The sequence below is a fragment of the Anabrus simplex genome, chromosome 4 (assembly GCF_040414725.1).
Source record: "Anabrus simplex isolate iqAnaSimp1 chromosome 4, ASM4041472v1, whole genome shotgun sequence".
Lineage (NCBI taxonomy): Eukaryota > Metazoa > Arthropoda > Insecta > Orthoptera > Tettigoniidae > Anabrus > Anabrus simplex.
The window spans coordinates 63,997,871-64,069,959 of record NC_090268.1 but is presented as its reverse complement, the minus strand read 5'-3'; positions in this window follow the sequence as shown (position 1 = coordinate 64,069,959).

Below are 72,089 nucleotides of genomic sequence, written 5' to 3'. Positions count from 1 at the left end.
GATAAAAATTTCTTAAATGCTGGATATATTAGGCCTACATACAGTCCCATGGAGTATGGGTGGTGTGTGTTTTATTTGCAGGACCCATGTGCGACACAATTCGCACTTACGAACCCACCCGAGTGGTAAAAGCGGCAGAAGAAGGAAAATAGGACGAAAACAGAATTTTCTAACGATTATGTGATAGAAATTATGACTAGTAGTGTTAGTTAGAGAGTTAATGTAGACTATTCATGTGTGTGTAAAATATCAATTCAGGAAACGTAAGTAAAATTATTTCAGGTATCTGTGAGGCATAAAACAAATTAAGATAACAAAAATTTTCTTTGGATTATTTTCGAGACGAACACTGCCCTATTTAGTACACATGCCCACCTTTATGGAATTTGATCCACAAAAAATTTTTCTGGGCCGCAGGGTGAATGTTCAACGTGACTTAAAAGAAAAAACATTACACATGTGCTTGTCTGTTTGTCCAAAATTTTAAAGATCACATTTCAGTTCACTTACTGTCGTAGTTCAGAGACAATTATTGTATTCTCCCACCAGGCTGGCCTACGATCAATTCGTTGCTCATCACGGACTGAGGCTTCAGCTTCAGAAGAAGTAATTGCGAAAAAATTAAGTAAAAATTTCATTCTCGTCTACTATTGAAGTTTATTCCTATCTGTTTAATATCGCACTGAGTTTGTTTTAGGATTCCAAGGGTTAGAAAATGCTCGAAGGTGGTTGCCGTGGCCTGTATTTTTCTTGGAAAACTATCTTCACTGCTGCAACGAAGGATTCGTGTCCATCATTTCCGAATCGCAAGTTTTCTACACAATCAACTTACTGGAATGTTCTAGAAGTAATTTTCTGTGATAATCCATCACGAATGACCGAAAGCCTTGGCCATTTCCTTCATAAACCTCATTTAAGCTATAAAGAAATACCGGCAACACGAAAATAAGTTATATGTTACTCTATACTCCCACTAACAAGAAAACCTTACGGAGATGTTTATTTGTTAGTTTGTTTGTTATTTGTCTTATTTTTGTAGCTCGTACTCATATTATCAGCAGGCCACATTTATTGGACTATGTGGTTGCCGCCCTGTCGGTGCCAATCCATTTCCATAGTGACATGTCACCGAAACCACCAAACTTCAGCAATCCATTGCTTCTATCGAAAGAAATTTCTGCAGGGAAGGACAAATGATCAGCGAAATAAGTAGTTTAATTAGCCCTCAGAATGAAACAAACCTATTAGTGCACAACGCCTTTTTTTTAGGACTATTGCACTTCATATTTTGACATAAATGTTTCTTATGGCTGGAGATCACAGGAAAATTTGCAATACAAAATTACCGTCACAAAATGTGAGACGGAAGAGTAACCTTGCAACCGTACAGCTGTAATGTACACTGACTGACAGAGCAAATGCAACACCAAGAAGGAGTGGTTAGAACTTTATGCCAATTGCAGGGTAGACTGACGTCACTGAGGTATGCTCATGATGTGAAATGCGCCGCTGTGCTGCGCACGTAGCGAACGATAAATGGGACACGGCGTTGGCGAACGGCCCACTTCGTACCGTGATTTCTCAGCCGACAGTCATTGTAGAACGTGTTGTCGTGTGCCACAGGACACGTGTATAGCTAAGAATGCCAGGCCGCCGTCAACGGAGGCATTTCCAGCAGACAGACGACTTTACGTGGGGTATGGTGATCTGGCTGAGAAGGGCAGGTTGGTCGCTTCGTCAAATCGCAGCCGATACCCATAGGGATGTGTCCACGGTGCAGCGCCTGTGGCGAAGATGGTTGGCGCAGGGACATGTGGCACGTGCGAGGGGTCCAGGCGCAGCCCGAGTGACGTCAGCACGCGAGGATCGGCGCATCCGCCGCCAAGCGGTGGCAGCCCCGCACGCCACGTCAACCGCCATTCTTCAGCATGTGCAAGACACCCTGGCTGTTCCAATATCGACCAGAACAATTTCCCGTCGATTGGTTGAAGGAGGCCTGCACTCCCGGCGTCCGCTCAGAAGACTACCATTGACTCCACAGCATAGACGTGCACGCCTGGCATGGTGCAGGGCTAGAGCGACTTGGATGAGGGAATGGCGGAACGTCGTGTTCTCCGATGAGTCACGCTTCTGTTCTGTCAGAGATAGTCACCGCAGACGAGTGTGGCGTCGGCGTGGAGAAAAGTCAAATCCGGCAGTAACTGTGGAGTGCCCTACCGCTAGACAACGCGGCATCATGGATTGGGGCGCTATTGCGTATGATTCCACGTCACCTCTAGTGCGTATTCAAGGCACGTTAAATGCCCACCGCTACGTGCAGCATGTGCTGCGGCCGGTGGCACTTCCGTACCTTCAGGGGCTGCCCAATGCTCTGTTCAGCAGGATAATGCCCGCCCACACACTGCTCGCATCTCCCAACAGGCTCTACGAGGTGTACAGATGCTTCCGTGGCCAGCGTACTCTCCGGATCTCTCACCAATCGAACACGTGTGGGATCTCATTGGACGCCGTTTGCAAACTCTGCCCCAGCCTCGTACGGACGACCAACTGTGGCAAATGGTTGACAGAGAATGGAGAACCATCCCTCAGGACACCATCCGCACTCTTATTGACTCTGTACCTCGACGTGTTTCTGCGTGCATCGCCGCTCGCGGTGGTCCTACATCCTACTGAGTCGATGCCGTGCGCATTGTGTAACCTGCATATCGGTTTGAAATAAACATCAGTTATTCATCCGTGCCGTCTCTGTTTTTTCCCCAACTTTCATCCCTTTCGAACCACTCCTCCTTGGTGTTGCATTTGCTCTGTCAGTCAGTGTAAATTATGGATGGGTGGCCAGTCAGTGTAACCTAGCAACCTTGCAGCCTGTGATGTATTTTTTTAAATTAATTTATTGGCTTTAGTTGCCAGACCAAACAGCCAGCTAGATATACATTAGATAACAAAGCATATACATTAAATATACACTTAGAATACATATACACCTATGAATCTTCCATAGTATTATAATGGTAATACGTTCCGAGCCCGTACAGAATGCGCGCACACACATACGAAGAGAAAAAAAACAAAAGAACAAATTGGGACTGCAACTGTAGTATGTTTACGTAGTTTTTCTGAAGTAGTATCACATCAAACTTTATAATCTTAAATCGGTGTCTTTTAAGAATAAGGCGATTGCATTATACGCTTCTGGTTGTTGGGATGATAAAATGCACTGGATGTTGAGTGGTAGTTGGAAGTTCAATGAAAGTAAAGTTGTTATAAATTTTTCCTGCTGTACATTATAAAGATGGCACGAGAAGAAGATGTGGTTGAGGTCAGCGATTGCTTGGCGGTCACAGGAACAGTAGGGCGAGTTTAGGACTCCTATCCGATAGAGATGATTTGCATAACTGCCGTGGTTTAACCTCATGCGAATAAGAGAAGTGATGTATCGGCGACAAGCATTCCATTTGGAGAACCAAGGTGAGTGAGGAGGGTATGGTTGGACTGCAGCGTATTGTTTTCCCCGTTGCCCTTTTGTAATATACCATTCGTCTTCAATTTGCGTCCAGGAACGCTGCTTGATACGTGGCACGTAGTCTCGAATAGACACTGGTGAATCTAACCGTTCGCCCAAATGCGTTGCCACTCTAGCGAGCCGGTCAACATACTCGTTGTGTTTGATACCTTTATGACTAGGTATCCAAAGAAAGTGTACAGCAATATTGAGGCGAGTAAGTTGTCGAATTCTCTGAATGATCTGAATTTGATGAACCGTTAGTTTGTATGTAGCAGGTGACTGTAAAGTCTTCAAGACACTGAGAGAGTAAGTAATTATAAGAACTGCAGAAGTTTTAACTCTTAAACTGTATTCTAGAGCTTCGGAAATAGCGACAGCTTCTGCTGTAAAAATAGACCAGTCATTTGGTAAAGTGAATAAACGAGATTCTTCAGTTGCGGGACAGTGAAAAGCGCATCCCACTGCAGGTGGTGAGGGTATTTTTGAGCCATCAGTGAAGATTTGAAGAGCATTGGGCCACTGTCCTTGAGTATATTCCACAAAGTAAGACTGAACTGTGGTTAGAGGAAGTAAGTCTGTTGTAAAAAGATGTATTGGAACAGAAAACAATAAGTAGGAGTACGGAATCTCTAAAGCAAGGCAAGACTTGTGGGGTGTTGACGATGGAAGTATGGGGCGTAGAAACTGAAGACTCTTCAGAAGGCATATATTTTTCATCCATTTTCGGTGTCCGTGTTCTCTCATAACTGTTTCTAAATCATCCAGACTGCTGCAGATTAGTGGTTCATTGTTGTACATCCTGGATAATATAAATTTGTCTGCTAAATATTGTCGACGTACAGCAAGAGGAGGTTCGACGCACTCTAGTAACAACGCATTTGTTGGGGTCGAAGCCATTGCTCCAATGCAGGTTCTGACACAGCTATATTGTATTCTGTCCAGCTTGCGCAAAGCGATTTTGCTTCCGTTATGATAGAACATACTCCCATAATTCATTTTGGATCGGATCAAACTGCGATATAGGAGAAGGAGAACACAGGGATCAGCCCCCCACCATGTTCGGGTGAGAGCACGAAGAATATTCATAGATCTTTCCAGTTTTGGTGTAAGCTCAGATATATGTGGCGACCATGTCAGTCCAGTGTCATATGTGAGACCTAAAAACCTTGCCTGAGGTTTGACTCTGATGTTGTATGGACCCAAGTTCAAGGTTAAGGGTAGGACTCTCAGGTATGTTCGCGTAAATATCACTACTTGAGACTTGGAAGGCGATAGGGATAAATTATTTTCAAGGAGCCAATGGTCTAAATGACATACAGCTAAAGCCATGTGGGCTTCTACAGTCTGGAGAGAGCTTGCACTAGTATATACACACATCGTCAACATATTGTAATATTTTAATCCTGGGTAAATAAATGGTCTCTAGATCACTGGTGTAAATGGTGTAGAGCAGGGGACTAAGCACAGCACCTTGAGGCAGACCTTGTGAGACTTTCCGTGGGCCAAGTAGTTTGTCATGATAACGCACATATATCCATCTGGTGTGTAGAAGATTGTAAATGCCCTTGATGAGCGGATGAGGAAGGCCGAGGTCCATCAATTTAGATAATAATCTTGAGATATCAACACTGTCGTATGCAGCAGAAATATCCAGAAAAAGGGCAAGCATATAACTGTTCGAAGCAAATGTCTTATATATGCCCGTAGTGAGCAGTGCATGACTATCATAGGTACTTCTTCCTTTTCGAAAACCATTCTGAGTTCGTGGTAGAAGATTGTGAAATTCTAGCCACCATTCGAGTCGAAGTTTAATCATACGCTCGAGGGTTTTCAGTATACATGAAGACAAGGCGATAGGATGGTAAGCGTTCGGATCCTCTGGTTCCTTTCCGAATTTGAAGATGGGTATCACAATCTGTGTTAGCCAGGACAATGGAAATTCTCCTTGAGACCATATTTCGTTTATGATCCGAAGCAGCCACTGTAGAGCATGGATTGATAAATGGGCCAACATCGGGTAACAAATATTATCAAAACCTGGTGCAGTACTGGAGGACTGTTTTATTGCATTTTGCAGCTCAGCCAATGTTAAGGGAGAGCGGGTTCGTGTTGAACTGATGGGGTTGAAAATCAACAAACGGTGGAGCTATTTTGTCAAAGAATCCCTCTATACAGGCTGGTGAGATCGTATGGGATCGTGGACTATGATCTTTGTGGCGGAAGGCTTTGATTTTGTTCCAGACGTCGGAGATGTTGGCATTCCTATCTAATGATGCACAGAATTCCTTCCAGCTGTGTCTTTTCCTTTCTTTCAAAAATCTCCTTACTTGAGCTGTAGTGTGCAGACATTGCTGGTACCTCTCAAAAGTGGGTTGTTCCCGGTATTGCCGAAGCGCTGTCCGTCGTCGTGCAACAGCTCGAGAGCAGTCTGGGGTCCACCTGACAGCTGGTTTTCCCGTGTGTATAGATCCAACTTTCTTCAGGAGAATCGAATCGGATGCAGCTTTCTCCATAGCGGAGATATAGAGGTTGTAGCTGACACCACTAGGATTTTGCAGTGGAAGGCGTAATATCTCTTCATCCATATTGGCTGTAAATACTGGCCGATTTGCTTTAGAGCAGTTCCATTTTCCTGTTGACACTTTCTGCTGATGAGGTGGAGGAGAAGTCTCTATTGTGATCAAAATGGGAAAGTGGTTGGAACCCCCAGAATCAGTAAGGACGGACCAGTTGGTGGACAAGGATAAAGAGGGGTTGGCAATAGTGAGGTCAACTGCCGATTTCTGCCGATTCAGTGAAGGAACCAATGTAGGGGAATGATCATTCAGGATGACTAAATTATAATGTTCGACCATATTGACTATATCATTGCCGTAGCGATCGGTGGTTGGACAACCCCATGCTGTGGAGTGAGCGTTGGAGTCTCCATAGATGATCTGTGGGGGAGGAAGTTGCGACATGATTTCTTGCCAAATATCCAAGGTGACTGCTGTTCTCGGTGGGCAATATCCAGATGCTATCGTAAGAGTTCTAGAAGGTAGTTGTATACTAGCTGCAATCAGTTGAAATGGCGATGGTACACTACGTTGGATAGTTAGCTGTCTGTAAGATAATGTCGTGTGTACCAGAATAGCAACGCCACCATATCCATCATCACGGTCTTCCCTTAAAATGGTATAGTTGCGAAAATGTATATATCTTTGAGGTTTGAACCATGTTTCTGACAGGACAACAACGTGAAGGTTTTTATTGTGAAGTGTATTATCTAGACTCTCTTTGTTTGAAATAGCCGATCGTGCATTCCATTGAAGAATTTTAAATGCCATTATGAGCTTGGAAAATCTGTCGCAGAATATACTTGATCGCCATGGGTTGTAGAAAGTCAGATGGTTGAGACGAAAATAGTTGGATCAGTAAGGTAAGTAGCCATGTCCCAGATAGTGCGATTATGGATGCATTTTGGCTTTGAATCTCACGCTGTAGAACACCTCTGTTCGAGATCCATTCCTTGGAGTTGTAGAAGAGAGAAGTTTCATTTTCTGCAAACGAAATAATAGAAAGCTTGAAGATTATTAATCCATTTTCACGGGAAAGTAGAAGTTACGCGAATTTGAGGAATTACTATCATCTCAACTGCAGTAAATAGAATAACAGCAGCTTGAAAATTCCTTTTGTGTGTGTTTATGTGAGTGCATCATGAACGATCCTCCTGACACGGGTCAGGTAATTAACGCTGCCTTACAAGCATGCTACAGCAACTCTCCATCGATGATTCCAGACTTTACTTTAAATGCTAATATTCCTCCGAATCCACATCAACTTCTGTCGACTCAACAATCTGTCAACACCTACTCAACAGAGATGCAAGGAGCATCTGCCGCATTACTTCAAAGAGGTCAGGTACCAGTATCCATTGCATCAGCACAACCAGCCAACAAATCAGGTAATTCTGACTCTGAATTTTTAAGTGAATTCAATCCCCAGTGCAAAAAAATGCGTCCTAGTGGAAGTGAACCCCGTCCTACTGATGAGTCTGACATGATCCTTGATGTCACAAACAGTTCCGGTTCAACTCATACCACGAATTGTTCTAATGGTGCAGATGTGGGAGAAATAAATACTTTATCCTCATCTGTAAATCAGCCCAACACTAATCAAAGAGTTATATATCGCAACAGTAGCGAAAATAGATACAATCCCAATGATCATGGCCCTTTCGTTGTTATCGTTGAAAGTGTAAACAAAGACGTAGGTAGTCTCCATCCAATGGCGCTTGGTAGGCTTTTATTTAACGAGCAGGTCGTTAGCCGTCAAAACATCCTGGACATAAAACCCATAGGGCGAAACAGACTTCGAGTTGAAACCACTTCAGGAGCAGTGGCGAATCAACTAGTGGAAACAGAATTTTTTCGTAAACAAAAACTAGAAGCTTACATTCCGTCTAGTGTTATTCAAAGACAAGGTTTAAATAAAAATGTCGACCCCTCACTTAGTGAAGATGAAATATTACGGGAGATACAAACCCCGTTACCAGTTGTTCGTGTAAAGCGCTTCAGTAAGGTTATTCGCGGGGATAGAAGGCCTATCCCAGTTTGTCTGTTAACTTTTCGTGCACAACAACTGCCAGCATATATACACTTACTCGGAACTAGGTGCCCAGTGCAACCATTTGTGATGTCTGTACGATTATGTGAACGATGCCTCAGATTCAATCACTCTAGCCTGCAATGCCGAAGTGCTCAACGCTGTAGCCGTTGCTCAGGGCCTCACGATATTAGTCAGTGTTCAGATTTAATTACTCCCTGTTGTGTTCACTGCAAAGGAGCTCATCTCTCCACCGATAAAAACTGCACAGAATATAAAAAGTGGATTTCTGTTCGGGAACTTATGGCATTTAACAATATCTCTCAAGTGGCTGCGCTTGATATTTATAACAACAGAGCGTACGCGGACTCAGCGGCACGCCCACCAGTTAATTATCAAAATCAGGTGGAATTTCCCCCGCTACCTAATATTTCTGCAACCTCTAACATGTCAACAGCAAGAAACTTTCCAAAACAACATGAGCCCTTGACACCAAGTTTTACAGCAGAGCCACCAATGAAGGAAGATACCCCATGGAATATCACACAACAGATCTCTCCCCATTCAACATTTAACCAACAACTCGACCATCCACTCGCCTCTCAGCGTAAAATTTCAGTTCCTGTAAACTCGTCAAGACGTCCGGTACAACCTTTCAAACCCCATTTCCCACCAATTTCTCAACTGGCCTATATTCCTCCACATTTACCTGTTACTCCGATTACTCACAATCCCTACCCTCCCCAACCCCATCGCGTAACATCAAATCCTGCTCAAAACAACGAACAACTCATTGAGTATATATTCAATATTATTATGCTCATCGTAGGTCAGCTCCAATCTTCAGCATCCAGCAACATTCATCCAACAACAATCCGCGACATGATTACCAATATTTTCGCCTCTGAAAATGGCCTTTAAAATCTTACAGTGGAACGGCCTGTGATGTAAGGTATGGATGGGTGGCCAGTCAGTGTAACCTAGCAACCGTGCAGCTGCAATGCAAAGTATGGGTGGGTAGCCAGACAGTGTAACCTAGCAACCGTGCAGCCTGTGATGTAAGGTATGGATGGATGGCCAGACAGTGTAACCTAGCAACCGTGCAGCCTGTGATATATATATATCGTCTGGCTTTACAAGTACAAAAAATATATATCAAATGGAAATGTCCAAATTTGACAACCAGTCCAGAGCACTCGGAGTCACTTGATGTAGAAGCCTCAGATCACCGTTAAATGCTCGAAGTGGGCACTCCTTAACGATGTGTTCCATTGTCTGCTCCTCCGCTCCACAGTCGCAGTCAGCAGACGAACGGAAACACCATTTCTTCAACATGTAGCCACACCTCCCTTGACCCGTCCTAATTCGGTTCAGCTTCGACCAGGTTTGACGCGGCAGTTGGAATCCTTCAACCTTCTTTGTTGGATCTTGAACCAAGTGAGCGTTGTTGGCTGGATGTTCATGCCAACGCTGTCGCCACTCAGAGGTCATGTCGAAAGAACTGATACTTTTAAAATCAGTCCAGGGTGGTTTGCGTGATTTCAGACGAGTTGTTGGTGGGTGTTGTAGGGCATCGTACAAGGGCGAGTTCTTATGAGAAGAGATCTTTTTGAGCAAGTTTACCCTAGCTGATTTCCTCCTTAGATCTGGCGGGGCAATATTAGCTAAGACAGGTAACCACTGAATGGGAGTAGATCTGACAGTACCAGTGATCACTCTCATGGCTTCATTAAGCTGGACATCAATCTTTGTTGTGTGAATGCTGTTTTGCCATACAGGAGCACAGTATTCACCAGCAGAATACACAAGAGCGAGTGCAGCAGTGCGTAGGGTATTGGTGTCCGCACCCCAGCTACTTCCGACAATCTTGCGGAGTAGATTCACTCTGGAGCCAAGTTTCTTAGATAACGTGATGCACTGTTATTTGAATGTCAAGGACCCAGAGTGATTCCTAGATATTTGGGATTGTAGTTATGCGGTACTTCGGTTCCGCCGAAAGTCACATGTAGCTTCCTATGGGCTTCCTTATTATTTAGATGGAATGCAGTAACCTCAGTTTTATTTGGTTAGGTTGAAGTCTCCATTTATGGAAGTAGTCATTCAATTTCGTCAGATCACTTGTCAGTACATTCTCACAGTGCATAAGACCTTTAATCTGGAAGACTAACGCTAGGTCATCTGCATACTGGATTTTCAATGAGTCAGTGTCTGGCATATCATGAATATACAAGTTAAACAGAATGGGGGCCAGAACTGTTCCCTGGGGTAGGCTATTGTTTAGAGTCCTCCATCTGCTAGATTGTCCGTTCAGAAACACCTTAAAGCGTCTGTCAGAGAGCATGTTGTTCACTAGAAACGCCAGCTTTCGACATGGGATGATTTCAATAAACTTCGACATCAAGCCATCCCTCTACACAGTGTCATAAGCTGCTGTAAGGTCCACAAAAACTGCAGCTGATCGGAGACCTCGTTGAAATAGCCTGTGATTAAAGTATGGATGGATGGCCAGACAGTGTAACCTAGCAACCGTGCAGCTGTAATGTAAAGCATGGATGGGTGGCCAGACAGTGTACCCTAGCAACCGTGCAGGCTGGGATATGAAGTATGGATGGATGGCCAGTCAGTGTAACCTAGCAACCGTGCAGCCTGTGATGTAAGGTATGGATGGGTGGCCAGTCAGTGCAACCTAGCAACCGTGCAGCTGCAATGCAAAGTATGGATGGGTAGCCAGACAGTGTAACCTAGCAACCGTGCAGCCTGTGATGTAAAGTATGGATGGGTGGCCAGACAGTGTAACCTAGCAACCGTGCAGCCTGTGATGTAAGGTATGGATGGGTGGCCAGACAGTGTAACCTAGCAACCGTGCAGCCTGTGATGTAAAGTATGGATGGATGGCCAGACAGTGTAACGTAGCAACCGTGCAGCTGTAATGTAAAGCATGGATGGGTGGGCAGACAGTGTACCCTAGCAACCGTGCAGGCTGGGATGTGAAGTATGGACGGATGGCCAGTCAGTGTAACCTAGAAACCGTGCAGCTGTAATGTAAAGTATGGATGGGTGGTCAGACAGTGTAACCAAGCAACCGTGCAGCTGTAAAGTATGGACGGGTGGCCAGACAGTGAGACCTACCAATCGTGCAGACTGTGTTTTATGGCTGATGTTCATCTCAAATTTGCAGCCGTTGATGGATGGCCATGACCGAAAGACATATTATTTATGATCATTTGACTTTGGCAAAGGGAGAAGTGGTTTCATATTTTACTCATTATTTGGTGTGAATAGTTGGCCTACCCTGTGTTCGTCTGTTGTAAAGCATTACCCAGGCACATTAATTACTGCTACGAATCACAAAACTATTGAGTACCTAACAGAGTGGTACTACTCGCAAGTAAAGGCGACCCATGGTGTTCCGCGCTTGATTTTACTAATCACATGTAGTTTCATGGTTATGATTCAATTATCCTTTGGTTTCCACTTTTAGTCTCCTCTTACGACAGGCAGGGGATACAGTGGGTGTATTCTTCGTCTGTGGCATATATGTTTGAATGTGTAACAACTATAAACATCCAGGTCATATAAATATACGTGTTCGGACTTAAGGCTAGTCGCCGCTCTATTCCTGCCCAACAATAGTACGCTTCGCTCTGAACAGTACGGTTTCCCAAAATATGCCCATCTAAAAACATGAAGCGTGCAATGTACGGCCATCACTGGGTCTACATTCAAAACAATGCTTAAAATGGCATATTTACTCAGTGTTTCGGAAACGTCGCGAAGAAATTCCAATCCACGGTTTTCCCCACTCAAGACTACAGTAGTAGTAGTTTGATGTTTCAATTTTCTTTACTTCGCACCTGTACAGGCAGGTTTCAAGGGCGACAGTGGGATAGGAAACGGCTAGGAGTGAGAAATAATTAAGGTACAGCCGCAGTATTTGCCTGGTGTGAAAATGGGATAGCACGGAAAACCATCTTCAGGACTGCCAACAGTGGGGTTCGAACCCACTGTCTCCCGAATGCAAGCTCACACCTGCACGACCATAACAGCACGGCCGGCCCGCTCGGTGATAATGTTATTACAGTACATATCAAAACCCATGGAACAGCCCCGACAGGCCTTAGTCTACCAAGTTTACCTTAGTCTACCTTGCCTGTTCGGGAATGGAACCCGGGTCCTTCTGGTAAGAGGCAGGCACGCTACTCATAAACCACAAGGCCGGGCACATTGCGTATTACTCTTTAAAAATAAGCACTAACAAAATATACATTCGTAGGGCTATATTATATCAGGCAAAGCCTTTTTTTGTGTACTGAAACATTCTGCGTATACAGTCATTAAATTCGTGAACTGGCCACCTAGTGTCCCTGTGGTGCACTAGAGCGAATTGATTGCACCACAGGGTAGCGCCCTGACAGGTCTTCGCTAGTTCCAGCCAGAGGTAGCTGCGTACATACAGTGTAAGAGGAACTGTGGTCTCCGCTATTAAAGGTAGTTCAGTGCGAGCGGCGGAACTTGAAAATATCCTAGTTTGAGCAAATTTCAAGTTCTGACAAAAAAAAAAAAGGTTAAATATGCTAGCGAAACTTTTGATATGATGAAGGCGAAATCGTGTTACCACGACGGGAAACAGTTGCGAAAAGATACGTCAAACACTAGGTGGTACTTGCACTGCACGCGTCAGTCCAAGAAATGATCAAGAGGAAAACACTGTGTTGCCTACATTGTAGGCGCCAATCCACGAACTTATTGACTGTAATAGTACTTCCACCCGCCATTTCCAACATTTTTGTTATGACAGATTATTTCAGAATGTCCGAGGTTATCTAATCCTCGATTACTTTACACTCTGTTCTTCTAATATATTTGCAAAAAATAAAACATCAAAAATATAGTCAACGAAAATATTATGTGATAAATTCATACGCATTCCGGAAAGCTATCGGATGTGCTCAGAGATATCTACTTGAGGTTGTTATAAATAAATAAATAAATAAATAAATAAATAAATAAATAAATAAATAAATAAAATAAATAAATAAAAATCGCTAGTGTCCAGATATGAAAATCAAAGGAAGACTTGTTCCCATTACGAAATTGTTCTTAATTACCTTAGCCTTTGAGCAAGAAAGAACTATTTCACGTACCTAGCGAAAATAAACATTTAAATATTTTCAGCTGATGCTTTCCTTCTAAGTAGTGTAAGTGAGATGTAAACAGGAAAAAAAGCCTATTTTAGTTAACAAAGTATCTTTCATTGCAGAAAGAATAATATGTAAAGGACATTTTTCTCTGCATATATTCACCAAATCTCTGGCAAGTAGTGTTTAAATTCTTATTTGCCACTGCCACTGAATGATACAAGTTGTTGTTCTCAGTGCCAGTTATCGACCGGGGGAGAATTCTGGCCAATCAATAAATTGACACTAGAAAGATTTTCCTTGGAGTAATGGAAGAATTTTAGCTAGATTCCTGACCGGAGCTATGAATAGCGTATAAAAACTTCTCCAAAAAGTAACAGCAGAAACTGCGGTGAGTAGTGAAATAATTTATTACTGAAAAATGCATAAATGTGCGACTATCACAAAGAATTAATGGATTATACGATTAGATTTTAATGTTCCGTATTAGTAAGGAATCGGTTATGAGCTGTAACCGATGTGCAGCACGTACTTAGCCTATATCGATTATTCTATATCGATATTGGAGGTCCATTCGAGCGAACTTGGAATAGAATTTCAATATTATCAACTGTATCGTTTAAATTAATCCCAGACCACAACACAATTAGTGGAACAAGGCAGAATGAACCACTGTCTGTGGTCAGTTAAATGTAGAATAGACGTTGTCCCTTGGTACAGCAGCACATAATGCGAACAGGGCAATATGACCATCATTAGCAACAAAATAGTTTTACCTCTGATCGCAGATATGATCAAGTATTAATCAATTTTATATTTAATGTTCATATTAACTCGTAAAGGTAATTTAAATAGGTACATGATTCATTAATTAGATAAACTCTATATTCACTACGTCCCACTAACTATGTTTACGGTTTCCACAGATGCCGAGCGTTTGTTCCGCCTTGTGGCAACGTCCGCTGTATGTATTCGTTGTCTCCATTTAATTCGGTTTCGGGCCATGTCTTCGGTATTCCTTTGGCCGATACCTTCATTTTTTGAAGTGCCGGATACCTTCCATTTTTCCTCCTAATTAGTGTTAACAGAGGATGGTTGCCCAGTTGTACTTCCTCTTAAAACAATAATCACTACCACTACCTCTAAAATATGTCATGGGTGAGGATGGTAGAATAAGGCCCACTGTATCCCCTGCCTGTCGTAAAAGTCCCTGTGGAGGTGAGGGTTGTAGAACAACACCCACGGTATCCAATGCTTTTCGTAATAGGCGACAGAAAAAGGCCCCAGGAGCTCTCAGTTTGGGAGCATGGGTTGGCAACTACGGGGACTTTAGCTGTATCCTGACATTGCTTTCACTTAGGCCAACTTGTGCCAGGCTAATTTTAATCTCATGTCCGACCTTCGATGGTGAACTCTTGTTATTTCCCGACCCCGAGGCTACAAGAGGATTCATTTTCTCGCCCTTCATGGCCCTTGTCTTTCTTTGGCCGATATATTCATTTCTCTCTGATTAATGTTAATAGAAGATGGTTGCTTAGTTGTAGGCCTACTCCCTCTTAAAGCAATAATCACCACCACGTGTCGTAAAAGGCGATGAAGGGGCCTAAGGGGCTCTTACCTTCGGAGTGTGTTTTGGCGTCCAAGTGGCCTAAGGGGCTCTTAACTTCGGAGTGTGGGTTGGCGACCAAGGGGCTCTTAGTTGAGCCCTGAATTGTTTCCACTTGTGTCAGAGGATGGTTTACGTGATGGTTGTACGTCCTATTAAAAGAATCACCCCCACCACCACCACTCCAAAATATGTTGTATACAATGTTGCTATGCCCAGTTTGGTAATTTATTGCGCCTTCCCTTAAAGCATTCAGATTGCGGTATGCCCTTCTTAATAGCCTACTCCTTATGTTTTCTGATATCTCGTGAAGATTTGCATCTCCTGTTCTTAACATACTCGGTTTATAGTACCGATAATCAACTAGCGAGAGAGTAGATTTAAGGCTGCCGGGTCATGAGAAACGCTTCCTCAGAGCTCAGTTAAAAAGCATTAATAGGTCTGTTTGACAGAAAATTTTGTTACAGTTACTCACCGTGTTATTTTGAAGACGATTGTACTTAATTGAGCGATTCGAAGTTTCTCTACCCCGAGAAAATATCTTAGTTCGTATATATCCACAACGTAAAAATTGCCATGTTTTGGTAACCATGGGGGGCGTGGCCGTTGGCTTCAAGCGATAGCTACAGAGAGTAGTGTAGCGGGAAGCTTCCTGTTTTCTTTACACTCTGGTTCTACCTCCCTTGCCGTAGAGAGCGACAGACCGGTAGATATTACATTTCAGATGGCCCTTCATCCGACGGTCGCAGGAGATGCCTGTTGTCATTCGCCAATTCAGCCTGGCTGATTGTATCATGATGATGATTTCATCAGTAAGTCAGTAAGTCGACCATTATCAGCGATTGTTGGGCCACGATACTTTATCTGTGTACCTAATTACTATCAACATCGTTGCAATTATTATTCTCGACGATGTGAAACTTAATTTTGTGCACAATTTTTATTAGACAGTGTCATAAAAATATGATTTTTTGTATTCTATATTGTACATCTTGTTCCTAAAGCACCACGTTTGTATGTGTGTTCGTATTTCTTGTTGTGTATTGTTATTAATTTTACCGATTTCTTTGTAGAGTCTATTGCACTTCCACTTTTCTCTGTTGTAGACTATATGAATAAATTCAACTAAATTAAATTCAAATTAAATTGTTGGATCTCTGTAATTACTTGTTCATTTTAGTTGTTTGTTGGGGATTAAAGGCCTCGTGATTTTTCATGGGGATTCAAACTTCGGGCATCCATGTGAATATCTACCAGCTAAAATATTTCGCCAATTGCGACCTCCCAATCTTTAGTAAGAATTACTAGACTAAATTTTTCTAACTAAAGATAGAAAATTAAGGACAATGCCGAAAAATATAAAAGCAATGACAATATTTACAAGAATATATTTTATATACCTCCTAAGTTGACGTTATTTGAACACTTTGAAGCATGAAATAATATGAAATTCAAATCTGAATGCAAAATATCTTGTTTTAAATAATTTTATAGTGAAAATAAGAAAATCGTACGCCAGCTGGTCTACAATATCTAACCACGAAGTCAATTAGGTTCAACCCAGGTGCATTAATATATAAAATCGATACTCGGGTATCCTTTAATACATTCAACAATTAGCTATTCAGAGGTGAATTTTTTTATAGATGGAAATTTGGTGGCTTAACTTCAAAACCATTGACGATACTTCTTCTAACACCTTGAGGACTCATGGTCTATAACCTTTAGCGTGGGTTGTGGACCACGGATGCCCTATCTCAGTCTGGCATTACGTCTACTTACTTGTGGCAGGTTCATTGTCTTCGTCCTTTCTGTCCGACCTTCCCTGGTCTCTTGGTCTCTTCAGACCCTATCGCTTGCCTTTCTTTTACCGGCACTTGCATTCTTCAAAGTGTCGGACCTCTTCTATTTTCCTTCTGATTGATATTAATAGAGGATAGTTGCCCAGTTGTGCTTCCTATTAAGACAATAATCACCACTACCACCACCGTGCACTATTGATGGGATAATCGAAAACTTTTAATAATTGAATATCCTCCATATGATTATTTAGATAATCTAATAAATAATCAAATAAAATAATCGAATGAATTTTCAATATCATTCAGCTGTATCGCATAGAATATTCGGATTGCAGGGCTGAGTGGCTCAGACGGCTGAGGCGCTGGCCTTTCGACCCCAACTGGGCAAGTTCGATCCTGACTCAATCCGGTGGTAAATGAAAGTGCTCAAATACGTCAGACTCGTGTCGGTAGATTTACTTACACGTAAAATAACTGCTGCGGGACAAACTTTCGGCACCTCGGTGTCTCCAAAACCGAAAAGTAGTTACTGGGACGGAAGGAAAATAACACTGTTATTACTAATATTCTGATTGATGAATCCATTTTTCGGTTTAACTGTGTCGGATGGATAATCGATTGAAATAAGCGAATAGATGAACTCTTATTAAAAATAGAAATACGCCTTTTCCCAAACGTATTCATAAATGTTGAAATTAAATTAGTGAATCAACTGTCTTTACAAAATCAATTTACATTCGATTATTTCGAAAGTATTCACTATTCAGTTGCCTCATTCATTCTAATGCAGTTCCGAATTAATAATCGAAATATTAACCGAATAGGAAAATTCACCATTCGGTAGCCTCATTGTTTAATGGACTTTAGGATGGATAGCCAAAAAATAATCGAACACGAAAATTCACTATTCGATTGCCTCATTGATTATTGGAGTTTAAGATGGATAGTCGAAAAATAATCGAACGGGAAAATTCACTTTTCGATAGCCTCATTGTTTAAAGGAGTTTAGGATGGATAGCCAAAAAAATAACCGAACAGGAAAATTTACCATTCAATTGCCTCATTGTTTAATGGAGTTTAGGATGTACAGCCAAAAAATAATCAAACAAGAAAATTCACTGTTCGATTGCCTCATTGTTTAATGGAGTTTAGGATGGACAGTAAAAGAATCGAAAAATAATCGAATGGAAAGAATATTCACTATTCGATTGCCTCAATCATTCGAATGAAATATCGAAAAATAATCGAATGAGAAATATAATCGAATAATCAAATAAGTGATTATATTTTGTATTAGATTTTCCCATCACTACCTACCTTACTCTCTTCGAGTGCTACATAAAATTGTTATGTTCTTAACAGGTCTCTGTTACTTTCTCAAACTTCATTCACTGGAATGTGAATCCAGCGAAACCATCAGTTAAGAGCTTGTGAGTTAGTATTTGAAGACTTATAAAAATAAACAAATATGATGATGATGTAAGATCACCGTGACTTCCACCTAATGGACATGCCTCATTCAAGATATAACATAGAGTGGGATCCCACATATATACGGCTACGACGACTGATATTTGGTGAAAAATCCAAACCGTATGAACCGACATATCCCTGACAAACACATACTCAAATATTTTCCTCTCAACACTGCACGTTATTGTCACTGATACAACATTAATTTCTATACTTTCCTCACCTCCAACCGATCGATAAATGTAATATTCTACCTCTTTACTACAAATTCTCAGTATAATTATAATGGCTTTACTAGTTTTTGTATTTTGTAGCACTCTAATACTAATATCCAGAAGTGCATAAATAATACAACATGAGTTGAATACCTCAGAAAGACATTAAGTGGTGAAGATAAAGAGAAATTCAATACTGAATGAAGATGCCAGTGGCATGAAGTTGCATGCTGCTTGTATAAATTGAAATGATTTTAACGATTACTTTAGAGGGAATTATATGAAGAAAGCAAAAGAGAAAATCAGGCGCTACTAAGGAAGCACCAAGGCTTGTCCATAAACCGTAAAACTAGTTGATAAGACGTTATACTACTTTTGTAACAAATATATAATGGGTGCAACTGTAACGATTAACACTTTTAGGCCACGAACCTGCTACGCAGGCGTAGCAGGGGGAGAGGTGATACTCCCACGTGGCGCGTTCCAGGTGGCGGACAGGGGAGTCCTAACCGGCTTGCCGGCGGACTTGAGGGAAATAAAATACCTCTCGCGGACCAAACACACACCCCCTGTGGGTGGGGGACGCACATGTAGAATACACCCGTGGTATCCCCTGCCCGTCGTAAGAGGCGACTAAAAGGGGCGAACAAGGGCTGACTGAATTAGAACCATGAAACTAATTTTGAATCGTACAATCACGCGGGGAACACCATAGGTTTCCTGTACTTGCGAGTAGTACCACTAAATTCGGTACGAAATAGGTTTGTGATTAGTAGCAGTAAAAGCCTGGCCTGGTGGATTCCAGTACCCGTGCGTCGTACCCATGTGTGCAACACCGCGGGTCTGGGCGTAGCCTGTGAGTTGTACCACTATATGAGCAGCACCGTGGGTCTGCGTTGCCTGTGATTAGTACCCACTATGTGAGGAACACCACGGGAATACCGGCGCCCGTGTTTAGTACACCTAGGTAGGGAACCTTCTCGGTTTGCGTTGACTCTGAGTTGCGCCATTGTGTGAGAAACACCATAGGTCTGCGTTCCCTGTACGAATTGCAATACTTGTGAGTAGTACCATATTTTGTGGAACACCGTGAGTCTTCGCTACTTCTGATTAATACCCCAACATGACACATACCATGGTTCTATTTTACTCGCGACATGTACCATTCTGTAGGGCCTTAGACGTGGATTTTGCACCCCTTTGGACACCAAGCATCATTGTGCTTTATAAGTGGTTCCTTGGTCGGTAATAATGTTATTTTCTATCTGTTTTGAGTCTGATCCACTGGTTTTTTTGTGTGTTTTGTTGGGTTCCTGCCCATCCATTCATTCTTCATGATATATTTTATTTTTATTTTGGTCAGTGGATGCCTTCGAAATTTTTGTTATTTCATTTCGTACCATTAGGGGCCGATGACCTTCCTTGTTAGACCCCTTATAACAACAAGCATCATCATCAACACTTTTAGGGAAGGGGAGGGGAAGTGAAGAAGTTTCCATCAGAGCAGTAGTTCTTTATCACTCTTCGCCGCCTATACGTTTGTTCATCATTACAATTGTCTTTATTACTATAATTGGAATAGTCAGTGCGTTAACAGCCTAGAAACTCTTCCTATATCGTCGAAAACGTTTGCACCTTTGTACGTATTATAACCAAGTAATGAAATCTATCATCTTTAAATATACTAGCCGGGCTGAGTGGCTCAGACGGTTGAGGCGCTGGCCTTCTGACCCCAACTTGACAGGTTTGATCCTGGCTCAGTCCAGTGGTATTTCAAGGTGCTCATATACGTCATCCTCGTGTCGTTAAATTTACTGGCACTGCGGGACAAAAAATACGGCGTAAAAGAGTAGTTAGTGGAACTTAAAGTAAATAACATTATTATTATTTCAATCATCCTATCATTATTGAATGGGTACCTACGATGGAAAACCGGTGCCAACAGCAATTCATCTTCCATAATGGGTGCATATTAATTGCAGAATAGAAGGAAACATTTCAAGTCATACAGGGCTTCGATACAGTGAGGGTTGTCACAATCATAATGGGGTTTTACCGTCAAGTTGTCATATTCACTTGAGCATTTCTAGGGTACTCCCTACTTCACGTGACTCTTCCTGAGCCTCTATTCGCTGGATACAGTAGAATTTTTTACAGTGCTATAGGTGTCACTCTGTGCTTCCAGCGACTCCCACGTAATGAAAGTGTTTTTCAGCCTTGTTTAATACGACAAACATACATGTATCTACCTCACGCATAACGTTATTTTAAACCACAATTTGGATGTAAATTTACTAAGAGCCAAAGTATTTTACCCGCCGGTTGCTGGGAGGTGATTGGGTTTTTCTTCGGTGCGCGAGGATATGTCATAAAATTTTCAGTTAATTTAATTTCCCGCTTTGGTATTCCTGTTTCGTTTTTGCAAGACATTTTACGTAATTCATTGTGAATGGTAAATCACCAGTTATACGCTATATGTAAAGAAAAATATAGTTTTCCGGATGGGGGAAAGTTATACAACATTTTCAAAATTTAAAAATATAAAGTTCATTTTATCCCAAAATAGTTGGGTTTTTTTGCTAGTTGTTTTACGTCGCACCGACACAGATAGGTCTTACGGCGCCGATGGGACAGGAAAGGGCTAGGAGTGGGAAGGAAGCGGCCGTGGCCTTAATTAAGGTACAGCCCCAGCATTTGCCTGGTGTGGAAATGGGAAACCACGGAAAATCATTTTAAGGGCTGCCGACAGTGGGGTTCGAACCTACTATCTCCCGAATACTGGATACTGGTCGCACTTAAGCGACTGCAGCTATCGAGCTCGGTATCCCAAAATAAATAGTGTGAAAATTGTTATCAATTTCATGCTAGTACCATACGGTACCTCTTGTTCTAGGGCAGCTATCCCTTGTGGATTCTTTCTGTCGGATCTCTGTTGTCACTTGAACATGATGGAGCCGAAGACGATAATTTTCTATTATATGAATTGCTGCGAAAAATGTTCACTGTGACTATGAAATGTATGCCATAGTAGACTATAGCGTAATTACAACGGAGACACAAACAGTCGACGATGCTACAAGTGAAGAGTAAGGGCCATAGTGTGTATGAAGAGGTAGGAGCAGAAACGTACACGCCTATAACGGGCGTCAATTTACAAGCTACCAGAGTTCTGAACATGTTCTACGGAGCTAGGGGAAGGAACAGTGAAATAGTGACGCAAATTACGTACATAGAACAAAAATTAGAAAGAGTGAATTTGACAAGCAAGAGAAGACAAATAATACAAACTGAAATGAATGAAAATCCATGGCATGTTTCCAGTTATTCCACCGGGTCAGGGATGGAACGAATGACGAACCCCTCCCCCCACCTAGCGGCGAGGATAGGAATTGTGCCGGCTTCCAAAGCCTGTCGCACTCCTTGTTTTCTTTGCTATTTGTTTTACGTCACACAGACACAGATAGGTCGTTTGGCGACGATGGGACAGGAAAGGCCTAGGAATGGGAAGGAAGCGGCCGTGGTCTTAATGGGAAAACACGGAAAACCATCTTCGGGGCTGCCGGAAGTAGAGTTCAAACCCGCTTTCTCCCGGGTGCGAGCTCACAGCTGCGCGCTCCTAACCGCACGGCCAACTCGCCCGGTAGTCGCACTCCTCTGGGGCAATGATTAATGACTGCCAGATAAAACGAAATAATAATAGAGAGTGTTGCTGCAATGAAAGATGACAGGAGAAAATCGGAGCACCTGGAGAAAAACGTGTCCCGCCTCCACTTTGTCCAGCAAACATCTCACAAGGAGTGACCGGGATTTGAAATCACGGAATCCAGCGGTAAGAGGCCGGCGTGCTGTCACGTGAGCCATGAAGACTCTTCAAATAATACGCATTATTATTTCTAAGTAAAGAGGTTCAATGAATAATTTACATAATATACTGTAGACGTACGTGTTAAAATCATTTCAAGCAATTCAGTAGTGTATTTTTTCTGTTATGCGTACTTCAGTTTTGTTCTATAATATCAGGCGTAAATCTTAAAATGTTCAATCTAAAATAAACCTATTAAATTTTGGTCAGTGTCATTTTTCACCTCACTTGACTTGTACCATAAATCTCGGTTACACCGACACACTTTTATAATGTTACAATTCATCAATTCCCTTGGATGTCATTAATGCCCGGTTTTACTGTAATTTATCAAGCTCGAAAAATCCATTCTCTAAACCCAAATGACTACACTAGCACATTCTATTTCAGAAACAATGTTTAGTTAATTCCGCCCCGTGCGTGGAGACAGACTACATCCATAGTCTATCACGAGTGGTGACCAATACCGGTGAGAGTGAACCCGGGTCTCCTACCAGATACTGATACTGCTTCCTCTTACTTGTACCAGGTTCATATAAATACCGCCATCACCTCCACCACCATCACAATGTTTATCTTGGACTTAGTTCATAATTTAAAGCGAGGATCTCTTTTACCTAAATAATGTAAAATACACACAAATCCGTGGCGCTACAACCTTGATGGGCATTGACCTACTGGGCGACCGCCTGGATAACACGTGGTGTCACGTGGTCAGTGCGACTAAACTTCTCGCCCTTTATTTTTGGCTTTTAAAACGGGACCGCCTCCTTACCATCATACAACTCTGTTTCTTCTTCTTCCTCATTATCTGTTTACCCTCCAGGGTCGGTTTTTCCCTCGGACTCAGCGAGGGATCCCATCTTTACCGCCTCAAGGGCAGTGTCCTGGAGTTTCAGACTTGGGTCGAGGATACAACTGGGGAGGATGACTAGTAGCACGCCCAGGCGGCCTCACCTGCTATGCTGAACAGAGGCCTTGCGGGGGGCGATGGGAACATTGGAAGAGATAGACAAGAAAGAGGGAAGGAAGCGGGTGTGGCTTAAGTTTGGTACCATCCCGGCATTTGCCTGGAGGAGAAATGGGAAAGCACGGAAAACCACTTCCAGGATGGCTGAGGTGGGAATCGAACCCACCTCTACTTAGTTGACCTCCCGAGGCTGAGTGGACCCCGTTCCAGCCCTCGTACCAATTTTCAAAGTTCGTGGCAGAGCTGGGAATCGAACCTGGGCTTCCTGGGGTGGCAGCTAATCACACTAACCACTACAGCACAGGGGCGGACTACACAACTCTTCAATTGTAATTATATCAGCTGAGTGGACCTCGATCCAGTCCTCAGATCGAAGTAAGAACCCCTGACCTGGTCAGGAATTGAACCCGTGACCTCCGAGTGAAAGGGAGGCACGCTATCCCTAGGTCACAGTGTCGGCACTTCAGATTTATTCCAATGAAATTTCCGCGAATAGATCCGCAATTATGAGGATTGAATTGTTAAGCTACTGTAATCACTTCCCTCACATATAATTTACATCATTATGCTACGAGGCCTACCCATGGTGCAGAGGTAGCATGCATGCCTCCTACTCGGAGGCCCCGGGTTCTATTCCCGGCCAGGTCCGGAATTTCTACCTGAATATGAGGGATGGTTTGTGGTCCACTCAGCCTACATGATTAGAATTGAGGAGAAATCTGACTGTGAGATAGCGGCCCCGGTCTATAAAACCAAGAATAACGGCCGAGAGGAATCGTCGAGCTGACCACACGACACCTCGTAATCTGCAGGTCTTCGGGCTGAGCAGCGGTCGCTTGGTAGGCCAAGGCCCTTCAAGGGCTGTAGTGCCAAGGGGTTAATTTGGTTATGAATTACTAGTACATAAGCTGGGCTCTTAATACATCTTATGAATAAAAGTTACACTTCCCAGGTTTTATACAACATTCGAATGAAATCATAACACTTATTGTAGCATTTCCTTACAAACCTTATTGAGCACAGTTGTACTGGGAGTTGTACTTTGACGTCTATGCATCTGCGAACTCTTGAGAAAGCTATATACAGCAATCCAAAACGAATCACCATCAACAGCGTCATATGCCCTCACTCCAAATGAACACTGCGGAGAGGTTTTGGAATTCCTTCCAGGCTTTTTTCACGCATTCCAGTGCCAACATTCTGGTGGTAAGAATATTTTCAACGAACGGGTCTCGATCTGGTTAACCTCAGTGTCAAACCATAGAGTCTCGAAGCGTTAACTACCATATCCATCATATGAGCTGCTCTATCTCGTGCTTATCGATATTCACAAACTCCAGAATGAAAGAAAAAATTATTCATTTATTTTAATGATAATTTGTTTTACTGAACAGGACTCAAGAATGATGATCATCTTTACATTGTTCTTGCAAACCAAAATTGGTACTAGTTTTAGGTTTCTCAAATAAATATGCGGAAGACAAAATAGCCAGGATGTACGCAGTTCGACATCATGCCTACGTCATCATGTCCAGTATGTGGCAACGCCTTCGCTGATCATCATCACCACCACAGGTTGTTCTGCCATCCGGCAGGTCCAGTCATGGCTGTGACCTCCATATCTCTCGATCTTGTGCCCTTTTTCATCACTTCTGCATAATCTTCTTTTCTTTTTCTAATGCTGTCTAATAACTGGTATCGTCTCATTCCCCTTCCTCGTTTTTCTTTTTTCATCTCTTCAATTGCTACTCGTAGTAAAGTGTTGTGTCTTAGATTATGCCCTATCCTTTTTTTCTTCCTATTTTGGATTACGGTCAGCATGCTCTTCACTTCTCCCACTCTCTTTACTCCTTCAATTCTTCGCCAAGTCCACATCTCAAATGCCTCTATTCTTCTCTGTTCTTCCTTCCTTAATGTCCATGTTTAAGTACCATATAGAGCTATACTCAATACGTAACACCTTGCAAGTCTCTTCCTCAGATCTTTCTCTAGCGGGCCACAAAGCAGTTTTTTTTCTTCTTGTTGAAGCTTTCCTTGGCTAAGGCAATTCGAGTTTTTATGTCTGTTATAGAGTGAAGGTCTTCAGTCATCGCTGATAGAAACTTTTTTTTTGTTTTAAAAATGTACAAAATTTGTGGTCCTGACACATTAACTGTATTTTTCTTATCAGGGAGATATGACAGTCTATAACTGGTAACAATTTCAGCTGTTGCAACCTTCTCGTTTTCGCAGTATCGCTGTGAATGACGGACAGAATTAGGAATTCCATGTATATATACATGATCACCGGTTTTCTCTTTAATAATCTGTGCGAATTCACAACAATGTTATACTAGATGTAGCTGATATATGCATCGAGTTTCGAACCTTGAATCCCAGAGATTTATATGTGAGAGCGGTCTCCCACACGCGTTTCCCTAGATGCCTTTACGCTTTTCAACATTTACCGTAATTCTTCCTTGGCAAGATACATTATGATTGAGTCGTCAGCTTTTTTGCCGGCTATTCCTGTGGACGCTTGACCATTGCGAGCTATCCACTTCTATCACTATCCTCTCGATAACAAAGTTAAATAACAGTGGACAAAGTATCCTTGTCGTAGTCCTGAAACCTGGGTAAATTTGTCTCTTAAATAGCTCTATCAATGATATGTGGCTATAATAAAACAGCTGGTGGAATGTAATGATTACAACATCGCATTATAAACGAGAATATTACAGTTTTCAACTGCTCTCCAAAACTGACAGTTCCACTTGACAAACTGTTTGCTATGACATCAATAAACCCCTCATATCCTCGGTTAATTAATAACCTAGCTTATTCTCTGCCCAGCCAGCAAAACTATACAATTTAATGCATTGATTGTTAAAGTTAGGTTAAGTTTGAAATGTGGAACTAATTCATTTCAGAACCGTTTTTTAAGCGCCCAGTGTTTGAATCCAAGCACGGTCAATGGCTTCGTCATTACAGTTTCCATCTAGGTTTCTTTAAAGTTTTCTCCAGTAATTTGCTGGAATAGTTCCTTATTTGACGGAATGAATTACGCGGCACGTTCGTATAATTATAAGCTTACATTTGGGAGTTAGTGGGTTCGTACTCCGCTGTCTCCAGCTATAAAGTTTCCTTTCCTGGTTTCCTAGATCCATACCACGCAAATGCAGACGTTGTAGCTTAATTATATGTTTGTCCATTATTAGGTAGATAGCAACGGTTCCTCATTTTAAGAACAGGAATACAAATTCCAAAATAATATGGAAATACTTCTACGATGAAGCACACGGGGACCTTTCTATTCCTATTTGCTTTACGTCGCACCGACACAGATAGGTCTTGTGGCGACAATGGGATTGGGAAGGCCTAGGAGTGGGAAGGAATCGACCGTATACTTAATTAAGGTACAGCCCCAGCATTTGCCTGGTGCGAAAATGGGGAAACCATGGAAAATCATCTTCAGGCCTGCCGACGGTGGGATTCGAACCCACTATCTCCCGGATGCAAGCTCACAGTTGTGTGACTCTAACCTTATGGCCACTCGCCCAGTGGAACACTATTTAACAAGTCATTTATGTAAATATGACCATAGTTGTCAAGATATTTAAATATACAATAATTGTCATTATCATCATCATGATCCTTGTCTCGTTACTGAACATCGCTTTCGAATCATATCTGGGAGTAAGAAAACAAAAAGTAAACCTATCACATTCTCGAATATTTTTGATATACAGGTTTTGTCTCACATATTAATTTCGTGATTTAAAATGGGCAAACATATTGGAAAACATGCCTGTAAGTATCCTAACCAAGGAGAGATCCAGTACACCATATTTTAAGTTGCTTACTTGTCTGTGTGGCAGATAGTGATAACTCTTAGCAGTCGAATAAGTTTGGCTGGTTACATAACTTTATTCGTATCTATTTTTTTGAATAAATACAAATGTATCACTATCTATTTCGCTATAATTATTTATACAAATATGATACTGAAATCAGATACCTAACATGATTACGTCAAATTAGAAATGTATAATTTCAAGGTGTGCTTTTCTTATAAAATTTAACGACTCAAAAGCATCTGGATGAAAGCCTTGCTCATTGAAAAGGTTTTGGAGAAGTGGGTTTGACTTCATCATTTATTGTTTTGTCTGTCTGACCACTCAACAGAGTCTATTGTAATCTTTTGATTGTGCGGCTGGATGAAGTGCAGCCTTCAGTTCAGCAGATTCTTGTCCAGAAAGGAAAATCTACAGTATCCCTGAGAACCAGGATCTGCAGGGTCAGTGGCGGCTCGTCAAGTATTAATTGAGGGGGGGGGTCACACAAACGAGAAAATAAATAAATAAATAAATAAATAAATAAATAAATAAATAAATAAATAAATAAATAAATAAATAAATAAATAAGTACGAGGAGTGCTTTTTAAGAAGTGTCGCTTGAAAATAACTACACAACGAAAGATGTTTTTCAAATTTTCAGATTATACATACAGTACTCACTCTATTTTTCAACATACCCGCCAAGTTTGTTTAAAGACCAATCATACCTTACAAATAAGTTTTGAATACCCTCTTCATAGACACTTACCGCCTGCTCCGATAACCAAGAGTTCTTAATCTTGATCTTGAGCTGGAAAAAAGTTTGTTTAGCCTTCACCTTTGTAGGCGAATGTGTGTGTCTCCATTCCATGCTTTGTTGCTTCGATTCGGGCGTGATATGCGAAACCCATGTTTCGTCTCGCGTTACGATCTGACTCAACATGTCGTCACCTTCTTCGGCATAACAAGTCAAAAACGTCATCCAACACTCAAATCTGTACAAAAACAAAAGCACAGGAAATACTGTACGGAAGGAAGTGTTATAAATTATATTACGACTGATTCACTTATTATGTATCTGATTTAAACGTTCATAAAACTATTAGAAAGGGCAGGCAAAACAATATGACTATTCTGCGGTATGATTTTCATTGGAGAACGAATTGTCCTCAACATCCTTCGCAGAATCCTACGGATATTTCTAAGTTTGTTCAAGACTGATTCAAATTCTATACTGATTACATTCAGCTACACGGTCATAATCTTGTAGTAGTCTCTTGAGAGGGTTTTGTACGGCGGGAAGTTGAGTGTCTTAATTGCGTCAAGGTTCTCTTGGACTCCGTATAATGAGTTACAGCGTCGCTCTAGAATTAAGCAACTCGCTGCATGGCCTCACTCATATAAAGGTAATATTACTAGAGGTTGGATTCATATGTACTGAAAACAGCAATCTACGCATGCATCTATGCTTTAGAAACAGCAATATATACACTATTGCATACCTGCAAAATACTTAATATTCATCTATGTATAAGGTTGATTATCCACATATCAACTGCTAAAGCAGAATGCTTTTAGCTGCTTTTTTATTTTGGCATGATTTCTATAGGTTACTGATCTTCCTATAACGAAGACAGTATAGATCATGAATCCAACATAGCGACGGTTCCGACGAGTTCGCAATGCATTAAATAGGTTTGCCAACGTCGGCGCATCATGAACAGATCCTGAATAACACGAAAGATGAACGGTAAAGATAGGTTAGGATAACAAAATATTCGTCTGGACAAGACATTTGGTCTGGATGGTTAGGTCTTGCTAGTGACAAGAGCATAGGAACAAAGAAATGGTGACATTATTTAGTTTCAGGTTGTTTCTGTTTCGTATATATGTAAAATAAGAGTTTTCTCTGTATATTGCTCAGAATTTAAAAATAATTGTATTTCTGTATCGGGAGTGTCCACAGTAACAAGGACCGAGCTCGACAGCTGCAGTCGCTTAAGAGCGGCCAGTATCCAGTAATCGGGAGATAGGGGTTTCGAGTCCCACTGTCGGCAGCCCTGAAGATGGTTTTCCATGGTTTCGCATTTTCACACCAGGCAAATGTCGGGGCTATACCTTAATTAACGCCACGGCCGCTTCCTTCCAATTCCTAGGCCCTTCCTATCCCATCGTCGCCGTAAGACATATCTGTGTCGGTGCGACGTAAAGCAAATCGCAAAAAAAACAAAAAACAAAAAACCACAGTAACATGGAAGTGCACTTTTTAGTTTTCCGTCATTTGCCTGTATGTATCACGAGAAAATATCTAAAGAGAATGTAATGAAAATTGGTACGTAAAGTAGGGAAATGAGCTACTACAATCTAGGCTGTAAATCATTTTTTTTTGCTCTGAGTGAAATGAGAGTTTATAGGAAGAGCTAACATTTAGTTCTCAAATATTTATGTTATTAGTGGTCCTATAGATAAATACTACGTAAATAAAGGTATATGGAATTAAATTTCCGGTCATTTATGTCTTATACATATTTATTGTACCGGCTATGGTAACACAGATATTCATGAATTTGTATTTTTTTGCTAAGTCCAGATCAACGCCGAACAATGAGAAAATGGGTAAGCATAATTTAATGAAAGTCGGTATGTACTTTTGGGGAATAAGAAACTACAATCTAAACTATAAATAATAATGTTATTCATCATGGATGGAATTGTAGTTTAGGGAAAGGCGCCTAAAATGTAATTTTCAAATACCTACAATGTTGCCAAAAATTTAGAGACACCCATACATTTCAGACTCCCCTATACTTTTAAACTTATGATTTATTTTAAGTACGACTGATATACAGTACCCTAATGTCATGTTTGGTTGAAAATTTGAAGACTAACTCAAATAGTTCATGAGTTACGATTTTTTTGTCATTTATGTTCACGTAAAGTTGACCTAGATACTGGAGAAACATAATACAATTAAAAAGTTATCCAACAATGCATACTGATTGTTACGTGGTTACTAGGCGATAACAACACCTTTAAAATGACCCCTGTTAGAAGGTGTTAGAGGAGTTCTTACTCATTTTGCCATCATTTTTATTAAAATTTCAAATCGGAAATAGCTGGGCAAACAGTTAGGTTCCAAACTTCACAAAGGTATGAACACATGTGAGCTGGTGATTGCGCGACCAGTTAGCTCCCCGAACCACTGCAACACAAGGAACCCATCCGTGAAAACATCGCGCTAACTGCCTCCGTTCGGAAATTGCAGCAATTCAAAAGTCAGTGCTATTAGGCCTAAAATTTACAAGAATCGAAATTTTACTAAAATGATGGCAAAATAAGTAAGAACTCCTTTAACACCTTCTAACAGGGGTCATTTAAAGGTATTGTTATCGCCTAGCAACCACGTAACTATCAGTTTGCATTGTTGGATGGCTTTGTATTGCATATGTTTCTTCAAAATCAAGGTCAATTTTGGGTGGCCATAAAAGACAAAAACATTCATAACTCACGAACTATTTGAGTTACAGTCTTCAAATTTTCAACCAAGCATAATATTTGAGTACTTTATATCAGTCATACTTAAAATAAATCATAAGTTTAAAAGTATAGGGACACTCTGGACACTCAGTTCAAGTGTGAAATATATGGGTGTCCCTAAACTTTTTGGCAGCACTGTACGTTATTGGTCCTATCAAAAAGTACTACATCACAAAAGTTACAGAGAATACAATTCCCGATCATTTATGTTGTATTCAGTTTAACCGTACCGACTAGGTTAAGTGTGGTATTTAGCTCATGAAATAGATCAACAATAACGTTACATTGACCGTTGTCCGTGTGATGTTCTTTGATGATGATGATGATGATGATGATGATGATGATGATGATGATGATGATGATGATGATGATGATGTTTGTTTAAAGGGGCCCAACATCGAGGTCATCGGCCCCTTGATGTTCTTTGACTCTACTGCTGCTACTCATCTCCGATAGATGGGACTACTCCTGCGTACAGAGTAAAACAGCCTGCGTGAACGTTGGCGGGAATTAGCTGGGGAGTTAGATAACTTTCTTCTTTAGCATGTCATTCCTCTGGTTCATACAGTGTCTGATGACGATGATGATGATGATGATGCTTGTTGTTTAAAGGGGCCTAAAATCGAGGTCATCGGCCCCTACATTTTCTTATACTGCTGTTACGTAACTCATTCCTCCATCATAGTATTCCAGCTATTTGATCCCTACTCTGAGGCGCTGATTGCAATGAGCATTGTGCAAACTTAAAGGCTGTCTGCGGCGTGGTCATTCCAGCTCTGGAACTTTGGACTGTTAGACCGGCAGCATAATACTGTTCGCTAAAAGTGAGAAAATGTGTTGTTTTTTTTCATTTGATCGAGTATTTCATATGATAACATTGCTATTACATGAAGATGTAAAAGGCAGGTGGAGTGTGAGAGTCTGCCATTATAATGAAAACGCCCCAACTTGATTGTGACTGATGTTCGACAAGAAGGCCTACCATCAAAATGAAAATTCCCTAACGCAGTCTTCACATAAAAAAGACGGATGGTGACTTCCCCATCGCGTTTCTGGGGTAACGTTAAGAGCTAAGCAATTTAATACAGTCTTACTAACAACGTGTACGCTACTTAACGTAGAATCCTGCATACAATGTAGAATTCCGTAGCAAAGGACGGGTACATCAGCTAGTTCTTCTATACAGTATATGTAAGAATACTTTCTGTGGCGGGTAGGTAGGTCCCTGGCAAGTATCGAGAAAGGATCCTCTCTGCTACTCCAGGTCTCGTACGTTATTTTTCTATGATGCCGATATCCAAACGGAATGCCATCGACAACAAAATTAGACTTTGTCAAGCTCTTGTTAATACCGTTGAATGTCAACAGCTATGCATCGTAAAGGCTTCCGGTGGCGAAAGGAATTTTTACATACCAGTATTCATTTCTTTGCATTGTTGTACCGATATGAATTTCAACATACGATATTTTAAGTTTTTATACAAAATAATAATAAAACTGCAATACCATCCCATGAAATGACAAAATTTATTGAATGTTAAAAACAACGCATTAAAAAATATAACAAAAGTAATGTTTGCGAAAGCATAACTTGTTGGGGTTAAAATACTTCCTACCGGGCGAGTTGGCCGTGCCCCGTAGAGGCGCGCGGCTGTGAGCTTGCATCCGGGAGATAGTAGGTTCGAATCCCACTATCGGCAGCCCTGAAAATGGTTTTCCGTGTTTTCCCATTTTCACACCAGTCAAATGCTGGGGCTGTACCTTAATTAAGGCCACGGCCGCTTCCTTCCAACTCCTAGGCCTTTCCTATCCCATCGTCGCCATAAGACCTATCTGTGTCGGTGCGACGTAAAGCCCTTAGCAACAAAAAAAATACTTCTAAAGGCATAGAGAAATTATCATGATAATTATTATAACCTTGTGCATTCTAACTTCAGTAGTAGGAGTACCATGAACATAAGCAAATTTTGCAGCATTTTCTATGATATCACGTAAAGTCCCATCAAAGCTAGACCCGGCCGAGAATCGAACTGAAGGCCAGGACGCTGATTTACAGCGAAAGAGAGAGACTCACAAGTTTGTAAACTCTCCTTACATAACTAATATGAATGTTTTTGAACGTGAAGCGTGTGGTTGGAAACACAACACTTAATTCGACCATAAATAAGCAGTATGGTATGAAGTGGAGAAGCCTTTGTGTACCGAGCTATTTGGCATGCTTTGTGTTTTGACCGCCTGCCAGCACAGAGACAGATTGTCACGGGATACTGATGTTAGATACGAGTTATCGTGCAAGCACGGGAACTACCAAACAATAGTGTCGCTCACAACACTTCTGGCACACAGGCGTCAAACCTGTTGACGTACAGCCTTGCATCTAATTCGGTAATCGAGCACACATTCTCATAGAGCAAAACAATTTGTAGGCCTACTGGATTCCTTCAGTTGAGTTGCGATGTTATTCATAATACAAAAGTTGCAGCCCTACAAATGTCTATACACATTGGGTCGTGTAGTTGCGAGCTTGAATTCGAATATGGTGGCTTCGAATCCCAACGTTGGCAGTTCTGAAGATGGTTTTCCATAGTTTTCCAGTTTCACAACAGGAAAATGGTGGGGCTGTAACTCCACATCCTTCTTCTTCTTCTTCCTCTTCTTCTTCTTCTTCTTCTCCTTCTACCACTTTTCCCACACCTTGTGGGGTCACGGGTGCGAACTTTGTCGCACATGTGGATTTGGCCCTGTTTTACGGCCGGATACCCTTCCTGACGCCAACCCTATATGGTTGGATGTAATCACAATTGCGTGTTCTTGTGGTGGTTGGTAGTGTAGTGTGTTGTGTGAATATTATGAGGAGAGTGTTGGGACAAACTAAAACAAACAGTCTCCGAGCCAGAAGAATATATCGCACGCGATTCAAAACCTGACCCACCGAGCTCGATAGCTGCAGTCGCTTAAGTGCGGCCAGTATCCAGTATTCGGGAGATAGTAGGTTCGAACCCCACTGTCGGCAGCCCTAAAATGGTTTTCCGTGGTTTCCCATTTTCACACCAGGAAAATGCTGGGGCTGTACCTTAATTAAAGCCACGGCCGCTTCCTTCCCACTCCTAGCCCTTTCCTGTCTCATCGTCGCCGTAAGACCTATCTGTGTCAGTGCGACGTAAAACAACTAGCAAAAAAAGAAAAACCTGACCCGGCCGGAAATCGAATCCGGGACCCTCTGAACTGAAGGCCTAAACGCTGACCATTCAGCCAAGGAATCGGAGATCACTTTCCCGTCCTTGAGTCATGGAAAACCTTCGATTAGTTAGTGATACGTTAAACCAAAAACAAAGAAAATATCCTACACATCAAGGTGTGTATATATATATATATATATATATATATATATATATAAACTACCCATATTTTTATGAAAACTATGGAAGTTTATATACAGGATGACCAAAAAGTACTTTAACATTCGACGAGGCAATACTTCACGGAATATTAGAGTTAAAGAGGTAATAATTGACACAGGTGATTAGCATGACATGGGGTTTTATCGACACCAAAACAAAGTACACAAAATGACCAACATATGATACTTCATACGATACACAAGCAGTAATTAGCATAACAATCGATGATTAGTAAAGACGATGTTCTTTATAACACATGCTAAACATGTCAGCCCTCACTCATCAACAATACCTGTAGTCGAGGAACAATGTTGAGAACAACACTGTAAAGCTATCTGTAGGTACGGTGAGAATTGCCTTCAGATGTTGTAACTTAGCATCCCTAAAGAGGTCGGACGATCGCAGTAGACTTGCGACTTCAGGTAACCCCATAACCAATAATCACACGGATTGAGGTCGGGAGACTGAGGAGGCCAAGCATGACATAGCGCGACTGCAGGCGCATCTGACGCCCTCTTTCACGACAGCTACTTTTATACCGTACCCAGGTCTCATGTGACATCACTGAGGTATTGCTATCCAGTGCCATTTGTTGGTCATTTTGTGTACTTTATTTTGGTCTCAACAAAACCCCATATCATGCCAATCATGTGTGTCATGTATTACCTCTCAACCTTCTATATTCCATGAAGTATTTCCTCGTCAAATGTTAACGGACTTTTGGGTTACCCTGTACAAAGACAATCCGGTGAATAATAATAAATAATAATACCAACGCTTAGGGATCAGGTCTTTTCGTTCTTATCTGGTGTATATATAGCGAATTAGGTAACTGTCATTTAAAATCATGGGTTTACTATGGATCATTCCTTTTACAATGTTGAAGGCTACCGATTTTGAAGGGTTGAGCTGGACTCCTATTTCATTAAATAATTCAGCAGCTGTACTTATCAATATTACAGCATGCTCTTGTCTGTTGTCGACAGCGAAGCACGTACACATTAATTCTGGAAGGTCAAAGACGAGCTGATATCCGTACTTTGAGGATATTATTTCTTCAGATAAGTTTTCGAAGACGAAATCCGTTGCCAAGTTGTATAAATCAGGGGAGAGAGGTGCACTCTGCATTACTCTACAGTTAATATTTCGACTGGCCTTGCGCTCTGTCCGTCAGGTTTCCATAACTATCGAGTTTCCTTTCCGTAATTGCAATATAACAGATTTCAATTTGGATGTATGTTTCTGAACTGTAGTGTTTTCATTCTATGCGTCTGTGTCCGATTGCATCAAATGCTTCGAAAATATTCTGAAAAACTATTTTAACCTACGGTAGTGTAAGGAATAGAAGAAAATTCACGTTTGATTTCTATAAACACACGTAACTCCGGAGTCTTGCACCTAGTATTCTCTCAAAAATCCTTCTCGGAATAAAGCAGGGACATACTGGTCTACAGTTTTCAATGTAATTCTCATCACTTCCCTTGAAATAGTACGGAATCAAGGAGGATCATAGGAATTAAGAGTTCGGCTCCATGCCTAAATGGTTACCGTGCTGACGTTTGGTCACCGGGGTCCCGGGTTCGATTCCCGGCAAGGTCGGGGGCTCGATGTATGTGTCGTATTCATCATCATTTCATCTTCATCACGACGCACAGGTCGCCCACGGGGGTCAAATAAAAAGTGCACCTGGCGACCAGAACATGTCCTCAGACACTCCCTGGTACTAAGAGCCATACGCCATTTTTTCATAGGAATTAAGAAGTATGAACCTAAAAATGAAATGTTATAGCTTTTAACAACCCTTCTGATAATTATATCAGGCCCGGGCTCTGAATCGAACGTAATCGAACTAACCCATTTTCTACCTCTTTTTGCTTATGCAGCAGTTGTATTTTACCGTATAATTTGTTCGCTTCTTCGCTAGTAGCATTAATCGGGTAGCATGTGCGCATTGAATTGTTCTCCTTCGAAAATCTAGCAGGAAGACCTCCCTGTAATTGATCTTTCTGAACCATGTACTGTTTGAAGACTCATTTTGCAACATAGTACGAACTGTACCGGGCGAGTTGGCCATGCGCGTAGAGGCGTGCGGCTGTGAGCTTGCATCCGGGAGATAGTAGGTTCGAATCCCACTATCGGCAGCCCTGAAAATGGTTTTCCGTGGTTTCCCATTTTCACACCAGGCAAATGCTGGGACTGTACCTTAATTAAAGCCACGGCCGCTTCCTTCCAACTCCTAGGCATTTCCTATCCCATCGTCGCCAGAAGACCTATCTGTGTCGGTGCGACGTAAAGCCCCTAGGAAAAAAAAAGTACGAACTGTTATATGACGCCGATTGTAAAAATAATACCGTATTTTTTAATATGCATATTTTTCACGTCTTTTTGTCGCGTTCTCGTAGATACCCTAGCGGAATTACTGCATGTATTGACCTGTATATATTTTAACTGGTAAAAATTTCATTCTTAGCTCTTGCTACCAGAGCCAAATTTTGTGCATTCATGATTTACACAACCTTAAACTTTAGTTTGAATTAATAACTGATAATATAAAGAAATATTCCTGTCTCAAAGAATAGAAACACAATTGTATTAACTGCTTCAAACCCATCCCGTGGATAATATTATTTGATTTTAAATTCAGCCATTTATTATAATGTTATTGGTTTGACGTTCCACTAACTACATTTATCTTTGTTCGGAGACCACTAGAGGCCGGAATTTAGTGCCATATGAGTACCTCTACGTGCCAGTAAGTCTACCGACACGAGGGTGATGTACCTTCAAATACCACCGGTCTGAGCCAGGGTCGAACCTGCCAAGTTGGTGTCAGAAGGCCAACGCTTCAAAAGAAATTCAACCTTTTATGATGATAATTATGAACATCAAAATTCTCAATGTCACTTCCTAAGAAAACGAATATTTTTTAGCAATCTGTAGAACATTATGTTAATAAAACTGAAATGAAAACCTACAACCTGTTTTCCAGTCAGTGACCGGGTCAGGGATGGAATGAATGAAGCTGCCATCTTGCGGCGAGGATAAGGATTGTGCCGGCTGCCGAAGCCTGTCGCACTCCTCTGGGGCAATGATTAATGACTGGCAGAAGAAATGAAATGATAGTGGAGAGTGTTGCTGGAATGAAAGGTGACAGGGAAAACCGGGGTGCCCGGACAAAACCCTGTCCCGCCTCCGCTTTGTCCAGAACAAATCTCACATGGAGTGACCGGAATTTGAACCACGGAACGCAGCGGTGAGAGGTCGGCGCGCTGCCGCCTGAGCCACGGAGGCTTTTATGTTAATAAAACTGTACTGAAGTAATGTTATGTTACAGGACACAAAAATTCTAAACTGAAGGGTTTTTGATACCGAAGTGGAATTACTCAAACGTTTGCTAGGGCATACAAAATAGAATGTGCATTCTCCAGTGTTGCCCAACAAAATCTCCAAAAATTGTAATGTTAAGCTCAGTTGTTCAATCTATTTGTGGTAAATACTGGTATAGTTCTTCATATTTTATCGCGTCAAGGCTGCAGTATCAATTATATTGTCTTGAACGAAATGCCCATCATAAAGAATGGAAAATATGCGTTGGCAATTATACCTTGCTATATTCATCTGGGGAGAATGTGGAAAATATCTCTCTCAAGATATGCCGTTAATGTTGCAGGTTATCTATACAGGGTGGTCGGAAAAAACGTGAAGCGAATATATGAGCTCTGGAGGGTTGGTCATACTGTCATTTTATCAGCTGTTGGAGTTAGCCAATGAGATCGCTTCGCGGGCGAATTCAAAAGGGCTTTATGCGGCGGGGTGTCTAAATGTGTTCGTGACTTCAGAACGGCTTGACAACCAATGCCGAGAAACCAGCATTAAATACAAATATCCCGTTGGTTTCGTCCAGTGTCATCGTAGTGTACAGGTCCTACCAAAATTTAAGGACAGCTGCATTTTTCATGAACATGATTCCTGTTCTTAAATTTCGGTCTCAGACATACGATATTTTACAGGGAACTAGTATATATTTGGGAGGGAACTAGTATATATTTGGAGAAAAATTTTCTGAAATTTTCATTGCAAATCACTCTTTGTTTGGAAGTTACTTTTTTTTAAAATTTATAATAGTTGGAAACAAAATAGCTATTTTTTAAGACTTGAGGAGATCTAGAGAGTTTAATATGGGTATTACATTAATAATATTTGTTATGGAGAAACACAGATACGTGTAGAACATTTATAACTCTAGTAGAGCAACAAAATACATTTCTATTTAAAAATATCCCCCGTTTTATAGCTTGCAATGGAACCGCAGAAAGTGGTAAAGAAACAGACATTCCTTGACCTCGGCTGGACAGGAGACCCCTGAATCCACAGGGATCGTTTGTGTATTACGTTATAGTATAAATATCCCGCTGCAACGTACCACACACGTGATCTCTGTAGCTTGAGGGGGTCTCCTGTCCTGCCAAAGTCAAGGAATTACTTACTTTTTACCACTTTCTGTGATTCTATTGAGAGTTATAAAACGGGGGATATTTTTAAATAGAAACATTCTGTTGTTGAATTACAATTATAAACATTATACAGCTATCTGTGTTTCTTCATTACAAAGTGATTAATGTAGTCCCCGTATTGTACCGTCGACATCTACCCAAGTACTAAAATATCAAGAGCCATTTTCTTTCCAATCATTATGAACAAAACTTAAATAACTTAAAAACAAAGAGTGATAATGTTTTTGCTAGCGGCTTGACGTCGCACGGACATAGATAGGTCTTATGGTGACGGTGGGATAGGAAAGGCATAGGAGTAGGAAAGAAGCGGTCGTGGCCTTAATTAAGGTACAGCCACAGCATTTGCCTGGTGTAAAAATGGGAAACCACAGAAAAACATCTTCAAGGCTGCAGACAGTGGGATTCGAACCCTTTATCTCCCGGATGCAAGAAGAGTGATATCTTAATCAAATTTTCAGTAAATGTTTATTTAAATATGTTCTAGATCCCTGTAAAATATTTAGGGAGGGGAATCATATTCATTAAATATGTGGGTGTCCGTAAACTTTCGGTAGGACCTGTACTTGCTTTGGCGTCATCCTGTCAGCTCGGAGGTCTGTATTCAAACCCCTCACCTGGCGAAGTTTTATTCTACGACTGGTGCTTTCAAGCAGGTCTGAAGTCATGTGGTAATTTAGCAACATCGCCTCGCAAAGCCCATTTGAATTCACCCGTGAAGTGATCTGATTGGCTAACTCCAACAGCTGATAAAATGACAGTATGACCAACCCACCAGAGCTCATATATTCCGTTCACGTTTTTTCTGACCACACTGTATAGCAAACAAAGACAATCACTTCTTATCTGCATTTAGGGCAATCGCCCAGGTGGCAGATTCCTATCTGTTGTTTTCCTACAATTTTCTTAAATGATTTCAAAGAAATTGGAAATTTATTGAATATCTCCGTTGGTAAGTTATTCCAATCCCTAATTCCCCTTACAATAAAAGAATATTCGGCTCATTCTGTCCTCTTGAATTCCAACTTTATCTTCACATTGTGTGATCTTTCCTACGGGGAATGTCCAGTGCATGTACGACAATTTAGCCCTAAACAAATGCGCTGGGAGTCTCATGTCTTACCCGTCTTGTAGCCAGCTGTGACTCATACTGGCCGTACGAGGTCTCAAGTCCTCGCTGTCACATTACGGTCCCTCGTATTAGATTTAGAGGGGCCGTGCACAGCGGTATTTCCACACTACGGCAGCTGTGTTTAATTCAAATGTCCATGAGTTTATCTTCTATAATAAACTAAAGAATGCTTAGGATACGAATCGAATTATTTTTCTCAGCGATTACCTGGATTTCCCACCGAGTCCACTACGTGCGCTTGATTAGTCGATGCGGTGAATAATATTTTTCAACCAATGTGTCACTTTACCGGTCGTTAGAAATATGATCAGCCAACCCTCACACGGAGAACAGACTCCTTTGACAAGCGAACCTAATCTGGAATACAGACTCTAAATGCATAATTCTAATGGCACTTTCGTCCGTAATGGATCATCACTCTCCTATAGGAACTCAACTCAAATCTTTTAGCTCCTTTAGGGTGTCAGGTAGCTTAACATCATCAAATCCTCTGTAATGAAGCATTACCTGAATGGCCTGTTGCGTTACCTGAAGACACATGTTACTATAGCACTATACGGAAAAAAAGTCATATGTTGGTGTAATGAAATGAAATAGCGTATGGCTTTTAGTGCCGGGAGTGTCCGAAGAAAATTTCGGGTCGCCAAGTGCAGGTACTTTGATTTGACGCCCGTAGGCGACCCGCGTGTTGTGATGAGAATGAAATGATGATGAAGAAGACACATACATCCAGGCCCCGTGCCAGCGGAATTAACCAAGTATGGTTAAAATTTCAAACCCTGCCGGAACCCCTGTGACCAAAGGCCAGCACGCTAACCATTTAGCAATGGAGCCGGACATATGTTGGTGTATTTCTCATGACATTAATAAATCCATCCTGTAGCCGATACTTGGGTTAATGCAAATTTAAGCCGATTTGCAGCTCCGCAAAGATATTGTAGAAGAAATACTTATTACATATTTCTCCTCCAAACCATTTGCAAGAGGAGTTTCTTATGAATAACAGAATAATATTGAGACTGGGGTTTCTGTAGAATTTACATTATTGAATTTTGCTGGAGCACTCTGCTTGTTTTATTGAAGGAAGTTTGAAACTCCTGGTAAGATTCTTTATTTTCAGACAATTCAGATTACGGTTTTATTTACTCTTAAGTTAATTTGAATATTTAAATAGCAGACGGTTTACAGTACATATTTTATTTCATTTAGTATTCTGATGTTACTTAGGTGATAAATGCTTATGTTACTACGGAGGTTTTGTACTAAGAGCAGGTCAGCCGGGAGGTATACAAGTGAATACAACGCTGTGAAACAGATAGAGATGGCAGGCAAACTTTGGTGACCGACAAAGAATTATTTTTATTACGCTCATGTTTTCTAACGTCCTTGCAAAAATTTCGATTTTTAGAGACAGCGAAGCGCCAGAATATTTGTTGAAATAAGTTCTGTAACTTGGCAGTATGTTCATTTGTATGGATTCCTTGCATTACTAAATGGGACAATCTGAGGCAGAAATCGATTTTCAAATCTAGATCACAGGAGGCCAACGTCTATATAACGTTTCACTCATTTACTTCCTAGGTTTGTAAAAGCCAGCTTGTAGTTTTTCGTGACTTTTAATAGCGACGTAATTGCCACGGTAGCTCCCATTTTACGTGGAATACGAAGCACAGAGGTACTGATTTCTTCGTTTAAAATGGGATTCGATCCATGACCGCGCTTGTGAGAAGCCGGTGACAATGCCACTGAATTAAACCACGCATGTCGATAGCTGCAGTCGCTTAAGTGCGGCCAGTATCCAGTATTCGGGAGATAGTAGGTTCGAACCCCACTGTCGGCAGCCCTGAAAATGGTTTTCCGTGGTTTCCTATTTTCACACCAGCCAAATGCTGGGGCTGTACCTTAATTAAGGCCACCACCGCTTCCTTCCCACTCCTAGCCCTTTGCTGTCCCATCGTCGCCATAAGACCTATCTGTGTCGGTGCGATGTAAAGCAAAAAAAACACGCATGAAACATCATGGATGCTATTAATACGTCTTCAAGCTGACTTTAGCAATACTGACCTGTACGCAATGAATCCGAATCGTATTTATTATATTCCAAACTACCAATGTGCGTGACATAGATGTACCAGGAAAGCAAGGTACATCTGCGACCGGTACTGCTATATGCTTGAGAGACATGGACAACTCCACAGACCAGAGGCGTAAAGAATGCATTAAGGGCCAACATAAAAATTCCGGTCCCCCTCTAAAAACGTAAAATCCTATTAATAAATAATATAAATTTAATTATAGCAGAAAGAAGTAATGCAATTGTCAAGTTATACAAACAAAGAGAATATTCGTTTTGTAGGATTAATAGATTCTATTTGACTGGCTCCGTGTTTTAACGGCTAAGCTTCTGAGCTGCCAAGCATGTCCCACGTAGGTGTTTGTAACTTTAATTTGATTCCTTTTTCAGTAACAGCAGAACTATACTCTGTAATCGATACCGAAATAATCAGTTATAATAATTTATTCGATTACAAAAACGAAAAGGAACCAATTAAATAAAAAGCTGTTCGAATAAAGTTTGAAAAATATCAAACCACAAAATTGATAAGCCTACTCTATTATTAACTTCGCGCAGAGTGAGTTAAGTCGAAACGCAGTTGACTGCTCTCTACTACACCAACTTCTTATCGGCATTATACATTGTTGTCTAATAAGTGTGTGTTAAAAGTTTCTTCTTTGCCAGTTGCTTTACGTCGCACCGACACAGATAGGTCTTATGGCAAAGATGGGAGAGGAAAGGCCTAGGAGTTGGAAGGAAGCGTCCTTGGCCTTAATTAAGGTACAGCCCCAGCATTTTCCTGGTTTGAAAATGGGAAACCACGCAAAATCATCTTCAATGCTGCCGACAGTGGGATTCGAATCCACTATCTCTCGGATGCAAGCTCACAGCCGCGTGCCCCTGACCGCAAGTCCAACTCGTCCGGTCAAAAATGTTGAGCAAACTTTGTGCGTAATATGTGAGGTGCACTGCACATAAACAAAGTATTATTTACTGACTAAAATATATTTTGGTATCAATTTTCATTGTTGTAAATATGTTTCAATAATTTGATGCAGGTCTTTTGTGAGGAGCATGTCACGGTATTGCGAGCTTTGCTGTGATACACTCAACTCAATAAGCTGCCGCTAGATGCAATCAAGTGGCAATTCCTCAACGTATAAGTTGTAAAGAACACAACTATTTCTACTGATTCTACAAAACTGCCCTGATAATTTCTACGCAGAATTACATTAGGCTAGACATATCGTACACATTGTTTTTTTTTTTTGCGAGGAGTCAGCGGGGCACCTTCAAAGGCCCGGGCCCGTCTACATTGCAGGCCCTTCAGGCCCATCTTACGCCAATGCCACAAACGCTTGAAAAGCGAATTTTTGTATTTGGGAGGAAGATTTTGTGGAAGATCGATGGCCCGACCTTCAACACAGGAACCGGAAGCTGGAAAAGATGGCACAAAGAAGAACAGTTCCTACAATTTACTCATTTTGCAACTGGAAGGCGTCCAAGAGGTCGTGCAAGGGCAAGGTCGGTAGATAGAGTATTGTTGACATTGTAACAAGTGGAGGCAACAGCCAGCATTGAGGACGCCAGCGATAGAGATAAATGAACCACCATCTGGGAGAGACACTTCTGATGTGAACTTTCGTAGATATCTTGTCAAGACTGAACTTGTATCTTTGTGTTAGTTTTTATATGTTTTGTCTTCTGCCATAAACTTAAATGACATCTCTGAGTGAAATAAATGATGATGAGTAATGTAACGAGTTTGATGATTATGTTGGTGATGCTTATTGTTTAAAGGGGCCTAAAATCTAGGTTGTCGGCCCCTAAAGGTGCGAATTCAGAGGAAATGTAATGCCAATTTCCAATTATAAAATCACCCACTGACCAGAATTCAAACATGATGATGAAGAATGAATGGATGGGTATGAGTTTAAAATAATCAGCGGATTCAACCCTAAATACTGAAAGTTAAAAGTAATTCTAAAATCAATCCACCGACTAGAATTATAAAATATGATTATGAACTTAAAACACTCGGTGGATCCAACCGTCAATAACCCACCTTCCCAGAAACTATCTGAAAACAATAGTATTAGTGACCTAGGGACTGCTTCCAAAGCACAATACTGAATAGATGGTGCTTTTTGTCTAAAGGAGTCCAAAATCCAAATCAACGGCCCCTCATAACGGAACTTATCGCAAGTAAAGTAGAACCGTGCATTTCTCATGTAGCGGTAATAATAAGAAGTAGCGTAGACTCACGGAGTCCCACACATTGTGGCACTACTCACAAGTATTGTACGTCGCACAGGTAACGCGGACCTATGGTGTTTCTCATATGATGGCGCCACTCATAGGCAACGCAAACCCATGGTGTCCTCACATAATGGCGTCACTCATAGGCAAATCAAACCCATGGTGTCCTCACATAATGGCGCCACTCATGGACGTACTAATCACGGGCGCCGGTATTCCCGTGGTATTTCCTACACTGTGGCTACTAATCACAGGTAATATTTGTATACCACTTTCTGCAGCTACTAATCACGAAACTATCGTGTACCTAACATAGTGATACTACTCGGAAGTAACGGCGACACATGATATTCCCCGCGTGTTGGTACTAATAACAAGTAGTTTCATGGTGTTAATACAATCATCCATTTGTTGCCCCTTTTATCACTTCTTACGACCGGCAAGGGAAACCGTAGGTGTATTCTTCATCTGCGTCACCCACCCATAGGGGGTGTGTTACGAGTTTTGCATGTCCCTAAGTACGGAATTTTGTCCCGCATAACTTAATTTAGAGCATTTTGTCATTATTTAACGGATGCAGTATTTCTGCGTCTGTCTCTTACTAAAGGCCAGAGTAAACTGCAGCTTCAGACTAAGTCATAGTCATATTTGGGGCTGTGAGAGTAGTATGAAAGCAGCTCAGGCATGGGTAATGGCATTCAGAGCATCTGGATGTTATCAAAGATGCTACTCTTAAGGCTGATCGTTCAGCAATTGTACTTCTTGTTTCGGTGAATAAAGCAATGGCAGCACTTTATCTTGCCTGTTTTGTTGTTCGTAATTTAAAGTGATGCTATTTGAGGATCAAACAGCCTTCGGGCTGATGACATAACAGAAAGAATTAACTTACGTGACGGTAACTCTACCAACATGACTACCTTCAATTACAAGAGGAATGAGCCAGGATCAAACCTGTCGACTTGGGCTCAGCGATCCAACATTTGAGTTAATCATCTTCTCATCTAATCTATATATCGTCAATTTACAAGCAGTCCGGTGGTATTTGAAGGTGTCCAAATACGTCAGCCTCATATAGGCTGATTCTCGGGCAGGTAAAAGAACTCCTGCGGGACTAAATTCCGGCAACTCGGTGTCTCCGAAAACCACAAACGAAGTTAGTGGAACGTAAAGCCAATAACATGATTATTATTATTAAATTATAATTGCTGGGGCTGTACTTTAATTAAGGCCACGGCCACTTCCTTCCAACTCCTAGGCCTTTCCTATTCCATCGTCGCTGTAAGAACTATCTGTGTCGGTGCGACGTAAAGCCACTAGCAAAAACAAATTACAATTGTGAAAAAATATGTTTGAAAGATTTTAGCCTTTCGTTATCAATATCTGCTGTCAGAATATCAAAAAAAATATTTTAATACTGAAATTATGCAATGTAAAAACTCAAAATTTTGTAATGTGTTTTGCTCGCAAGCTCACGATAAATAAAATCATCTTTAGTTCAATCAATCAATCAATCAATCAATCAATCAATCAATCAATTGGCAGGTCGCATGTCGGTTGTTTACCTAGACTTTTTTTTAATAATTTCAAACAATTTGGAAAATTTTCTATATCTCCCTTCGTAAATTATTCCAATCCCTAACCCTTCCTACAAATAAATACACAGTTCAAACAATTAGGGGAACATATTTTAGAACGTATGCCATGCTTCACAAAACAATATCTCACACTCAGGTATATCACCAACGAACGTTTATTCTTTTCCGTTGAAGTATACAAAAGAACATCAATGGATTCACGTTCATTTTCAGAACACAGACGGAAATGTCCAAATAAGGGGGAAAGCAATGTGATAATAGTCCTCCAGAGTGGACTTTCATCACAGTTGGAGAGCTTCAGTTGGTGTATGTCCTCCTCGAGCATCTATCATAGCTTGGCAACTACGTGGCATGCTCCGTGTAAGTCGACGGAGCTCACGTTGCGGTATCAGGTCCCATTCTTCAATGACAGCCTGTTCGAGGTCTTGGAGAGTCTGTGGTGGAACAGGACGCCCACGAACACTTCTGTCAAGCCTATCTCACGCATGCTCAATGGGATTAAAGTCAGGACTCACTGGTGGCCTTTGCATCTCTTGAATGTCCAGTTCTGGCAAGACAGCTCTGGTGATGCGCGCTACATGAGCTCTGGAACTGTCGTTCATGAGTACGAATTCAGGGCCAACACCGTACGCAGAAACCAACACATGCTGTAGCAGTATATGCTCGATGTAAGCGGTAAGCGGTAAGAATACCAAAGATGACGGCAAGATCCGTACGGCCATCAATACTGATGCCACCCCTGAAAATCGCAGAATCTTTCCGAATAAGTCGCCTTTCTGGACAACATGTGGTATGTACTGCTCACCACGGCGTCTCCATACACGTTGACGTCCATCACGCTATGTCAGGGGAAATCTGGACTCGTCTGTGAACAACACAGGTCTCCATTGGCGAAGTTGCCAGTGGACGTGGGTACGGGCAAACAGAAGGCGAGTTGCGTGATGTTGCTGCATTAAACGGGGCACTCGAACGGGATGTCTGGGTCCTAAGGACACTTCTATTAATGATTCCAATGACCTTCCTGAGGCTTCTTGCAGTTCTCTGGCAGTTGCTGAACGACGCCGCAACGCACAGATGGTCAGATATCGGTCTATTTGTGGAGGTGTCATGCGTCTACCGGTACTACCTTGTTCAACCCTCCTTGTGAACTGGCCTGTTTAGTACGTCCATCAGCATACGTCGATAAGGCATACAAGCATGGGCAACTGTGGACATTGTGGTTTCCCTTGAGGGAAAGGAGTGACAACCACAAGATGTTAGTAGCCATATCTGAGGCAATAGCACCAAGCCGAAGATCCGTATTTCGTTCGGTATCAGAGTTCAGTGACAGCAGGGAATGTGTACTTAAGAAACGCAAACGTACTGGGTGTCATGCAGCTGCATACAAACCAAACAGTGCCCAGCGTGTCAAAGACTTGATAATGGGGCACAGGCGAACCATGTTTGATGAATTAGAGAAGACAACAGGTTTATCACGGGGAACCCTCCACACCTACATTCATGAGGATTTGAAGAAGGAGTGTGCTGCCACATCTATATATATTAATAACTTCGGACTGACTGATTCATCATCGCCGAGCCAAAACTACTGCACATAAAGATTTATTTTTGCTAGTTGCTTTATGTCGCACCGACACAGACAGGTTTTATGGCGACGATGGGACAGGAAAGGGCTAGGGGTGGGAAGGAAGCGGCCGTGGCCTTAATTAAGGTACAGCCCCAGCATTTGCATGGCGTGAAAATGGGAAACCACGGAAAACCATTTTCAGGGCTGGCGACAGTGGGGTTCGAACCTACTATCTCCCGAATACTGGATACTGGCCGCACTTAAGCGACTGCAGCTATCGAGCTCGGTCATAAAGAATTAAAATTTGGGGATACATAATGTTGGTTTTAAGGAAGGATTATAAAATATTCCGTCGCTATGTGGGTGAAAAGGAGGGGGGGGGGTCGGATGAATGTTTAAAATGAGTGTTTCTTTATCTCAGAAAATGAACAGTTTAAAGACATGAAAATTGGTATTTGGAATCAAGACAGATTCACGGAATTATTACTCTGGATTTTATACCGGAAGATAGAGATGAACAACGCAAAAGATGAAAGTGCCATAAGCCCCGTAAAGACAGGGAACGAATAATTAACTTCACTTTCTTTCACTTCAAGACGTGCCTCAGAATCTCAGGAATAATAATAATAATAATAATAATAATAATAATAATAATAATAATAATAATAATAATGTTATTTTGCTTTGCGTTCCACTAACTACGTTTACGGTTTTCGGAGACGGAGGTTTTCGTAGACGCCGAGGTGCCGGAATTTAGTCCCGCAGGAGTTCTTTTTACGTGCCAGTAAATCTACCGACATGAGGCTGATGTATTTGAGCACCTTCAAATACTACCGGACTGAGCCAGGATGGAATCTGCCAAGTGGAGGGGTCACAAGACAACCATCTGAGCATCTCAGCCCAGGAACAACATGAAAGACCGGGTGAGATGGCCGTGCGGTTAAGGACGCGCAACTGTGAGCTTACATCCAGGAGATAGAGCGTTCGAACCCCACTGTCGGCAGGTCTGAAGATGGTTTTACATGGTTTTCCATTTTCGAACCTGGAAAATGCTGTGATTGTACCTTGATGAAGGCCACTGCCGCTTCCTTCCCATTCCTAGCGCTTTCGTCTTTCATCGTCGCCATAAGACCTATCTGTGTGCGTAGGACGTAAAGTAAGTTGTAGAAAAATTTACGGGAGAGGTCGACAGAAATTTTACTCTGGACATGCTAAATGATTGTGTCGTCGATGTCGATGCAATGTATAAATCTAGAATAAATCAAAACATTTAGATGTATATGTTTACATACACAATCTTGACATAAATACCGTTTCATTCACACTTTCTCTTGTATTCACATTCCGTAGAGTATAGAGCTTATAATTATGAGTATACGTCGTAATATAAACAGGAATGTGCTGATGTATCATGTTCTTCGACGAGCTATATAAATGTTATTCTGAATGAGGTGATGTGGCACGATAATCTGAAGTGCTATTTCCGCAAGCAGACGGAGAGTTTCGCTTAGAATTCTGACAGTTGGTGGCAGTAGGGGTTGTTCCTTTCAAATACATTCTACAAGTGCTGTATGTTTCGAACAAGCTCTTCCATTTTAATTTCAAACCCGGGGAGGTTGGTGTCGCGTTTTAATAACTAGATCCTCCGACTCGTTGGCTACTGGCCTTCGGTTTAGAGGGTCCAGGGTTCGATTCCCGGGTGAGTCGGGGATTTTAACCTTAATTGGTTAATTCCTAGGGCACGGTGACTGGGTGTATGTGTTGTCTTCATCATCATTTCATCCTCATCACGACGCGCAGGTCGCTTACGGCAGTCAAATAGAAAGACCTGCACCTGTCGAGCCGAACCCGTCCTGGGATATTCCGGCACTAAAAGCCATACGACAGTTACTTTAATGAATGGCAAATGCAATGCAAGTGTACATCGTGGTTGAGAAAAAAGTTCGAACAGGGCTATGTGGGAGTTACGGCCACATTTTTTGACAAAAAGTACCTACCAGGTTATAGGTGGTGTTATCTAGTGAAATATTATATTTCAACTAATGAATTTTATCCTGGTCCGAGGTGAGATTATTATATACAACAAATTCCAGCTTGTAAGTTTGAGAAGTTCCATATTTCCAGCACTTAAAATCTTACCCTTTTTGTTTGATTTAAAAATAGCATTGATTTATTTTAGAATTAGTCACTAAATGTTTCGTTTTTCATAGAAAACACCTTCATTTACAGTAAAAATATGCACAAAGAACCATGTTACTTAAGCAAAGCACATTAACCAATCATATTAAAAACAACTTGTCTTTGAAAAGATGAAAAGTCTAAATATCTAAAGAGTCTTTGGTTTTCCTTCATTGCCACTATTTAGCATCTCTCGATGTGAAGGATGTGTTATTCGGAAAATATCACTTGAATAATTATTGCAATATACAGGAACCTTATAGTTTCTTGGTAAATACACTGACTGACAGAGCAAATGCAACACCAAGAAGGAGTGGTCAGAACTTTATGCCAATTGCAGGGTAGACTGACGTCACTGAGGTATGCTCATGATGTGAGATGCGCCGCTGTTCTGCGCACGTAGCGAACGATAAATGGGACACGGCGTTGGCGAATGGCCCCTTCGTACCGTGATTTCTCAGCCGACAGTCATTGTAGAACGTGTTGTCGTGTGCCACAGGACACGTGTATAGCTAAGAATGCCAGGCCGCCGTCAACGGAGGCATTTCCAGCAGACAGACGACTTTACGAGGGGTATGGTGATCGGGCTGAGAAGGGCAGGTTGGTCGCTTCGTCAAATCGCAGCCGATACCCATAAGGATGTGTCCACGGTGCAGCGCCTGTGGCGAAGATGGTTGGCGCAGGGACATGTGGCACGTGCGAGGGGTCCAGGCGCAGCCCGGGTGACGTCAGCACGCGAGGATCGGCGCATCCGCCGCCAAGTGGTGGCAGCCCCGCACGCCACGTCAACCGCCGTTCTTCAGCATGTGCAAGACACCCTGGCTGTTCCAATATCGACCAGAACAATTTCCCGTCGATTGGTTGAAGGAGGCCTGCACTCCCGGCGTCCGCTCAGAAGACTACCATTGACTCCACAGCATAGACGTGCACGCCTGGCATGGTGCCGGGCTAGAGCGACTTGGATGAGGGAATGGCGGAACGTCGTGTTCTACGATGAGTCACGCTTCTGTTCTGTCAGTGATAGTCACCGCAGACGAGTGTGGCGTCGGCGTGGAGAAAGGTCAAATCCGGCAGTAACTGTGGAGCGCCCTACCACTAGACAACGCGGCATCATGGTTTGGGGCGCTATTGCGTATGATTCCACGTCACCTCTAGTGCGTATACAAGGCACGTTAAATGCCCACCGCTACGTGCAGCATGTGCTGCGGCCGGTGGCACTCCCGTACCTTCAGGGGCTGCCCAATGCTCTGTTTCAGCAGGATAATGCCCGCCCACACACTGCTCGCATCTCCCAGCAGGCTCTACGAGGGTACAGATGCTTCCGTGGCCAGCGTACTCTCCGGATCTCTCACCAATCGAACACGTTTGGGATCTCATTGGACGCCGTTTGCAAACTCTGCCCCAGCCTCGTACGGACGACCAACTGTGGCAAATGGTTGACAGAGAATGGAGAACCATCCCTCAGGACACCATCCGTACTCTTATTGACTCTGTACCTCGACGTGTTTCTGCGTGCATCGCCGCTCGCGGTGGTCCTACATCCTACTGAGTCGACGCCGTGCGCATTGTGTAACCTGCATATCGGTTTGAAATAAACATCAATTATTCATCCGTGCCGTCTCTGTTTTTTCCCCAACTTTCATCCCTTTCGAACCACTCCTCCTTGGTGTTGCATTGTCACTGTCAGTCAGTGTAAATGAAACGGCAATATACAACTGTGCAATTTTTTGAGACACTGAACACTTGATGTGAATGGAAAGGGCGCATTTTCTTTTCAGATGAAATGGACTGATTGTGTTCGAGATAGAAAGCAACTCGGTATGATGTTGCGTCCAAATCACCTGATGTTCCTCACAGCTGACTCACACCAGACTTCCTATTGCGCTTAATGCTGCTCTCCTTCTAGTGTTTTATCTGTGTCATCGCACGCTAAGTCTTTGGGCATTCATCTTTGATTATGGAATTTTTTCTGACTCGTTGGCTTCATGGTTCAGAGGGTCCCGGGTTCGATTCCCGGCAGGGTCGGGGATTTTAACTTTCACTGGTTAATTCCAGTGGCCCGGGGCTGGGTGTTTGTGCTGTCCCCAACATCCCTGTAACTCGCTCACCACGCATAACACTATCCTCCACCACAACAACACACAGTTACCTATACAAGGCAGATGCCGCCCACCCTCATCGGAGGGTCTGCCTTACAAGGGCTGCACTCGGCTAGAAATAGCCACATTAAAAAAGTAAGGGACATTTTGAAATTCTAACAAGCCACTTTATTCTTTAGAAAACTTTCTTAATAACTTTGAAGCCATTTCTTGTCCAAACGTTACGATATTTTACGAAAGAAATAACGTTCTTCGCACTTTCATGTACTCGATCTCTCCCAGATGTACTACAAAATTATCCTAAATGTCCACTAATTCATGATCTTTTCCGTATACATGTACATCCTCCTTACACGAATCAAACAACACCTCACACGACGAGCTATCATGCCGGAGTACACAGACACACTAGTTGCTGATGATGATGATGATGCTTGTTGTTTTAAGGGGCCTAACATCGAAGGTCATCGGCCCCTAATGGTACGAAATGAAAGAACAAAAAATTCAAAGGCATCCACTGACCAAAATAAAAATAAAATGTCATGAAGAATGAATGAATGGATGGACAGGAACCCAACAAAACACAAAATAAACAAACAAAAACCAGTGGAGCGGACTCAATGCAAATAGAAAATAACATTAATTCCGACCAAGGAACCACTTACAAAGCACAATGATGCTTGGTGTCTAAAGGGTGTGCAAAATCCACGTCTAAGGCCCCACAGAATGGTACATGTCGCGAGTAAAATAGAACCATGGTATGTGTCATGTTGGGGTAGTAATCAGAAGTAGCGAAGACTCACGATGTTCCACAAAAGATGGTACTACTCACAAGTATTGCAATACGTACAAGTAACGCAGACCTATGGTGTTTCGCACACAATGGCGCCACTTACAGCCAACGCAAACCGATGAGTTTCCTCACCTAGGGTACTAGTCACGGGTGCCGGTCCCAAGGGCCCCGTGGTGTTCCGCACATAGTGAGTACTAATCACAGGCAACGCAGACCCACGGTGTCGCTCATATAGTGGTACAACTCACAGGCTACGCCCAGACCCGCGGTGTTGCCCACATGGGTACAACGCACGGGTACTGGAATCCACCAGGCCAGGCTTTTTACTGCAACGAATCACAAACATATTTCGTACAATGTTAGTGATACTACTCGCAAGTACATGCAACCCATGGTGTTCCCCGCATGATGGTACGAATCAAGAGTAGTTTCATGGTTCTAATTCATTCATCCCTTGGTCGCCCCTTTTAGTCGCCTCGCACGACAGGCAGGGGATACCGTGGGTGTATTATTCGTCAGCCTCCCCCACCCACAGGGGGTGTGTGTTTGGTCCGCGAGAGGTATTTTATTTCCCTCAAGTCCGCCGGCAAGCCGGTTAGGACCCCCCTATCCGCCACCTGGGACGCGCCACGTGGGAGTATCACCTCTCCCCCTGGTACGCCTGCGTAGCAGGTTCGTGGACACTAGTTGCTAGCCGCCCAGTAAATCTATATACTTGAAGATAGCGACGCTATTGTATCACTCCATGACATCCTACTGAGGTCAGACTTGTGTTGTTTGATGAGTTTATGAACACTCGTCAGATGTGTTAACCGGAAATTATTTTGATTTTAAATCTTCCATGTTTTGTAATGCTCAACAGCCAAAAACTACAGAAGTATTCTACGTCATAACAGTAAGACGCTTGTATGGTAGAAACAGGAGAACAACCATTCCAAGCGTGCCTGCTGTGAGATTGAAGCTTTGGAGTATGTTGTCGGCTACTGTCCATTCGGCTCATTGCTTAGGAATACTCGCCATCACACAATTCGCGGCCTTATTGCAAAATCCTTTCACGATAACGCGTGGAAATCAGGAACGTAGATACGGAAGGTTTACAGGGTGTTAGAATACCCCCATGGAATTTTTACAAACAGAAAATAAACAGAAATTAATAATAAACTGAATAAAAATGTATAGAACCAGAAGATCTGTAATTCACTTGTATCTATGTCCTTATAATGACACGTAATGAATGCACATTCACCACGTTCTACCATAATTTTGTAACTACAACCCCCTCCTCCATCGGCCGATCATGACTATGCTACTGGTGGGAAGTATACAAAGAAGTGAACTGCTTCGATGTAAATGGAAACACGAGAAGTGTAGATATTCCTAGCCATCGATAAACAGAGAGGTCGCTGTGTAATATTGGACTCAGCAGTACGTCTAGTACCAGTCGATCAACAGCCGCACCATGTGCATTCTGAAGAGCAGGTAATCTATGTTCCAGTAGTAGGTTAGCTGGAACATCATGGGGTGCCAGCGCCGGTACACTCAGGACTATTGCTTTGGCTGTTGTATATTCCCCAACTGAATATTGTGCAGGCATTTGGTGAAATAGCTCTCACTGCCATCTAGTGGATATTCAACTTCGCCAGACAATGCGTATCATCTCAGGTACTCTGCGTTCTACTCCCTCCAAGTGGCTGACTGTACTATGTAAAATCGCTCCACCCCATATTAGGCTATTTCCTTTACGTCGCACCGACACAGATATGTCTTATGGCGACGATGGGATAGGAAAGGCCTAGGAAGTGGAAGGAAGCGGCCGTGGCCTTAATTAAGGTACAGCCCCGGCATTTGCCTGGTATGAAAATGGGAAACCACGGAAAATCATCTTCAGGGCTGCCGATAGTGAGGATCGAACCCACGATCTCCCGATTACTGAATACTGGCCGCACTTAAGCCACTGCAGCTATCGAGCTCGGTCCCCATCTTAGGAGACAGCAAGCTCTTGCTCGCCTGTCGTGTAGGATCATGGAAAATGATGCTCTTCCAGTTCATCATGATGTCAATCGTCTTTCTAAACCGAGATTGAAATCAAGAAAGCCAGCTTGCAAGACGGCTGTAGATCTTACGCCAACCAGCTTCAATCTCCGAAATACTTAGAGAGATGAATGATTAAACTCGACACCTCATGGCCTACTTTCAATCAGTGATCCCACTACAAGGCTTGTTGGCTTTAATCTACCTCAAGACAGTCTGGTCAAGGTTGAACAGTATTCAATGTGTTGCTGGTCGAATATCAATGGGATTGGATAAATTCTCCCCCTCCGGGCGAGTTGGCCGTACGGTTAGAGGCGCGCGGCTGTGAGCTTGCATCCGGGAGATAGTGAGTTCGAATCCCACTGTCGGATGCCCTGAGGATGGTTTTCCGTGGTTTCCCATTTTCACGCCAGGCAAATGTTGTGGCTGTACCTTAATTAAGGCCACGGCCGCCTCCTTCCAACTCCTAGGCCTTTCTTATCCCATCGTCACCATAAGACGTACCTGTATCGGTGCGACGTAAAGACACTAGCAAAAAAATATATCCCCAATGTGATTGCGGTTTTGAATTGCAAACCATCAAGCATGTTGTGCAAGAGTGTCCTCTACGTGCATATCCCGGTTCCTTGGATGAACTCCACTCAGCATCTCCAGAAGGAATTAGATGCATTGCAGACCTTTCTATCCACATTTAAAAAGTGATCCTAATGCTGTAAAGGAATGTAAAGAGGATATGGAAGGGATAAAGGTAAATGGAGTAGAAATCAAAATGATAAGATTTGCTGATGACATAGTTGTCATAGAGGAGAACGAAAAGAAACTACAAAGTGCATTAATAAGAATGAATAAGATATCGAGAGATAAGTGTAACATGAAAATTAATACAAAAAAGACCGAAATTATGGTATGCAACCGCCAACATATCGCAGTCGACATCAGAATTAATGATATACAGCTAAGGCAAGTAAATGTCTTTACCTATTAAGGAAGTAAAATCACTCCAGATGGCAAAAGTTCAGTCGACATAAAGAGCAGAATTTCCCAAACAAAGTTTGCTTTTTACAAGAAAAGGATACTACTTATATCAAGGAATTTAAATGTGGAGACCAAGAAGAGATTTATTCAGTGCTTTGTCTGGAGTGTGGCCTTGTATGGTTCAGAAACGTGGACTATTAGTGCATGTGATAAGAAACGTCTGGAAGCATTGGTGCTGGAGGAGGATGGAAAAGATCTCATGGACAGCAAAACTCAACAATGAAGAAGTTCTTCGACGAATAGGTGAAAAAAGGTCCTTTTTAGCAACAATAAGAACGAGAAGAGACCAATTAATTGGCCATCTCTATAGGCACAATCGTTTCATAGTTAATGTCATGGAAGGAATGATTCAAGGTAAAAGAGGAAGAGGAAGACCTAGACTGCAATATTCAAGACAGATCAGAGATGACGTAGGAACAGGCTCATATGTGGAAATGAAGAGATTAGCGGTTTACAGAAAAGAGTGGAGAAGACGAATTGCTGCCAACCAAACTTAGGATTGAGAATTGAGAAGAGAATGCTGTAAAATATGTATATATATATGTAACAATATAATTATTAATATCATTCTTATTGTAAGCACCATACGCTAAATAATAATAATAATAATAATAATAATAATAATAATAATAATAATAATAATAATAATAATAATAATAATAATAATAATAATAATAAATATGGCAACATTTTGCAAGTCAAACAATTCCAGTACTTGGGTGAAATTATTGGTGATTCAGCCAATGAAAAAGCAGCCAACAAAATGGCAGAAAAACTACCTACGTAAAGCATACCTAATCAACTGGAACTTCTACAATAAGAAATCAATATCCACAAAAGCCAAACTCCGACACTACCACACTGTTGTCCTCCCTGAGGCACTCTACGCAACTGAGACATCAGCACTTACCATTAACATCAAGAACATTGAGAAAGTTGAACGACAGGTACTGAGGAAGATATTCGGGCGCAAGTTTCAAGAGGGTAAATGGATGCGAAAAAGCTCGGAAGAACTCTACGCATTAACTGAGCGATTCACTTCAGTCGCACGCAAACGGCGTATTAAATTTTATGGACATTTAGCACGAATGGATGACTCACGACTGACTAAGAAAATACTTCTTATTATCAATGGAAACCGACAATCCACAGCTCGCTGGCTAGTGGATGCACAAAAGGACCTCGGAGAAGTCGACGTTGATCCAATGGCCACCACAAGGAATACATACAGACAAAAGATCAACAGCCATAAATTTGCACCCAAGAATCCATCTGAGAAAAGCTTGAAACTCAAAAACTCGTGGACACAAGAAAGACGGCAGGCCCATAGTGAAAGGATAAGGAAGTTTTGGGAAGATAAGAAGAACAAGAAGATGAAGAATACCAGTGCTATTTAATGGTTCCACGTGCTCCTTAAGGGGCTAAACGAATGTATATATATATATATATATATATAAAATAGTATCCAATTGCATCATGGAGAAATATAATGTATAAAAAACTCTGTCTCAGTTTACGGATTGTTAGCGGGTGCAAGAAGTACCATACTGGAGATGACGTCCGAGTTGTGAAAGAGGTTTGCCCTCAAGGAAAGCTACCCAGACATGATTTCCGAGGCGACTGTGTGTGGCTTTGTGCTTCTTTTAAGGAACCATTATTTTATATTTCAAGACAAACATTTTATAATACTGTGTCTTATGGCAAACCCGATTAGGGTAAGTTTCATAAATAGAGGATTATATATACAGGATGATCGTAAACAACGCAATACAGGTATAAGAGCGTTAGAGCATTGGTCATACTGATAGGAAATTCGAAATATTACGTCGATATCTCGCCCCGTTGTCATTTTATTAGCTCCTGAAGTTAGCCAATCAGATCGCTTCGCGGTCGATTTCAGATGGGTTTTGCGAAGCGGTGTGGCTAAATCTTCACGCGGTTTATGACCGGCTTGAGAGCGCCAATAGAAGAAATAAACTTCTGCAGGGGAGGCACTTGATGAAGGACCTGCCTGTTGATAGGCTCGGCTTATAGCAAGCACGCTACGGTGGCATTGGCTGAATCCCACGGTGTGTCAGTGTTTGATGCTCATTTCTCGGCATGGCGATCGGATTTGCTCATTTCGGCACCTGATAACATAAGAAAACGGCGCGAGATATCGGGGCATTTTTTTCGAATTACTTACCAGTGTGAACAGCGCTCATATACTCGATTCACGTTGTTTCCGAACACCCTGTATATACTAGGTGGGCCACCAGCCCCTTGCGATCCAGTTTTATGCATCCCTTCACATTTACTGCAATTCTGAAAGACATATAACGAGGTATATGTTTACGGGCTAGAAGATAGCAGGAATCGTGAGCAGTTCTATAAATTCATTATGGGTACCTCGAATGAACCCGTACAACGAGTACAGATACGCATAACACGTACTATAAAACAGGAGGTGGACGCACAGACCGAGAGTACGGTATTGTATAGGCTGGGAAGTGGACGCCGTAGGTCAAGTGTCGCATTAGCTCACATGGCAAGCGGGTGGAGAGATATGTGATAGTGGACAGTGCTCGAGGTAAGAGATTCGAATCCCACATACGAATTCGTTTTAACAGCCAGTTGCCTTGGATGTGGTAAGGTTCCATACTTGATAGCTTCCAAGGACTGATTTCATTTGACGCTGTAAAAGACCGTATGTATTGTTGCATTGGGTATGGTGCTGGGTTGGACGAGGATGACGAGATGATGGTCTGCGGACAGATAACTACGTCGTACATGTTCCAAGCTTCGCAGACCACAGGTAGGGCAAAGTATGCTCCATTGGAACGACATGCGATGGCAGGTAAGTATGTAGCTGCGTGAACTGCCCTCCTTCAAAGCAATTCACAACAACAAAAATTGTTCACTGTCTCGAGATGTATTCCAGCGACGAGTATGTGGATATGTTAATTATTTATGGAGAAGCTAGACAGAATGCATACCACGCACAACGCCTGTACCAAGAACGCTATCCGGATAACCGACGGGATGACATTTTGGAGTGCGGAAAGGCGCCCGCGCAATACTGCATCCCTGCGAAGGACACGGCCTGTTCGAGATCATCCCACGACGTCGTGAACAGGTCGTGTTTGACGCTATCTGGCGTAACCCTCATACTAGCACACGGGCCATTGCACAGGAGACGAACATCAGCCGAGCGTCTGTTATGCGGATATTGCATACCCACCGGTTTCACCCGTACAATCTGCACCTACACCAGGAGCTGCATGGTCATAATTTTCATACCCTGGTAGCTTTCTTTCAATAGATCCTACAGCATGTGGACATTGATCCTACTTTTCTAGCGACTCTTTAGGACGAAGCACGATTCCACAACAATGGAACCGTTAATCGCCATAATATGCATTACTGGAGTGTGGATAATCCCCACTGGGTGCGACAGACAACTTTTCAGGTACAGTGAGGCATGAATGTGTGGTGTCGAATCATGGGTGATCACCTCGTCGGTCCCCATTTCTTTCAGGGCCATCTGACCAGCCAGCACTATCTGCGGTTTCTCCAAGGTGAACTACTACCATTTTTGGAACATGTGCCACTCCTTGATCGCTGCAGGATGTGGTTTCAACATGACGCAGCTCCATCGCATGCGGCTATGGTCGTGCGGAACCATCTCCATGCGACGTATCCTGATAAATGGATAGGAACGAAAGAACCTGTCCCCTGCTTCGCCATATCGCCCGATCTTACGACCCTGGATATTTTTCTATGGGGCCATGTAAAACAACTGGTGTATGCACAGGAGCCGGCCGGTCCTTGTTACCTTAGGCAGCTCATCACCGAGGAATGCCGATCCGTTTCGCCAGAGATGTTGCAACGGGCCAGACGGTCCTTACAACATCGCGCGCAGCTCTGTATTGACCACTGAGGTCGTCAGTTTGAGCATCTGCTGCGTTAAACGATGTGGATAACTGAAATACTCTCACATGTTTCCTCGCCTCTATCAACCCAGCTCCATAACAACGCCCGTTTCAGGGCCAAATAAACAAATCATTCTGTGAAAAATACCAGTAGTAAGTATACAACCTTGCCATATCCCAGTCAACTGGCTTAAAAAATACTTGCATGGGGCTTGAACCTTCTACTGCTCGAGCACTGTCAACTATCACACATCCTACAGCGCGCTAGCCATGTGAGCTACTGCGACACTTGATCTACGGCGCCCATTTCCTAGCCTATACAGTATGGAGTGTGCGTCCACCTGCTGTTTTAAGTACGTGTTATGCGTATCTGTACTTGTTTTAGGGGTTCATTCGAGATACCCAACACTAATTAATAGGGGCGCTCACAATTCCTGTTATCTTCTAGCCCGTAAACACACATCTCGTTATATTACCCCAGTTTAGGGAGAAACACCGATGTCTTTCAGAATTGTTCTAAATGTGAAGGGATGCATAAAACCGGATGGCAAGGGGTTGGTGGACCACCCGGTATATAGTCTTGAGCAAAAGGCTCGCAACACTGTGATGAACAGCCCTATGTATTGCTAATTAAATATGTCTGAGCCACAAAACCTGAGCATCAAACTTCGTATACATCGTACCAGGCCTTTAGTAGTAAACAATTCCTTGAATTATTAAAGCTCGTTATGATTTTAAATCAACAAATTGCCAGAGTTTCGCCCCAGTGTGGCAGCGGTCTCGTCAATTTGAACGCCACGCCTTTCCAACACGCTAGCGGCGAGTTACACCGTTCAGTCACCTCTTGTAAGACAATTTAGTGAGAATACACAAAAGGAGATAAAATATGTACTTACACTTGTATAAATACCTGCCTTTGGCTTTTGTATCAAAAAATGGGCTAGTTAATTCGATAATATTCCTATTACTTTTATACACAATACTATTGGCGCTCTTCTCCCTATTATCACCAATATTTTCTATTACTTTCTGCAGAATGGTACGTTACGGACAATTTGAAAGATAGTTAATGTAATCCCTCTTCCTAAGAATCCAGGTTCAAAACTCCTATCCGATTACAGTCTCATTTATTCCCTCTCCAAAACACAAGAATGATTGCTACATGTCCTAATACAGGAATACCTGCATTCCTACTCCCTTGTAGAGCAGCTGCAGTTTGGCTTCAAGAAGGGCCATATCATAGCAATTGCCTTACACAAAGTGGCTGAGGACATCAGACAAGAAATGGACGAAATGTGTATGTATGTTCAGTCTTCAGTCCTAAGGCTGGTTGGATCCTCAACAGCTCCGCCATCAGCTGTCATAGAAGGCCTAGGCATCACTGAAGAGGCGTACTAAGGAAATGAGGAGTGAGGTAGTTTCCCGTTGCTTTCCTCACCGAGCCAGACGTTGCTATTAGATATCAGTCTACCATGCACCAACTGACCCTATGAGCAACGTTTTCACACCATTCATAGCAGGGACTGGCTGCATAAGTAATGGCATTACTAGCATCGGGCATACCTCAGTCACTTTCATATTGTCAAAGCAAAGGGCAAGACAGAGACAGATCAATGAAAGTAACAAAATTGCTCTAGCCCATACCAGAAGACATAGTGCACTGTAAACACTAGGTCCTGCCAGCAAAGGCACATGGACGAAATACAAATGACTATACTCACACTCCTTGACTTCAGCTGTGCTTTCTACACGATAAACAACCAGGCATTGTTAAAGAAACTTGAACCATTCTTCGGTACTGAAGCTTCAAAATGTTTCCGCTCACACCTTTCAAATCATAAGGAACGTGTCATAGCTCACGATATCACTTCACGATGGTGGCTGAGGAAGGAAGGAACTCCACAGTCCTTGGCCCCCTCCTCTTCGTCCAATATATATTAATGCTATCTCCTCGAAAATAAAATAGATCATTCCAACGACTTCCAAATGTACTACTACATTAGGCTAATATAAAAGATGTATCGAATGCAATAAGAGATATTAACACCAACTTTGAACAACTATACGCCAGTGAATTATCTCTCCTCCTCAACCCCATAAAGGTCTCGAACAATTGAGGCGCTGGGAACCAAACTGTAAATGATAACATTTTCTTGTTTTGATTGATTCAGAACAGGCATGTTGTGTTCTTTAAGAGACAAAGAAGCTCAAGAACCTTTGAATACAGTAGGTATTTATTTTTACTATAAATTTGTTTTGGCACCACTGAAAACTGTTTAGTTTTACAATGCCAAAGGAACTCAATCGACCATATCATATGGTCCGTTTGGAGGTTTGAAGGTACAGCTAGTTGTTGAGTTGTATTATTTGTGAGTATGTGGTAAAATAAGTGGCCTAGTAAAGGGAAATAATTTTGAATATGTGTTTAAACTCCAAGAACAGTGAAAATGGTGTGGATGTCAACGTAAATATCGAAAAACGTAATAATCAAAACTAGTCGCTTCATAAGCTGCCATGGGTTATAACTGCGATTATATTAGTCATAGTTGAAGTAACTCACCCTTTGTGCTTGACAAAGTCATTTAACATATATTATAAACTATTTTCAATATACAAATTCAATAATACGCTCAGAATTGAGGTTAATTTTATATTATTTCAAACTAAGGTTATGGTTGTATTACATGTCTTTTATCGAAAGCATTTTAACAGTTATCAGTCAAGTTATTTGTTTTTATGTACAACAAAGCAGTGAAATACTTGTTATAATCTGTTCTGATCCCCTAGTTTAGCATTCAAAGCTAAAATTAACAGTTACATGAAAGAAAAGTTGTTAAGTTACTTTGGCATTGACAGTTTTTGTTCATAGCACAACTCTTAATTCATAAGTTACTCTGGCTTTGAATGATTTTGTTATCTGAAGTAATGTCATATATAATTTTCTCAAATGATGTTCATTCAGAATGAGATAGCCCCGAGGAACTTGAACATACATTTTTAAAAGGACAAGAAACCAATATGGACAGTGTAGAAATTACGTATTCAATTTTAGGTGCAGTATTCAAATTTTTTACTGTATTTATTAACGTACCAGCATAGTGACACTCAGTTTGTTGTGTTCTCTATTTTAATGATGATATAGTTGAAATACTAGTGTAGTTATTTGCTTAAGATGTGAAATACTTGTGGAAACATAAATATCTAAACTGATTCAGACTTGAATTTTGAAATACACTTAAGGAAATTGAAATTGCAACACTATGAACGCATTGATCGTTTGTGTTGATTTTCAAGATATGGAACGATGCCATGAAGGTATGTAAACGATCAAAGCTTCAGACCCATTGGATTGTTGCTACAGGTCTCCCCACGTGATTGGTCGCGGAGGAATCAACTCCAGTATACGGACTCTGGTGTAGCGTAGTTGACTTGCAGTGTGTGCAGTGAAGTGTACCCCGTCAAACATGCCTCGACGACAGAGAAGAGCACGCTATCAACAACTGTCGCCCTTTGAGAGGGCTCGGATAATTGGGCTGTGTGAGGCTGGATTATCGCTAAGGACTGTCGCTGCACATGTTGGCCGACAGGCATCTACGGTGCAACGTGTATGGCAGCAGTGGTCAAATGAAGGTACCCCACACTCGTAGACCTGGCACAGGCCCAGCGCGACAGACAACTGTGAGAGAGGATCGCCGCATCATTCGGATGGCCCGGATGGAACCCCATGCAACAGCAGCGCAAATTCGAGCAGCTGTGGCACCCCACGTTACACAACAAACAGTTGGTAATCGCCTGCGTGCAACTGGCTTACGAGCCCGTGTCCCTGCAGAAGGTGTTCCTTGGATCCCACAACAGCGGCGTGTAAGGCTGGCCTTGTGTCGATAAAGATCGACGTGGATCGACGAATGGCATAGGGTCGTATTTAGTGATGAATCGCGCTTCTGTCTTGCCCCCAATGATCGCCGGAATCGTGTGCGCCGACGTACCGGGGAGAGGGTCCGCCCAGATCTTATCGTCGAGAGGCACACAGGGCCAACATCAAGCAATATGGTCTGGGGAGCTATTGGCTTTAATGTGAAATCACAATTAGTGCTAGTAGAGGGCACTATGACTGCTCGACAGTACGTTGATAGGGTACTCAATACAGTGGTTGTCCCTATTATGGCGAACATTGCTAATGGGATGTTTCTGCCGGGTTCATACTGCACGCATCTCCAGAGAAGCTCTCTACGACATCACAACCTTAGAATGGCCCGCCATATCCCCGGACCTCAGTCCTATTCAGCATGTGTGGGACATGATGGGTCGACAACTGGCCAACCGTCCTCAGCCACCCATAACTCTGGAACAACTGATCCGTGCAGTGCAGCAAGCATGGGCCACAATTCCTCAGGACACGATCCAGGGCCTTATTGACTCCATGTCTCGACGAATTCATCAATGTATTGCGGCTCGTGGTGGGCACATCCTGTATTGATTATTGTCCAAACTTGCGGTCAGAGGGACCTGAAAGTGTAATCATCGAATCACAACCGAACACTCGTCCTGCATATTTAATTGCAGCAATGTAGCGCCACTCCTTCTGAGTGTTGCAATTTCCAATTTCTTCAGTGTACTTAAGGTACGTGTGAATTTGTATACGACGGTGTTGTAATGTTAAGCTGGTAGTAAGTCATTGCACTGCTCAACCTGTAACAATGGAAACCGTAGTGTTAAGCACTGAAAATACTTAAGCTGTGTGTGAATTTGTATATGATTATGCTAGGTTAATTTTTCCATGGAATTGCTGCTTGTACTATTGTAGTAGTTGTTGTTGTGTAATTAGAGATTTGTGACCATCTCAGTGGCTATGATCACTTACAGTAGTGTTATAATGAAGTAAAGTTAAAACACAAAGTACTGAATTACACTGACTTACAGTCCAATTACAATTATCTTAGCATTGTAAATACAACATATTCTGATACAAATTCGCGCATACCTCAAATAATTCAGATGCTTTAATACAACAATTTATCGTGGATTCAACGTTACATTAAAATATGAGACTAACATATAGAAATGTACACACAGTTTACAGAGTACCTTTTTTTCTTTTCTTTTTGACCGGGCGAGTTGGCCGTGCGCGTAGAAGCGCGCGGCTGTGAGCTTGCATCCGGGAGATCGTGGGTTCGAATCCCACTGTCGGCAGCCCTGAAGATGGTTTTCCGTGGTTTCCCATTTTCGCACCAGGCAAATGCTGGGGCTGTACCTTAATTAAGGCCACGGCCGCTTCCTTCCTATTCCTATACCATCGTCGCCATAAGACCTATCTGTGTCAGTGCGACGTAAAGCCCGTAGCATATATTTTACTTTTTGCTGTTTGCTTTACGTCGCACCGACACAGATAGGTCTTATGGTGACGATGGTATAGGAATAGGAAGGAAGCGGCCGTGGCCTTAATTAAGGTATAGCTTCAGAATTTACCTGATGTTAAAATAGGAAACCACGGAAAAACATTTTCAGGGCTGCCGACAGTGGGGTTCGAACCCACTATCTCCCGATTACTGGATATTTTCCGCACTTAAGCGACTGCAGCATTACAGAGTACTGGAATGTATTCTTGAAGCAGTGAGGAGAGGCTCTAAGACAGCTCCAATCATCAATCCCCCGATTTACAAACGAATATTTACCATAGTTAGTTTTCTGCGATCTACCGTTTGTTTGGATGATCTGTCCTACTTAACGGGGCTTTTCTAGTCGACTGTTCAAATCGCCCCAAGCTGACTTAATTCGTGTAGGCATTATACAAGAAACATAACCTGTTCGTTTCCTTCCAGCCCCCAGCGTCTCCCACCCGAGTTTCTCTACCATACTTCTCACACTACTTCTAGGATTGAAATCATTAAGCACGAATCTTGCAGCCTTTCGCTGTACCATCTCAAGTTTATAAATGAGTCCCATTTGGTACGGATCCCATACGGCTGCTCCATATTCCAAGACTGGCCTAATGAGCATTATTATTATTATTATTATTATTATTGTACCGGGCGGTACACCTCCACTCCGCTAATTTAAAATGTGCGCCAGTTGAAACTCCTCTGCTGGAGGAAGTCTGAACTTTATCTACGCTATTAATTCTCTACTTTCTCAGAAGATGTCACGACGTGGAAAATTTTGGGTTTTTGAACTGTGTCATTTTTGATGTGGTTTTGTTTCACTTGAAGTAAGAAGTGTGAACTTTCTCTTCTAGAGGACACTACTGAAGATCAACAATAGTGCAACCTAGTGAGGAGTCAAAGAACTATTTTTTTTGGAGAAAATTTAATTTCAAGAGTTTGTTCTTTGTTAAATTTCTTTCTGTCATTGTTTAAGTTGGCAATATTTACCCCTTTCTTCCCCTTGTTATGAATGTATCCAATCCCGAAATTCTTCTATTAATTTCTGACCAATCTGGTGTATCTTCCCCCAACTTGTATCGGTTGCGGGGTCCTACCCAATAAAATTATTGTGGGCGGGTGTTTTCATTCCCCTAACGCCTAGAACCTTCCGCGAGAGGATATAAACTGCTGATTTTCGGGTCTCAGCGCCACTTCTGTTCCATCTTTCAGTGTGTTAAGTACATAGCAGGAGGCGGGAAGCGCCTCTTTCTTCGGCAGCGGTCAACAACAAGGTAATGGCCGATTAATAACTTCTTTCTTTGCTAGCTCAGCAGTTTAACTTTCGGGGCGGGTTCTAAGCGTTCAACCATGTAACCTTTTCCTAAAATGTAACTACTCTTTTCATATATTCTCTTTTAAAGCTTCATACTGGGATAGAGAGTGCTAACCCTCTCGAGCTCCCACTCATATTGTTGTGAGGTGAACTTAGTTTTCTCAATCTATTCTTCGTTAACGTAAAACAAATTGTTCTCTTCTTAAGTCACCTCTTTAGTATGGGATTAGCCCTTGTATTAACGGCCTAGGGCCAAGTAGGTCTTAATCAAAGTGTATTAGGAGTGCAAGTTCGCCTCCTCTCAAATTGTTTTAGAGGTCATTTAATTAACCTGCTTTTCATTTAATAGACCTCAGTAGATTGGGTATTTTACCCCTGTGTTTATGTCCGTTGAGGACAGCTTGAAGGTGGAGTTTGGTGTGGCCTGGGAGAGGCTTAAATTAAAGAGCGAGTGGCTCTTTTGGAAACGGAGTGTTGTATGCCTCGAGGAGGCTTTACTGTGTAATTTGGAGCAAGTGCTCCAGGGTTTGATTGGGGTCTTCTGCCCCTTTGTTAAAATTTGTATATCGGAAAGTTGGGCTAGTTGCTCAAGAATTGTGAACTCAGGGCTCGAAGCCCAAATTCTGTAATCCCTGTAATTGTACATTTCAAATTGTGTTTCGGCTACTAAGTACCTGTTCTTTGTTATTACTTAATCTTGAAAAGAAAATATAACCTTGATAAATTTTACATTAACTTTGATTCCGTAGTTTGAGACCCATTCACGCCCGCACCTTCTTACACCTCTACCTACCACCAAAACAATTATTATTATTATTATTATTATTATTATTATTATTATTATTATTATTATTATTATTAATTCTCGTTTAAAGAGCGCGTTTAAATTTGTTCGATGTGCTGATAATTTTCGCCTTTTTATCGTACCAAAATCTCTTCATGAATTCACTGTGTTGCATCTTGCGTTCCGTGGACCACTTCCTACCAGCTTTCTTTTTAGGTTTCTCCACGAATTTGTACTTGGCTACAACTTTGCTAAAGGCTACACGATCTTCTAGGACGTCGTTCTTGATACTCTTTTCTTGGAGGTCCGCCTTAGTTTCTTCTAGACAGTTTATATTGTCCTCTTTGATTTGATTTCTTTAAATAATCTTCTGGTGAGTCTGTCACTGTCCATTCTATAGCTATGGCCATAGAATTTCAGGCATCTCTTGCGTACAGCTTCAGTGAACCTGTCAGTTAATGAGTAGAGGTCCGTTGTTCTCCTCTTAATCCACATTCTATTTTCTCTCATGGGACCATACATTTTCCGGAGAATTTTCCTTTCTTGCTTTTAAGTTTCTATAATTTTACAGTGACCTCAGAGGGATATGGTTCCTGAGGCGTATAGATCTTCCGGCAAAGCAACTCTCTTGTTGTAGTTATTCCACGTTAGTCTGTTCGCCTTATGGAATTTAGTGGCTCTTTCTAATGTTGGCCCTACTGTCTAATCCTGATGGTAGTATGATTTCCCCATATTTTGAGGAGGACACCTGTGAAATTGTGCCGTTTTCCATCTCTAGCGGAGGTTATTGCTATGTTGATGTAGATCTATTATTATTATTATTATTATTATTATTATTATTATTATTATTATTATACTAGCAAATGTACCCGTGCTTCGCTACGGTATTCTACATTGTATACGTATTTCTACGTAAATTACTGTAAAGGCAGTGAGTAAGATTATATTAAATACCATGTCTCTTAGCGCTATCCTAGAAACAAAACTGGGAGGACGCCATACGTTGTTTCCGATGTAAGGTAGGCTTCGGAGAAGTTTTGAGCATAATGGCAGGCCACATTTCCTACTGCCAATCACAATAGAGATGGAGAGTTTTCATTTTAAAGACAGGCCCTTTCCCCTAATGCAAATCACAATCGAGTTCGAAAAATTTTATTATAATCGACAAACGGAGCGCTATCTAACGTATCAGCAATCGAGACACGACAATAAGTCATAGGACCAAAGATATAGATCTCTCCAAATAGGACGGCGATTGTGCTTTCTGTTTTGTCATACGACTTACCGTTTAGCCACCAATTATCCCGAAACGAAGGTCTGCATAGTAATTAAAAATGCATCCATATTTTGATATTTTCCTGGGCCAAAAGTTATACATTTGTATAGCTTGGAATTTTTCCTCAAGGAAAAGTGTGTCCAGGTTACGGGATTAGCACTCGCATACATACGGAGTAATTAACAAAGAAACACAGTTAAGGAAGTGGAAATGAATAGAAAATAGGATTATAACTGAGGACAGCCGGATAGGACAATAATATGTAAATTCCAATCGGATATATTGGAAAATCAAATGGTCCTCAATAAATAGTGACGGTATGAGTTACGGATATAAGAAAGCGGTACTTAGGAGAAATTTAGATACAGGGATTCTTAGGTAAACCGATAAGAAGATGACATATTATTACTTAAGCTATTCGAGGACGGTTATAACCTCCAACGATATTCCGCCAATATCCCGCAGAATGGCCAATTGACGTCTCTCTTGCTTTCTACCCAAGGAACAACCACGAGTTTACAGGAATTATGACGAAGATGGCATAACGTTACATCCCTGGTGGCAAGCAGTCAGAGACGTTACCATGGTACCTTGTAGGTTCGTTGTCGGTCACTCAATGCAGAGCATGATACCCGCAGAAAATAGTAATTTTCTCCGTCATTTGAAGAGTAAGCTAAATTATGAACATAACAAACGTTTGTTTATAATGAAGAGACGTTAGCATCCAGTCCAGGTATTTTACTGAAAATCAATAGTATAAGAGAAAATGGAGGAAAACTGTTCTGGTTTTCCTACAAACCCCCATCTATTTAAAGTGTTTAAGTCATATGGATATCAAGACCTTTCTTGGAATGAATATACTCTAAATAGGACTTTTGGTGGAGATCTATACAGCCGTTTCATCGTGATGGTGGAACAAACAGGCAGACACGAAAAATAAAAATCACCGATACGGTATTGTGTTGACCTAAAATGGATAAATATCTGAAAAATTGGCAAAACGAAAACATTATAGACAGCAGACCCCCTAGAACTTTATTTATATAGATTAATGTTTAAGACACACACTTGAACATGCTCGACATAGGTCAGAATTTCCTACGTTGAGATCCTCTGATATAAACCTACACAGAAACTCCCTGCTGGGAGCGATAATATAGTCGGGTCAACCTCTCCTCTCACTCAATCCTCAATTTTCCGCACTCTTAATTCCGCATTAGATGTGAAAATACAGCAGACCACCATCGCGAGGATTTGCAGCACTGAAGATGAAATTGAGTGCTCTATAATTTGAGATCTTCAAGTGGAACTATGACTGAAGGAGGAAGCACTGTGGAACAGAGCAGCCGGGCGAGCTGGCTCTCTCTATATTGATCCAGCACGGGCCGGGACACAGCCTCACCACTGAGGATTCGGGATGTAATAACACTGCCAGGCGGGGGTCACACACACACACAGCCCAAACTCTGGTCTTAGCCAAGCAAAACACGCAGCTCAGAGATATGTTTTGAGATTCCCACTGGGCAAATTAATGATAAGAGCTGCATTAATTCATTCCGTGTGAAGTGGAAAAGGTGAATGATGAGTCACTTTATTATGTTCCTTTCTCAACATGTTGGTGGAAAAGAACAGAGACTGTCAAGATACGTCAACCCTGGCTTGTCACCAAGACAACAATGGTTTGTATGATAACCAATGCTCGAGAGATGTTATTTGGAATGGAATCACGCCTCTGTGGTTCATATTTCACGAAAATTGGAGGCCCAGCTGTTATGACCACATCAACCAGCATGTAACATAGCAAATTTGCTTTTCGATTTATTGTTTCAAGGAGCAGAACATCTAGATAACCATTTTACTAACTGAATGCGCATCATTTAAGAAAATCCGGTGTTGAATTAGGCCTAACACATGTATTCAAGCGAGCATGAAAACGAACAATATACACTGACTGGCAGAGCAAATGCAACACCAAGAAGGAGTGGTCAGAACTTTATGCCAATTGCAGGGTAGACTGACGTCACTGAGGTATGCTCATGATGTGAAATGCGCCGCTGTGCTGCGCACGTAGCAAACGATAAATGGGACACGGCGTTGGCGAATGGCCCACTTCGTACCGTGATTTCTCAGCCGACAGTCATTGTAGAACGTGTTGTCGTGTGCCACAGGACACGTGTATAGCTAAGAATGCCAGGCCGCCGTCAACGGAGGCATTTCCAGCAGACAGACGACTTTACGAGGGGTATGGTGATCGGGCTGAGAAGCGCACGTTGGTCGCTTCGTCAAATCGCAGCCGATACCCATAGGGATGTGTCCACGGTGCAGCGCCTGTGGCGAAGATGGTTGGCGCAGGGACATGTGGCACGTGCGAGGGGTCCAGGCGCAGCCCGAGTGACGTCAGCACGCGAGGATCGGCGCATCCGCCGCCAAGGGGTGGCAGCCCCGCACGCCACGTCAACCGCCATTCTTCAGCATGTGCAAGACACCCTGGCTGTTCCAATATCGACCAGAACAATTTCCCGTCGATTGGTTGAAGGAGGCCTGCACTCCCGGCGTCCGCTCAGAAGACTACCATTGACTCCACAGCATAGACGTGCACGCCTGGCATGGTGCCGGGCTAGAGCGACTTGGATGAGGGAATGGCGGAACGTCGTGTTCTCCGATGAGTCACGCTTCTGTTCTGTCAGTGATAGTCACCGCAGACGAGTGTGGCGTCGGCGTGGAGAAAGGTCAAATCCGGCAGTAACTGTGGAGCGCCCTACCGCTAGACAACGCGGCATCATGGTTTGGGGCGCTATTGCGTATGATTCCACGTCACCTCTAGTGCGTATTCAAGGCACGTTAAATGCCCACCGCTACGTGCAGCATGTGCTGCGGCCGGTGGCACTCCCGTACCTTCAGGGGCTGCCCAATGCTCTGTTTCAGCAGGATAATGCCCGCCCACACACTGCTCGCATCTCCCAACAGGCTCTACGAGGTGTACAGATGCTTCCGTGGCCAGCGTACTCTCCGGATCTCTCACCAATCGAACACGTGTGGGATCTCATTGGACGCCGTTTGCAAACTTTGCCCCAGCCTCGTACGGACGACCAACTGTGGTAAGTGGTTGACAGAGAATGGAGAACCATCCCTCAGGACACCATCCGCACTCTTCTTGACTCTGTACCTCGACGTGTTTCTGCGTGCATCGCCGCTCGCGGTGGTCCTACATCCTACTGAGTCGATGCCGTGCGCATTGTGTAACCTGCATATCGGTTTGAAATAAACATCAATTATTCGTCCGTGCCGTCTCTGTATTTTCCCCAACTTTCATCCCTTTCGAACCACTCCTTCTTGGTGTTGCATTTGCTCTGTCAGTCAGTGTATCTCAAATATTCTGCCTGGCATCCCGAGTGACCATACAGTTACAAAACAACAATAAATATAAAAGGTTAAGGTTAAAATTTTCTGCGCAGAAAACAAACAATAATTAGATTTAAAAGAATTATGTCGATATGGAAATTAATAGTTAATTTCGACAGTAGAGGTGATTGTGTAAAATGGTTAACACGTCTCTGAAAACTATAAGGCAAGTTCTTTTTATTCCCTAAAGACCCAAGGCCACATTTCGAAATTTAAAAACATGTTTATGTTTAATGGGGTCTTAGATAACAGAATATGAGAAATAATTTTAGGTAGGAGGGCAAATGTTCGGCCATAGGTGGTTTTGGGAGTTCAGCAGGGGGAGATTTTGACATAACTTCATTTCTTTTCTGTTCAGATTGTATTAAGGGGAGACATATGACATACCTGTAAAAACAGTACTTTGGAATATTTTGGAGGGATTTTCTAGGTTTATTTTTTGTTGTATTATATATGATATGTTTCAGACTACACCATTTTTTGGCATTTGAATCTTGCAATAGAAGAAGACACAAGAATTATAAACATAACACACAGAATGTTACAAGTTACACTAATTTTTTGTCTGAGCCAGAAAAACATAATACACACGGCGTATCATATCTGATACATAGGGTGGTTAGAAGTTAAATAGCGTTCTGGAAACTCTGAAAGTCTCAAATATTGGCTGGTGAATCAGAAGCAATTTCTCAGAGTTCCAAAATATAGGTCTTTGACCTATCATGCATTAACAGGCAAGTTGTAACTGTCACTAAGGTGAAGAATGCATGGACAGTATTTTATTCCCCTTTCGCCGTTTACATGCGTCGGTTACAGAAAAATGTCTTGTAGTTGGGTCGCGAATAAAGGCTCCTGTCAT